The 72089-nt window shown below is 31.4% G+C and overlaps 1 protein-coding gene, 1 long non-coding RNA gene and 1 pseudogene across 2 annotated transcripts; all 3 read right to left on the bottom strand.

Moving 5' to 3' along the window:
• Positions 1-16607: 16607 nt before the first annotated feature.
• LOC107423480 (protein ZINC INDUCED FACILITATOR-LIKE 1) lies at positions 16608-22116 on the bottom strand. The gene is made up of 10 exons (XM_060815562.1): positions 21900-22116; positions 21763-21825; positions 21610-21659; positions 21386-21461; positions 20639-20854; positions 20459-20546; positions 19075-19915; positions 18593-18636; positions 17444-17599; positions 16608-17353 (listed from the first exon to the last, which is right to left on the bottom strand). The coding sequence occupies exons 1-7, from the start codon at positions 21912-21914 to the stop codon at positions 19752-19754; spliced, it is 672 nt and encodes a 223-aa protein (XP_060671545.1). The 5' UTR covers positions 21915-22116; the 3' UTR covers positions 16608-17353; positions 17444-17599; positions 18593-18636; positions 19075-19751.
• A 1188-nt stretch (positions 22117-23304) lies between these two features.
• LOC112488837 (uncharacterized) lies at positions 23305-24704 on the bottom strand. The gene is made up of 3 exons (XR_007242202.2): positions 24573-24704; positions 23728-23788; positions 23305-23634 (listed from the first exon to the last, which is right to left on the bottom strand). It is a non-coding gene; the product is annotated as an uncharacterized LOC112488837 (long non-coding RNA).
• A 14751-nt stretch (positions 24705-39455) lies between these two features.
• Positions 39456-46208, bottom strand: LOC107423482 (alpha-L-arabinofuranosidase 1-like; annotated as a pseudogene).
• Positions 46209-72089: the final 25881 nt, after the last annotated feature.

Here is a 72089-nt window from a genome sequence, read left to right as displayed (position 1 = left end):
GAATTAGCTTGCTCCAAGAGTATAAATCCATCAATATCTCCGTTCTCCCAAAGTTGGAAATTTATCCATTATCTTTTGCTTCTTCTTTTTTTCCTTGGATTATCATAAAGCATTTAAGTCAAAATCCTTTTCCACCGTAAACTAATTTTCTTCCTTCAAAATCTGGGTCAAAGCAAGTTAAAACCTAGGTCTTCAAAAGTTGAAGCAAATCAGCAGCTGTCTTTGAATTTCTTCATTGGATTTCTCCTTGAATTTCTCTTCAAATTTCTCATTGTTTTTTTTTAATTTTTTTTTGTGGCTGGTACTGGTGACTAATCTGCTGGATGTTTGTTGACAATGTTGTTGCCGTTCTGCAGGTTGGTGTTGTTTTTTTTTTTTTTCTTTTTTTGCCTTTATACATCTTTCTGTTATTCACTTTGTATCTGTTCTTCACTTTTTTCTCTCTATATCACTCTATCTTTCTTTCATATTTATTTTCTTAGGGTTTGTTCCTTAATTTTACCTATTTTTATTTATTTTTATTTCATAAAGAGTGATTTGATTTGGTTTTGTCTGAGACATCTAGTGGTTGTTTGGATGTTAGATACTAGAAGCAGGAAAATTTACAAACCAAAGCTCACCCAAAACGGACACCAAATAGGTAATAATTATAAAGATTGATAAAGATGCAATTCATTCCTTAGTATATTAGTCATGATGTCTTCATAGAATAATTTAAAATATTCTTCAACTTTAGAGATTTATGGAAGTCTGCAAGTTCCCATCTACAACGCTGAGCTCCTATAACACACACAGGCTTCCTGGTAAAGATAAATCAAATTTTTGTTAGAAGGAAAAACAAAATTAAAACAAGAAAGGGGGGAAAATCATCTTAAGAGAAATCCAGAATACAATAGTTAGACACTTCAGTACTAGCCAACCACTAGTTTTGTGCTAGCAAAAAACTTCAAAGAAAAATTATATAACACAAATGTTGCAAGAATATATGCTATTAAAAAGAGCCACAAGAGTAAACACCTATATACTAATCTTCAAAATGCATTGAATCTCAAAGACAGAGAATAGAATGAAAAGTTACTTGATGGTGAATCAATGTTGACCACAAGTAAGGGCTTTGGGAGAGGTGCAAACTCATCATGCCACACACTAGCTGCACCACAAAGTGCAGCAAAGTCAACTTGATGCAGAAAACCTAATATGAGGACCTTAATTTACAAGTTGTTAGAACGGTCTACAGTCTTCAAGAACAGATAGTAGAATAATGAGTCTAGGTTAAAGTTTGAAGACACATTTCAAAATTCTTGACTTGTGTATATAGGAAGCACAAAAAAGAAGGATCCTTTTCTCCCATCACTTTCAGTGCACTAGTATAGCTCTATTTAATAGTGAACATATGTTTCATACGTGAAAATTATTATTTAAAAAAAAAAAAAAAAGGCACCCATTATATCAGCATGTATCTAAGAAAAAGAAAATCTTTGCCAAGAAATATTCAAAAGATCAAAACAATGCTCATAATAACTTTTAGATTAATTCTGTAGTAGAAAAATACTTGAAATGGTAATAGCCTACATTAATAATAAGAATTATCAAATAGTTTTTTTTTCGATCTATAAAAAAGAAACATGTACAGATATGTTAACAAAGCATAGACAACATTAACATAAATTATGAAAACTTACCATAAAAGGACTAACATGTAATGGTTTTGCCACTAAATCTTTGTGGGGATTAAAAACAGATTACACTCGTTCCACCCATAAGTTTTAGGTAATTTAGTAAGCAAAAGACACCTCATTGCCAAAGATATATGAAATTTCAAATGTCTGCAACAAAAACTGACGCCCCACATTAAAGTAAAACGAAAGATGATGTACTTAATTAGAAGGCATTTGAGACAGGTAGAAAAGTTTGGCAACTCATGTTTTCACCCTACTTTCTCTTTCTAATCATGAGGCCTCCAGTAAACTATTCCAAACTAAGAGAAATCTAAATAGTTGCAGTCTTAAAGTTGTGGGCATTTTTTAATTTTCAGTTTTTTTCCATTTACAAATTCTGTAGTCTTGAGTTAGTGAAGCAAACGGTGTTTACAATAAAGCTATAAAGACTGTAGACCATCCTAACAACTTTAACACGAAACAGAAGATATTGATAGTTGTTATGGTGTCTTTATCGATAGCTAATATTAAATTTAATAGAATACTTGTTACTACTCAACTTGACTTGTCATAAATAAAAATTCTTAATATTTCTCTTTCTGATCATCCGAACTTTGTACATTTGTGTCATTGTAGCACTTAGAATTCCATATTTTGAACAATGCGTGCAACAAATGCTTAACTCTTTGTTAGTTGGCACCCTTCATCATGGCTTAGCAAGCTAGCATACTTTAAAATAAATACCAAGTCCTTCTGATTTTTCTCCTTCCTTTGACCATAGACTTTCTGTATACAGTGCTTTATTAAAGATCATCAAATACCTCCTTCATGAACTGACACAAAAAAGGAGATGTTCGAGGACTAAAGGATCATGTTTGCTTTCTTTCTTAGAGAAGTCTCTAGCTTCTATCAAGCATAAAAATGCTACCATACTGAACTTGTATTGAAAATTTTGTTATTTGTATGATTATTAAAAAATTAGAAGGAAAAAAAAATATAGATAATAACACATAACAAAATAAAATATTTCTTTGTAATACGAAAAGAACAATTAAAAATAATTATATCAATGTGAAAAAGTACACCTCCATTACTGGTGTTGCCAAGCAAAGATGCTTGGTAACAACAACTGTGTTAGTATGAAAAACACATAGAAATATTTCAGTTTCTATTTTTCACTTGAGGTATTTGATTTTCTGTTGAGATTATAAATATCTAAAAAATAATACGTAAAACTTTATCCAATTTGAGGTTAGTAAGCAGAACATTTATAAACTGCTAGCCTTATTCCACCTTCGGTTTTATAATACCATGGACCCAATTAATAGACTATTTCTTGTATCTTAATAACCAAATAAATGGACATTGTTAATTAATAAGCTAGTTTGGGGATACTATGATCCATTGCTAATTAAGTCTCTTGATAAATATATTAGCTTGCTCCATGAGTATAAATCCATCAATATCTATGTTCTCCCAGAGTAAGAAATTTGATTTATTCATTATCTTTTGCTTTTTCTTTTTTTCCCCTGATTATCATAAAATATTTAGGCCAAAAACTTTGATTTAATGAGCTAGTTTTGGGATCCTACGATCGCTTGCTAATTAAGGCTCTTTCTCAATGAATTAGCTTGCTCAAAAAGCATAAATCCATCAATATATTCGTTCTCCCAAAGTAAGAAATATGATTTATCCATTATTTTTCACTTCTTTTTTTTTCCCTGGACTATCATAAAACATTTAAGTCAAAAACATAGATTTAATGAGCTAGTTTGGGGATCCTACGATCCATTTCTAATTAAGGCTCGTGCTCAATGAATCAGCTTGCTCCAAGATCATAAATCCATCAATATCTCCGTTCTCCCAAAGTAAGAAATCCGATTTATCCATTATCTTTTGTTTTGTTTTTTCCTTGGATCATCATAAAATATTTAAGTCAAAAACTTTAATTTAATGAGCTAGTTTGAGGATCCAACAATCCATTGCTAATTACGACTCTTGCTAAATGAATTAGTTTGCTCCAAGAGCATAAATCCATCGATAAATCCGTTCTCCCAGAGTAAGAAATACGATTTATTCATTATCTTTTGTTCCTTTTTTTTTCCCCCTAGATTATCATAAAACATTTAAGTCAAAAACTTTGATTAATGAGCTAGTTTGGGATCCTACAATTGCTTGCTAATTAAGGCTTTTGCTCAATGAATTAGCTTGCTCCAAAGCATAAATCCATCAATATATCCGTTCTCCAAAAGTAAGAAATCTGATTTATGCCTTATCTTTTGCTTTCTTTTTTTTTTTTTTTTTTTTTTTACCTAGATTATCATAAAACATTTAAGTCAAAAATTTTAGTTTAATGAGTTAGTTTGGGGATCTTACAATCCATTACTAATTAAAGCTCTTGCTTAATATATTAGCTTGCTTTAAGAGCATAAATCTACCAATATCTCCGTTCTCCCAAAGTAAGATATATGATTTATCCTTTATTTTTTGTTTTGTTTTTTCCTTCGATCATCATAAAACATTTAAGTCAAAAACTTTGATTTAATGAGCTAGTTTGGGGATCCTACAATCCATTACTAATTAAGGCTCTTGCTTAATGAATTAGCTTGCTCCAAGAGCATAAATCCATTGATATATCTGCTCTCCCAAAGTAAGAAATCTGATTTATCCATTATCTTTTGCTCTTTTTTTTTTTCCTTTGTTTATCATAAAATATTTAAGTGAAAAACTTTGATTTAATGAGCTAGTTTGGAGATCCTACGATCCATTGCTAATTAAGGCTCTTGCTAAATGAATTAGCTTGCTCCAAGAGCATAAATCCATCAATATCTCCATTCTTCCAAAATAAAAAAATCTGATCTATCCATTATCTTTTGTTTTTTCTTTTTTTCCCCATGGATTGTCATAAAACATTTAAGTCAAAAACTTTGATTAATGAGCTAGTTTGGGGATCCTTCGATCGCTTACTAATTAAGGCTCTTACTCTATGAATTAGCTTGCTCCAAGAGCATAAATCCATCAATATCTCTGTTCTCCCAAAGTAAGAAATCTAATTTTTCCATTCTCTTTTGCTTTTTTTTTCCATGGATTATCATAAAACATTTAAGTCAAAAACTTTGATTTAATCAGCTAGTTTGGAGATCTTAAGATCCATTGCTAATTAAGGCTCTTGCTCACTGAATTAGTTTACTCCAACAGTATAAATCCATGAATATGTCCGTTCTCCCAAAATTAGGAATCTGATTTATCCATTTTTTTTTCTTCTTTTAAAGTCCTTTTCCACCGCAAACCCATTTTCTTCTTTCAAAATTTGGGATGAAGCAAGTCAAAACCTGAGTCTTCATAGGTTGAAGCAAATAGGCAATTTTTCTTTGAATTTCTCCTTAATCTTCTTTTTGAATTTCTAGTTATTTTTTGTTTTTTTTTTTTCGTAGGTGCTAGTTGCCAATCTTTTTTACGTTTGTCACCATTCTAAAGACTGTAGACCATTCTAACAATTTTAACAAGAAATAGAAGATATTGATATCTATTGTGGTGTCTTTACAGATAGCAAATATTAAATTTAATGGAATACTAGTTACTACTCTACTTGACTTGTCATAAATCAAAATTTTTAATATTTCTCTTTATACATCATACGAACTTTGTACATTTGTGTCATTGTAGCACTTAGAATTCCATATTTTGAACAAAGCGGGCAACAAATGCTTTCCTTTCTATTAGTTGGCACCCTTCATCATGGCTTAGCAAGTTAGTATACTTTAAAATAAATTCCAACTCCTTCCGATTTTTCTCCTTCCTTTGACCATAGACTTTCTGTGTACAATGCTTTATTAAGGATCGTCCAGTACCTCCTTCTTGAACTGACACAAAAAAGGAGATCTTCGGGGACTAAAGGATCATGTTCACTTGTGATGTGAACCCGCCCGAGTTTACACCACCGACAACTCGCTGGGGTACTGATCCAATACGGATGAAGACTGGACCGATCACTACGGCTCAAGCTAAAAGGTTTAAGGACAACCTTGCTGCCTTTATTCAGAAAGTAATTCATTCTCAAAAGGGCTTATCCATACCTGAAGATAAAAGACCTATTTTAAGTATTCAAGTGGTGGAGGCTGATACATCGGACACCCATACATCGGATATTTTATATCGGACACCCATGTCTCGGACATCTGATCTCGGACTTCGGATATCGGAGCCTTACCTCGGACATCTGATCTCGGATGACTCTTGCCTCGGACATCTGATCTTGGACTTCGGACATCGGATGTAACTTAGCTCAGCCAGACACAACTTAGCTCGGACAGACATCTGTTAGCTCGGCCAGAAACAACTTAGTTCGGATAGGCCATAAGTTAGCTCGGACATCAGGCAGACATAAGTTAGCTCGGTTGAAGACATAATTCAGCCTAGATGTCAAAGTCAACTCGTTACCTAATTTGCGATTGACTTTAATTCTTTTTGGGTTTTTATTTATTTATTTTCTGAACAAATAACTTTAGGAAGGTTTTTATTTTATTATAAATTAATTAATTCCTAATTTAATATAAAGGAATTAATTAATCAAACTTAGATTAGGAAAGGAAGTATAGTTGCGGCCAACTAGGTTTCTTTATGTGTGTGGCCGGTTTTTCCTAGGGTTTTTAGGGTTTATTTTGTTTCTTTCAAAGCTTATTTAAAGGCTTATTTTTCAATAAGAATACAACCTTGATTTGATTAAGAAAATACTTGTAAGATTAATTATCTCTTTGTTCTTTGAGAACACCTAAAACACCATTAGAGAATTGGTTGTTTTAGCTTGACTTATCAATAGGTTTTCCATCCCCTATTGTGGCGTCTACATTATACCAAGGTTTCTAACCACAGATTGGTTAGGGGTTGAGGTCAATTCCATTAGAACTTGAACTTAATTAAGATCCGGGCTAATATAATACGGGTTTAGGAGCAGGTCGTCCTAGGTTCGTATCAACTTGCTTCTTAGAGAATTCTCCGGCTTCTATCAAACATGAAAATGCTACCTTACTGAACTTGTATTGAAAATTTTGTTATTTGTATGATTATTAAAAAATTAAAGGGTAAAAAAACATAGATAATAACACATCATAAAATAAAATCTTTCTCTACAAAACAAAAAGTACAATTAAAAATAATTACATAAATATACAAAAATATGCCTCCATTGGTGGTGTTGCCAAGCAAAGATGCCTGGTAACAACAACTGTGTTAGTGTGCAAAACACATTGAAATATTTCAGTTTCTATTTTTCTCTTGAGGTGTTTGATTTTCTATTGAGATTATCAATATCTAGAAAATAATATGTAAAACGTTATCTGATTGTAGGTTAGTAAGCGGTATATTTATAAACTGCTAACCTTATTCCACCTTAGGTTTTATAATATCTTGGACCCAGTTAATAGACTATTTCTTATATCTTAATAACCAATTAAATGGACATTGTCATTTAATAAGCTATTTTGGGGATCCTATGATGCATTGCTAATTAAGGCTCTTGTTCAATGAATTAGCTTGCTGCAAGAGTATAAATCCATCAATATCTCCATTATCCCAAAGTAAGAAATCTTATTTATCCACTATCTTTTGTTTTTTTTTTTTTCCTTGAATTATCATAAGATATTTAAGTATCAAACTTTGATTTCATGAGTAGGTTTGGGGATCTTGCTATCCATTGCTAATTAAGGTTCTTGCTCAATGAATTAGCTTGCTCCAAATGCATAAATCCATTAATATCTCCCTTCTTCGAAAGTTAAGAATCTGATTTATCCATTTTTTTTTCCTTCTATCAAAATCCTTTTCCACCGCAAACCTATTTTCTTCTATCATAACTTGGGTCGAAGCAAGTCAAAACTTGGGCCTTCAAAGGTTGAAACAAATCAGTAGCTGTCTTTGAGTTTCTTCTTTGAATTTCTCCTTGAATTTCTCTTTGAATTTCTAATTGTTTTTTTTTTTTTTGGGAAGTGCTGGTCACCAATTTGCTAGACGTTTCTTACCATTGTTGTTGCCTTTCTGCTGCTTGGTGTTATTCTGTTTTTTGTCATTCTTTTTTTTTTTTTTTTTTTGCCTTTATAAATCTTTCTATTATTCTCTCTCTGTATGTCTTTCTCTTGTTTCCTTCTCTTTTTTCTCTCTAGATCACTCTATCTTTCTTTCATATTTGTTTTCTTAGGGTTTGTTCCTTAATTTTTTTTTACCTATTTTTAATTTTTTTTATTTTATAAAGAGTTATTTGGTTCAGTTTTCCCTGAGACATCTAATGGTTGTTTGGATGTTAGATATTAGAAGAAAGAAAATTTACAAACCAAAAACTCATCTTAAACGGACACCAAACACGTAATAAATATAAAGATTGATGAAGATGAAGTTCATTTATTAGTATATTAGTCATGATGAAGAAACTCATACTGAAGTAAACTAGTTATCTTGTAATAAGATAGAGAAATGGAAGTATTTTCATAGAATAATTTAAAATGTAAGTATCTTAATAACCAATTAAATGGACCTTGTCATTTAATGAGCTAATTTTGGAATCCTTGATTCATTGCTAATTAAGGCTCTTGCTCAATAAATTGGCTTGCTCCAAAATCATAAATCCATCAATATCTCCGTTCGTCCAAAGTAAGAAATCTAATTTATCCATTATCTTTTGTTGTTTCTTTTTTTTTCCCCTCGATTATCATAAAGTATTTAAGTCAAAAACTTTGATTAATGAGTTAGTTTGGGGATCCTACGATCACTTGCTAATTAAGGCTCTGGCTCAATGAACTAGCTTGCTCCAAGAACATAAATCCATCAATATATTCGTTCTTCCAAAGTAAGAAATTTGATTTATCCATTATCTTTTGCTTTTTTTTTTTTTTTAACCTTGGATTATCCTAAAATATTTCAGTCAAGAACTTAGATTTAATGATTTAGTTTGGGGATCCTAAGATCCATTACTAATTAAGGCTCATGCTCAATGAATTAGCTTGCTCTAAGAGCATAAATCCATCAATAGTTTATTTATGTTCTTCCGAAGTAAGAAATCTGATTTATACATTATCTTTTGTTTTTTTCTTCTTTGGTTTATCATAAGACATTTAAGTCAAAAACTTTAATTTAATGAACTGGTTTAAGGATGCTACGATCCATTGCTAATTAAGGTTATTACTCAATGAATTAGCTTCCTCCAAGAGCATAAATCCATCAATATCTTCGTTCGTCCAAAGTAAGAAATATTATTTATCCATTATCTTTTGTTTTGTTTTTTTCCTTGGATCATCATAAAACATTTAAGTCAAAAACTTTGATTTAATGAGCTGGTTTAGGGATCCTTTGATCTATTGCTAATTAAGGCTCTTACTCAATAAATTAGCTTGCTCTAAGAACATAAATCCATCAATAGTTTATTTATGTTCTTCCAAAGTAAAAAATCTTATTTATCCATTATCTTTTGTTTTTTTTTTTTGTTGGTTTATCATAAGACATTTAAGTCAAAAACTTTGATTTAATGAACTGGTTTAGGGATGCTACGATCCATTGCTAATTAAGGCTCTTGTTCAATGAATTAGCTTGCTCCAAGAACATAAATCCATCAATATCTCCATCCTCCCAAAGTAAGAAATCAAAGTTGTCCATTCGCTTTTGCTTTTTTTTTTCCATGGATTGTCATAAGACATTTAAGCTAAAAACTTTGATTTAATGAGCTAGTTTGAGGATCCTACGATCCATTGCTAATGAAGGCTCTTGCTCAATGAATTAGCTTGCTCCACGAGCATAAATCCATCAATTTCTTCATTCTCCCAAAGTAAGAAATGATGTGATTCCGCTCGAGGCCGCTCAACCGATAACCCGCTGGGGTGCTGACTCGACATGGATGAAGACTAGGCCAATCACAAGAGCTCAAATTAAGAGATTTAAGGACAACCTGGGAGTATTTATACAGGGGGTAATCAATCTCAACAGATCTTGTCCATACTTGAAGATACAAAGCCTATTCCAAGCATCCAAGTGGTGGAAGCCGATACGGACCCGGGTGACGGTTTTTGTACATTTTTGGAGTCCGGGAAGCATGAAATGGTTCCAATGCTTTATGGGTTCAATACATATGCCTAAGAGGTCATGGAATCAAGTTAAAGCAGCCTCAAATGCAATAAAAAAGAGCTTGTACGGACAGCATCAACAATTTGGCCAAATTTGCTGTATTGCTTGCTGGCTTTACTGTATTTTACTATATAAGCCTTTACTTATTTTTCCAAGCATGGGCAACGTGTGGGACTTCATATTCAGCTTATTTGGCATCCTAAAAATAATCTAGAAGCTGATATGAAGCTCAAAGAGGTCAAAGATTGATCAAAGTCAACTTGATAAAAAAGGCTAGCATTTTTAGTTTCCTAATTTGTTTTTACTTTTTGTTTTAGGAAACTACCATTACTTTTTGGCTTTTATTTATTTATTTTCTGGAAAAATAACATTAGGAAGGTTTTTATTTTATTCTTTCCATTGTAAATTAATTAATTTCTAATTTAATATAAAGGAATTAATTAATCAAACTTAGATTAGGAAAAGAAATATAGTTTCAGCCAACTAGGTTTCTTTATGTGTGGTGGCTGGTTTTTCTTTATTTTTAGGGTTTTATTTCGTGGCTTTGTAGCCTATTTAAAGGCTTATTTTTCAATAAGAATACAACTTTGATTTGATTAAGAAAATACTTGTGAGATTAATTATCTCTTTGTTCTTTGAGAACACCTAAAACACCATTAGAGAATTGGTTGTTTTAGCTTGACTTATCAATAGGTTTTCCATCCCCTATTGTGGTGTCTTCATTATACCAAGGTTTCTAACCACAGGTTGGTTAGGGGTTGAGGTCCATTCCATTAGAACTTGAACTTAATTAAAGATCCGGGCTAATATAATACGGGTTTAGGAGCAGGTCGTCCTAGGTTCGTATCAAGAAATCAGAGTTATCCATTCGCTTTTGCTTTTTTTTTTTCTATGGATTATCAAAAAACATTTAACTTTGAAGTAATGAGCTAGTTTGGGGATCTTATGATCCATTGCTAATTAAGGCTCTTACTTAGTGAATTAGCTTGCTCCAAGAGCATAAATCCATAAATCCATCAACATCTCTGTTCTCCCAAAGTTAGGAATATGATTTATCCATTTTCTTTTTTCTTCTGTCAAAATCCTTTTCCACCGCAAACCCATTTTCTTCTTTCAAAATCTAGGTCGAAGCAAGTCAAAACCTAGTTCTTCAAAGGTTGAAGCAAATCAACAATTGTCTTTGAATTTCTTCTTTGAATTTCTCCTTGAATTTCTCTTTGAATTTCTCATTGTTTTTTGTTTTCTTTTTTTTTTTTTTCTACAAGTGTTGGTCGCCGATCTGCTAGACATTGGTTTCCATTATTGTTGTTGTTCTGTTGGTTTGTGTTGTTCTATTTTTTCGCCTTTCTTTTTTTTTTTTTTTTTTTGCCCTTATACATCCTTTTATTATTCTCTCTCTGTCTATCTTTCTCTTGTGTCCTTCTCTTTTTTCTATCCATATCACTCTATCTTTCTTTTATATCAGTTTTCTTAGGGTTTGTTCCGTAATTTTAACTATTTTTATTTATTTTTATTTTATAAAGAGTGATTTGATTTGGTTTTCCCTAAGACATCTAATGGTTGTTTGGATTAAATATTAGAAGTAGGAAAACTTACAAACTAAAAACTCATGCAAAAGAGACACCAAATAGGTAATAAATATAAAGATTGATAAAGATGAAGCTCATGTATTAGTATATTAGTCATAACAAAGAAACTCATGCTGAAGTAAACTAGTTATCTTGTAATAACACAGAGAAATGGAAATATATCATAGAATAATTTTAAATATTATTATCTTAATAACCAATTAAATGGACATTGTCATTTAATGAGCTAGTTTTGTGACCCTACGATCTATTGCTAATTAAGGTTCTTGTTCAATGAATTAGCTTGCTCCAAGAGCATAAATCCACTCATATATCCGTTCTCCCAAAGTAAGAAATCTGATTTATCCATTATCTTTTGCTTTTTTTTTTTTTTTACCTTGGATTATCATAAAATATTTAAGTCAAAAACTTTAATTTAACGAGCTAGTTTGGGGATCTTATGATCCATTACTAATTAAAGCTCTTGCTCAATGAATTAGCTTGCTTAAAAAATATAAATCCATCAATTGTTTATTTATGTTCTTCCAAAGTAAGAAATCTGATTTATCTATTATCTTTTGTTTTTTTTTTCCTTGGTTTATCATATGACATTTAAGTCAAAAATGTTGATTTAATGAGTTGGTTTAGAGATCCTATGATTCATTGCTAATTAAGGCTCTTGCTCAATGAATTTGCTTGCTCCAAGAGCATATATCCATCAATATCTCCATTTTCCTAAAGTAAGAAGTCTGATTTGTCCATTCTCTTTTGCTTTTTTTTTTTTTCCATGGATTATCATAAAACATTTAAGTCAAAAATTTTGATTTAATGATCTAGTTTGGGGATCCTACAATCCATTGCTAATTAAGGCTCTTGCTTAATGATTAGCTTGCTCTAAAAGTATAAATCCATCAATATCTCCATTCTCCGAAAGTTAGGAATCTGATTTATCCATTTTTTTTTTCTTCTATCAAAATCCTTTTCCATTGCAAACCCATTTTCTTCTTTCAAAATCTGGGTCGAACCAAAGTCAAAACCTAGGTCTTTAAAGGTTGAAGCAATTCTGCAGTTGTCTTTGAATTTCATTTTTGAATTTCTCCTTGAATTTCTCTTTGAATTTCTCAAAATTTTTTTTTTTTTGCAAGTGCTGGTTTCCGATCTACTGGATGTTTGTTGCCATTATTGTTGCCGTTTTGTGGTTTCATGTTGTTCTATTTTTTAGTCTTTTTTTTTTTTTTTTTTGCCTTTACACATCTCTCTATTATTCTCTCTCTTTCTGTCTTTCTCTTGTGTGCTTCTCTTTTTTTCTATCTATACCACTCTATCTTTCTTTCATATCTATTTTACCTTATTTTTAGGGATATTGGCAGCTAAACACCCTGAACTTTATCGGGGTTGACACAGTACATCCTAAATTTTTTTTCTGATATTGTGCACTCTAAACTTCCTTTTCGCTTGCACCATTGGTACTTCTGTTGAAAATGCTTAACGGAATGATCATGTGCTGTGCACATACTAATTAAGCTAGGATAGATCAAGTAAGTTCGCATATTCTTTTTCTTGTTCTTCTTCTCCTTCATCTTTTTCTTTTTCTTCTTTCTTGCAAAACTTATTCCCCATTGCACACAAACTCCAAATTCAAACTCTAGATCTCTTTTTCTTCTTTTACACTTACACAAACACAAACAAAAAAAGAGAAAAATGCCACTTTCCCAGTATTTTTTTCACCTTCTCTTTCCTTTCCTTAATGCTACCAAAATGTCCGTATCAAGTCAATTTTTGTTTTTTTTCTTTTTTTTTCTTTATAATTTATATTTTTTGATTATTAAAAGAATTTTGTTCTTTTATTTTTTGGTTGTATTCTATGCCTCCCCAAGTGGGAAACTCCTATGTGTACGAGAAACTATAGAGAGAGAGAGAGAGAGAGAGAGAGAGAGAGAGAGAGAGAGATAGCATCGAGGTTTACTTTGAAAGTGGAAATCCCTATGTGATTGAGTGTTTTCATGGGCAGAAAGCAAAATAATAAAGGATAAAAAATATGATTAATTGCAGTGATGAACAAAAAGATCAATTTTATGATACCCGTGAGGACCTCTCTTCTATATCATATTGCGGTTTAGATTTGGTGGTGCTTGTGAAGAAGAAGAAGAAGAAAAAGAGAATGTGAAATTACCTTATCTACCCTCGTCTGACCATTTCGTTAAGCATTTTTAACAAAAGGACCAATGGTGTATCAGAAAAAGAAGTTTGGGGTGCATAATGTCAGGAAAAAAAAATTATGGTGTACTATGTCAACCCCAATAAAGTTCAGAATGCTTAGTTGTCAATATCCTTTATTTTTATTTATTTTTATGTTATAAAGAGTGATTTAATTTGGTTTTCTCTGAGACATCTAGTGGTCGTTTGGATGTTAGAGATTAAAAGTAGGAAAATTTACAAACCAAAAACTCATCCAAAAGGGACACCAAATAGGAAATAACTATAAAGATTGATAAAGATGAAGTTCATTTATTAGTATATTAGTCATAATGAAGAAACTCATACTGAAGTAAACTAGTAATCTTATAATAAGATAGAGAAATAGAAATGTCTTCATAGAATAATTTAAAATATTATTATCTTGATAACCAATTAAAAGGGCATTGTCATTTAATGAGCTAGTTTTGGGATACTATGATCTATTGCTAATTAAAGCTCTTACTCAATGAATTAGCTTGCTCCAAAAGCATAAATCCATCAATATCTTCGTTCGTAAGAAATCTGATTTATCCATTATCTTTTGTTTTTTTTTTTTTTAACCCCTTGATTATCATAAAACATTTAAGTCAAAAAGTTTGATTAATAAGCTAGTTTGGGGATCCTACGATCGCTTGCTAATTAAGGCTCTTACTCAATGAATTCCCTTGCTCCAAAAGCATAAATTCATCGATATATCCGTTCTCCCAAAGTAAGAAATCTAATTTATCCATTATCTTTTGCTTTTTTATTTTATTTTAGCTTGGATTATCATAAAACATTTAAGTAAAAAATTTTGATTTAATGAGCTAGTTTGGGGTTAAGGCTCTTGCTCAATAAATTAGTTTGCTCCAAGACTATAAATCCATCAATATCTCCGTTCTCCCAAAGTAAGAAATCTAATTTATCCCTTATCTTTTGCTCTTTATTTTTTTTCCCCCTGGATTATCATAAAACATTTAAGTCAAAAAGTTTGATTAATGAGCTAGTTTGGGGATCCTATGATCGCTTGCTAATTAAGGCTCTTGCTCACTGAATTACCTTGCTCCAGGAGCATAAATCCATCAATATATTCGTTCTCCCAAAGTAAGAAATCTGATTTATCCATTATCTTTTGCTTTTTTATTTTATTTTACCTTGGATTATCATAAAACATTTAGGTAAAACATTTTGATTTAATGAGCTAGTTTGGGGTTAAGGCTCTTGCTTAATGAATTAGTTTGCTCCAAGACTATAAATCCATCAATATTTCCATTCTCCTAAAGTAATAAATCTAATTTATCCCTTATCTTTTGCTTCTTCTTCTTTTTTTTTTTTGGATTATCATAAATTATTTAAGACAAAAACTTTTATTAATGAGCTAGTTTGAGGATCCTACGATCGCTTGCTAATTACGACTCTTATTCAATGAATTAACTTGCTCCAAGAGCGTAAATCCATCAATATATCCGTTCTCCCAAAGTAAGAAATCTAATTTATCCATTATCTTTTGCTTTTTTTTTTTTACCTTGGATTATCAAAAAATATTTAGGTCAAAAACTTTGATTTAATAAACTAGTTTGGAGATCCTATGATCCATTGCTAATTAAGGCTCTTGCTCAATGAATTAGTTTGCTCTAGGAGTATAAATCCATCAATAGTTATTTATGTTCTTCCAAAGTAAAAAATCTGATTTATCCATTATCTTTTTTCTTTTTCTTTTTTCTCTTAGATTATCATAAAACATTAAAGTCAAAAACTTTTATTTATGTTCCTCAATTGTTGGTTTAATTTAGGTCAAATATTGACCTTATGTAGTTTTAACTTCCCCCGCTCTTTGATATCTCTTGTGATTCACTTTTTTAATAGTTTTGAGACCTACAATGTATTTAATATAACATAATAGCATAAGGACCATTGTATAATTTTGTAGTTGTGAATTATTTAAATTTGCTAAAAATTAAACTCAAAGATAGCTTAAAAATTTAATTGCATTTGAAAAATGAAGTTTAGGATGAAAGTGTCAAAATATATACATATAGGGCAATTCGAGGGTACGGACCGTCCGCATGTGAACCGCATCCAAAATCGACGCTTTTTGGATAAAAGCGTCACCTTTGCTATGTATGTGCAAAGCAAAATCGACGTTTTTGTTCAAAAAATATCGGCTTTAAGTGCAGTCCGCATGCAGAGATCCGCACCGTAGGACGACTCTATATATATATATATATTTAAACACCAAAATACAACTGTAAGCATAATTTGGAATCTTATTTCTTTAACAAGAACTTGTACTTGTACACGCTTTGTCATTAACCACATTCTACACACTCATAGCGAAACAATCTTATTTTTGTTTTATACTCCAATATAATTTATTTATTTTAGTCTAAAAGGAAAATTGAGAAGAAGATGAATTCAGTATACGTTCGAAACCTGAAATACAATCTTTCAATCAAGATTTCATCCGCTGGATTCGTTATAAGCATCATATTTTTGTATACCTAAACCCAAAAATAAAATAAAATAAAATAAAATAAAAAAATTCAGATTTAATTCACCAAATTCATAATAAATATCCTGTTTTTACCAATAGCTCCTTCGAATTAATATGGCACCCTTTACAAATTGCTAGTACCAAAGTTTGGTTGATTTTTCGGTTTTAATTCCTCCATGATAATTTCCTCCATGATAATATATATATATATATATATATAAAGTAATTGTCTCATTCAGACATTTTGAAAAAAATTTTGCTCGCGATAGTACATATCCCTAAAGGATACACATATCAATATAGATATATATATATATATATATATAAATTATTCTTTTAAAGACACGACAACCCGAAAAAATAATATTTGACCAAGATTTTTGCCCACGAGATAAATCATATATATATATATATATATAGACAAACACACACACACACACACACACACATCTATGTGCAGGATTTTGACATAATAGAACTTGGGAATATAGTTTCCTTATAATATATCGATATAACACGTAACAAGTCTCACTCTAGCAATTGATTGGTTTCTCTTAAAGTTCGGTTGAATTTTAATTTTATTTTTTTTTATTTTTTTTTAAGGTCCCAGTCGACATAAACAAATTCGCTGAATAAGATACCTATACCGCATAAAATTACACACCATTTAGAAATGGAACTCATGAATTGCTACCATAATTTATAAAATGCACGAACAATATTTTTATAAAAAAAAAAATTTCATGGACCCCAGAGATTTGATAAAACTTCACTTACCCCCCAAGGTTTTCAAATTCATCACCCACCCCCAATTTATTGGTTGGCTTTAGAAGCTGGAGCTGAAGCAACCACTCTGCATGCTGTATGAAAGAGTCAATCGAGTATACACGTCGGCTGGTGGAGGTTCTGGCCTTGGTCTCTGTGAAAGGTCCCACTGCTTATATAGGGCTTTATAAACTCAACAAACTTTGACAATTTTGATATTTATATTTATATTATTAATTATGAACACAAAATGAAGCATCATATATAAAATATTCAGTAAAAAATGCAAAGCAATTTAAAAAATGAATGCAACCAAAAAGTACAATTTTTTTTATGTCAAATATATATAAATTTAACAAATTGATCCTCTACCGTCAAATTAAACGGAGGGAGTTAACAGTTTAGGTGATAGATGATGAATTTGAAAACTTTAAGGGGATGGATAATATTTTGTCAAATTTGAGGACCTATGAAATTTTTCCCTTTGTATAAATAAATCCAACAAAATGTCAATTTTTACAACGCCTTCAGAGCATAAATCCCAACACCTGCAATAAAGTGCACCAAATCAGTAGAAGCTTATCATGTAGGACCTGACCCAAATCAGCATCTCTAAGCTTAGTGCAAAAAATCCTTACATTTGTTGTATGTGTTCAAAAGTAAAAGAGAATCTCTGAAGCTTCTACAACTGAGCTACTGAACGTTGTCATCAGGTAGAGCTAGAAAAGGTTTGAAGGTCATCAGTAGTCCAAGAGCCTCAATAACATTGAGGATGAAGAAAACCATATGATCACCTACAATCCAACCAACAAAATATGCTCATTCAAGATTCTGATTTTAGTAAGACTGTCTTCTTCTTTTTATTTATTTATTTATTTATTTTTATGAAAAGAGTAACACTGTCTAATTTACAAGGGACTAAGTACGAGGGTATCAATGTAAATGTACATACCAAGTAAATCATATAAGATGAGATGAAACATTACTTGATCTAAGTTGGTAACATCTAACACAACTTCACAAGCTTTTTGGTGTTTCTTGGGACTTGTTAGTAATTTATACCTTCTAAATAACTGGAAGATTATCAAATACTAGACAATTTCTCTAAGAAAGAGAACAATCATTTTCCTTTGTTTCCCCGAGAAAGGTAAACCACTTCTTTGTCCAAATTAGAGTATGCATTATTAGGGCATTTATCCAAAATTAGTAGCTAAACTCTTAAAAATGGTCCCATCTTTCCAAACAAAGCTGAAGCTGGGTTCTCTTTTCAGAAACAGACACATTCGTTTGTGTTGGTTTCTACTTGTTCTGCTTTGCTTTCACTTGAATTTCTATGGGTTTTTTTAACAGTCTTTGCCACAACCACAACCACGGCCTGCCAGTAAGAGTTCTTCTAGAATAAGTAACTATTTGGATTTAATATTTTGATTTGCGCCTGTTTGTTATCAAAGATTAGCCTTCTAATTATCATGTAGCGTTATTTTTATTATTATTATTATCTTTTTAGTGTTAACTTTTTAAAAAAGCTGTTTTTGGAAACAGAAACAACAGTTTTGAGTTACTTGGCCAAACAAGGACTAATGTTTTATTTGTTTGGAATTGTGGTAAGTTTGTTTGGTACAGGAAAGAAAATGCTGCTTGAAGGGTGTTTCTTTTGTCTGGTTTAGTTCATATTATAGATTATTTAAATTGAGTACTAGCATACTATCATCACAAAATTATAAAATGCTAATATGATAAACATGTTAACAGGTTCATATGTGGAGAATGGCATTTCAGTTGAGTACCAAGAAGAAAAGATTCATTTTGACGCTTTTGTGCCCAAGAAAATCTGCAAATACCAAAATGATAAACAAATCTTAGCTTTAAGAATATCATCAAACTAGAGTTATAAAGGATACTGCATGATTGAGAATCTGAGATACAAATGAATGCGCTCTAGTTGCTGTTTGGCGCACTCGTTGCTGTTTGGTTTAAAGTTAGGAAAGAAGACAAGAGAGAAGAACAAGAAACTGTAGAACGAGTATAGGTTGAGTTATGTTTCTCTCCTACACAAACAATGCAATCGTATAATTGAATTTTCGATAATTCTATTGAAGTGGGAATGGATTACTTGCAAGACACGACAACGGGATTTATCAATCTACAACCAAACTTTAGATGCGGCAACAACAGCAACAGTAGCTAAAACAATGGTTCACTAAATAGCTTACGAGTCAAAAGAAAAAGGGGAAAAAAAAAAAAAAAATTCATTCAAGTAATGACGTACGTAAACTGAACCTCCAGCAGCTGGACCAACTGCTTTGAATAAAGACATGGAAGTCATCGATATGCCATTTGCAGCTCCTCTTTTCTCTTGGGTCTTCAATTGATTTTAGACGAGCATTTGAAGACAGTTACTAACTTCAAAATGTTATAAAGAACAGAAAAATCTGATTATGCAGCAAAGGTTACAGAAAAATTACCACAGCCCTGTTTTCTAGGAAAATCAACCCTGTAGTGATAGTTGCCTGTTAATGTAGAATCAATTAAATATAAGTTTATTAGAGTACAAAATGCATTTGTGGCTCACCTCATACAAGCTTGATACTTAAGGAATACATCGATACATGCATCTAAAGTATGTGTGCTGATGCACTTAATAGTGGAAGCATGCGTTAATTTATTTGATCTGATTCCTTGACAATCTGTTTAAACTGTAACAGAGCTAAAAGTCTACGATAACCATTCCCATTACAGATGAAGAAAGAAGAACTTCACAGTTTGGGCATGCACTTACAGAGAGCAAGTTCTTCAGGAGAGATGCACAGTTAATCAATAGTGCGAGGGTGAGGCCAGATAGCATAGCTATGAAAGGGTAACTTGACAGCAATGGGATGGTCAAGACCTTTGCATGAAACCAAGTAATCATCAATTTAAATGCAAAAGCATATAACAATATACAATTTACCAACAAAAAATATATATATATGCATATATAACAATATGCAACGAAAAATGTGTCAGATGGAGGAATCCACAATCGGCTCCAATTCGAGATACAATTACTGGTCCAAAAGTCCTCTCCACCATGGGATATAAAAGTAGCTGAAAGACGAGCAGACCAAATCCTCGTAATTTATGAAAAAAATATACAAAGTAAGAAAGGTAACTTGAGTAATATTATCATAATTATGCTTAAAAACTTATGTTTTAATAGGGTAATTTTGATAACTAACCAGAAGACAACAAAAAAGGTGTTTACCTGACAAACCCAAATGCATAGCAAAAAATAGGAAAAGAACAAAACGAAAAGGACTCGCATGATGGATCTATTAGGAATGGCAATCAGGTCGGGTTTGCCGCCAGCCAACCAGATAACAAACCACCCCTATGATATCCGAAGTTTTATTGTTAACAAGGTTTTGCCCGAACCAAACCATTGGGTTCTTCGGCCCGACCCGACCCAATAGATTTTGTTGAGAAAAATTAAAAATTTATTACATTTTGCCCAAAAACCCGAACCTGACCCAGCCCAACCCCGAAATAGATACAAAATCATAAACCCAACCCAACCCGAAAACCTGTTTATAGTTTCCCATACCCACCCCAATCGGTTTGGGTCTTCCAAAAACCCGACCCTAACCCGATTGCCATTCACTATAACAATTTACCTGAAATTGCAAGAACTTCACCAACCTCTGCACCTGAGTAGCTCAATCCTCCATGCCTCCTAGGACTAATAGCCCATAATGAAAAAATCTGAAAAGCATGAGGTTCAGAAGAAGGCAAAAACAAAGAAGCATATAACATATTAAAACTTATGGAAGTTAAAATAAAGAAAATTGTATTACCTCAGTATAGGCCATGTCATGAAGGTGGAGAACACAATATGTAATAATAGATGACATTAAGGGCCAATTTTTAAGAAGCCTTTGTTGGGAATCTCGACTTTTTTCCTCATATGTTTGCAAACTTCCTCTCATATCAACTGCATAAGTGCTGGCCACCGGTGCATTACATGAATCCTCACTCTCTTCATCACTTCTAGTATGAAAGTGAAGTGTTTCCTGAAACCATCTCAAAGCCATGAGCCTCCAAGTTTTATGATTGGAAGCTTTAATATTACAACATGAAGGTGTCAGGATAGCATATAAAATCCTTAATCCAACAATGGGGCAACATATGTAGGGCTATCAAAGAAAGGCAAGAAAAGGGTGAGAATGAAGATGATAAAAAGCAGGACAACGCTTGTTTATATTAGTTAATTAAGAAAACAACTACATTGTTTTGTCACACTCTTTTCGCTGTTATAGTGCTTTTTAGGATTTTATACAAAATAGACAATTGATTGAAGGTTTGAATGGTCTTTATTGTGTTGGAAGTCACCTTCTGAACTGTTCCAGTTTTCATGTTGCTCTGTCCTCTCAAGTTTTGCACTCCCAGTAATATTGTCATATTATGTTATCTAATTGGTGTTTTTCAGACAACCAAGTAATGTTGTAATTTGGAATGCATATCATACAACTTAGGGTAACATAATCAAATAATATATGCAGACAAAATTATTAAAGGAATTAAAAGTTGATAAAATAATATACCGGGACCCAAAAGCAAACAGCAGTTGCAGCCAATGCCAAGATTGATACCAAAAGACAAGGTAACAAGTAAGGAAACCTGCCATTTCACTTGATCATAAGAATTAAGCATAAATGGGATGAAAAATGCTTAAAGAAGCCAAAAAACAATAATTATGGATTTAAAATTAAAAATAAAAAAAAAAAAAACCAAAAAACAACAACAACAACAACAACAACATGGTTACCTCCCGAAAAGAGATTCTTTTGAAAATGAGGTTGGAAACTTCTCTGCAGGCTATGATATCAGCTTATCCATAAAGCAACAGTCATGTGTTACTTCTGTACTAGCTATTAAAAAAAATAATAATAATAAGTACAAAAATAAAAGAGAAAAGTACCTGTGCAAGAAAACCTCCAAGAGATGGACCAATGACTAATCCAATTCCCCATGAAGTGTTAACCTACAACAATTACATCTCATTAAATATCATCCTGCTGGAAGAATTTATAAAGCACAATGAAAAGAGTTTCTTACCATTGACATTCCCATATATTGATATTCTTTACGACAAACTTCTGAAGCATACACCTGAAAAAGTACAACTGATCAATCTATTTACTTGCAAGCCGCATTTCATTGACAAAACTTGCATCGAAACAAAAACATTGCCAAAAAAAAAAAAAAAAAATCAAAATTGATGATTGTTCACACATTTGAAATTTGAAAAGTCACATAGAAAAAAAAAAAAAAAAAAAAAAAAAAAAAAAAAGAAAAAAGAAAAAGAGGCAATAGGTCATAGGAGGCTCATTCATGGAATTATTTACTGTATAGAATCGAGCAAAGGTGAGGCAACACCTCATAAGAGACTCAACACACACACACACACACACACACACACATATATATATATATATATATATACATATATATGACTCTAGGATTAAAACATAAAATTACATTAATGCACTTAAACATATACACTTAATTTGAATAAACACTTAACAATGTGGAATGAAAGAAAGATATCCCACAAACACACAAACATATACATAATAACTTTGGGTTTAATATAAAAAACTACACTGATACCTTCAAGCTTATATCCTAAATGATTATATAAATATAAACTTAACAATATAGAAGGAAATTTTATCAACACCAGTCCCATCAAGATGCAAATTGTTTTAAAAGCTGTTATAGTTTGAATGAGAAAAAGAGCTTTCATTAACGAAATATTCGGATTCCAAAAAATAAATATCAGCTTCAACTACAGCAAGAATCTGATTTAAGCAACATTGATCTAGTGGTCTACTATAACATAATAAGGGCAATAATATAAATATGATTTTCAACTGATTCATAAAGCAATAACAACCATGACCACAATATTTTTGCAGTATATGGATATGCACAAATTAATAAAGATCATCAAAACTAGAAGTAATTCCATTACATGCAAATCTGGCCATAATATGCTTCAACTTTAGAAAAGTCCAGCTAGGCCTAAACTCAAAGATCTATTCAGGCTAAATTCATGTCGTGTTATCTCTCCTTCTCAAGCTATTCTTTCCCAACTCTTTACTAGGTAAAATAGGGAAGTATGTAATAAAGTAATTACATATATTTTATTACATCTCATCTTGTCGGCTTCTGAAAATGACACAATTTCTAGGGTAAAACCCAGAAGGAAATGCGCGTTAATTCAGTGTTTTAACACTTTCAAGATTGCAGATAAATCCCATGCTATGGAGACCCATAACAATACCTATTTAACTTGTTTTACTAGCTAAGGATGTCATGGAAACTTGTGGTGTTAATGTATCATGGAATTGAGTTATTCATACCTTGCAATTTTAAAACAAAAACCAAAGCATAATCACAAACACAAACTTTAAATTTTAACTTTGCATCAGATATATAATATAAGGTGTACCCGAATTGGTCAAAGTATGCCACACAAACTTCCACGGAGAAACTTCGTAGAGACTGCCATCCAAAAGCTTCTACTGAATCCAAAAAGTGTGTTGAAAATAGCCCTGAAACTTATAGTCATTATCGTCAAAAAAAAGGAGATGGATATTTGGATGCACATGATCAATGAGCAACTTGTCCTTTAACTAGTGAAAACTTGATCAATGGGTGACATTGAAACATGGGAAAATCAGCTTTACTAACACTGCCAAATATCATGACAGGTCTTCGACCATATCGATCAGCTATTATCCCCCAGATTACAGAAGTTAAAGCTCGCCCAACATACATGCAGAGCCTTCAAGAAAGATATTGCAAGGAGTAAAACCATTAATGGAACTTTAAATTAAAAAGTCAAACATCATAGGTTATGTTTGAACCACAATCTCACCCACAAAACCAGCATAGAAACCAATATCCTCCTCCCTTTTTGCTATTTGGAAATCCTCTATCTGCAGAAATTTATAATGCACCAACTCCACATCAATAACATCCATAAAGATTTTAATAACAAATGAAATTGATCAAAGCCATCTACTATAGCATTTAAACTATAATCAATTGGAATTCAAAAGGACCCACTTAAATTTAGCACTTGGTTGAGAAATTATAAACACTAACGTTGGATTTTCTAAATGTATTTAGAAAAGAAAATTGGAAATAAACGCTATTCTTTGGTCAATATCATGGGTGATGTAGCACAGTAACACTACTTGCAAGTTTCCAAGTTAATTTTATCAGATTTTATTTTTTAGTGCATGTAAGAAAAGTGAAGGCAACACAACTTTTATCGGTCAGATCCTAAGCTAGGACACCTTTAGCTGCTTATTCAACTACCACAAGCCTTTAAACAAGTTTCTACATCCCAAAATACTCTCCACATAAATACACATTAAAGTCTGTTAAATTATAGGAGTTGGACATACACAAGTTAAACCATTAACGTGATTCCTAGTAATCCTAATACAATGCCCACTTCATAGTCAATTTGTGTGAATGCGCTATGATTGTTAACCTTCTTCTTGAACCTTCAATATTCAACTAAGATCGTCAGCATTTTTTTTATTATTATTATTTTTTTTTTTTTGTGGTTAAATTGAAAATTATACTATTCTGAAACTTCATGTTATTCAGAATAGTAATTAAATAATAAACGAACAGAAACTATTTTTGCGATTGGCTTTGGATAATATCAGCCATAGAATATATAGAAGTTTAACCAAGTAGTATACTTACCATGAAATATAGGAAAGGAAAAAGCACTGAAATTGGCAAAGCTGCATACATATGAACCACAAAGGAGGCACACCAAGTCTGAAATTTTTGAAGTTAAAATAAATGACAGATATCAGGGAAAACCATAAAAGAATTTTAAAATGAAAAGGGCCATATAAAAATTAATGATTTCTTTTGAAAAGCTCAGAAACACATAACCATGAAGCTCAACATACTTTGAATTGCATTACCTTGCATTTTTGAAGTTTTTAAAAAACCATAACAGACTATGACAGTAACAGAAGATTTTTACTTCGTAAGCTGAATCCATCAGTTAAACTGAGAGCATGTCCAACTTTTATTACTGTTGAGATAGTGTCTACTATTTAGCATTTTCCATTGAAAAAATGTCTATTCATAAACACTATTGGAAATAATTTCATTGATTTTTTTAACAATTTTATTTTGTTTGTTTGTCGGGGTGTAAGAATATAAGCTTTATAGCTATTTGACAATTTGGAATTTTCCATGATAAACCCCTTTTTCCAGTTTTCTGACGAATATGATACATCAATATCAATACCCACAAAGCACAACTTATGGATGTGCCAATAAAAAAATAAAATAAAATAAAAAAGACAAAGGAAGAGAGATAAGAACAAATTGGTGTGGATGGAGCACAATAACAAAAACATAGAACAAGTGCTTCAAAGGTAGACCAGGATTAGATTCCTTGAGCTTATCAGTGTTACAACCTGGGCAACTTTCATCATGGTAAAACCTCTCCTCCTGCTTCAGGAGAGCTTCTCTGTTCTCAGACATCCTCTTCCTATTCCCGTAATTTCCACCACCCATTAAATAAAATGATCACCGACACGAAAAAAAGAAAACGAATGAAGTGACATAATCAAGGTAGCCTTAGAAGGTGTTACACCTTGTGATCCCGGTTGCACAGACGAGGCATTAATTGTTTTCTACTGTTGAAAATACACAGTGGGTTAAGTTTGGTTGGTCCAAAAAAAAAAAAGAAAAAAATCGCAAAAATAAATAAATTACCACATAAGCCGGTACGAATTCCAAGTTTTTGATATGATTGATTTAGGAAACTTAATTTTTATTTTTTTTATATAATGAAATTATTTATCATCAATCGTACATATATTATACATGAACTTTCTTAACCCCGATATTTTGTCCAAGTGAAAAAGGATATGATCTTAAAAGGTTAAGTTCAAGTGCCGTAGCCGTCTTGCTCGCACAGGCAAATTTAGGCAAATTTAAATGGGTTCAAATCATGAAATTTGCCTTTAGAAACCATGAAAAAGAGTTGGGACTATTATTTATCCAAAAATAAATAAATAAATAAAAGAGACTGGGAGCTGTAACAAAAATAAGACCAAAAACAGTCTTTTTTTTTTTTTTTTTTTTTTTTGGTTCCCCTTTTTTGGTGAATTACCCATAACAGGGTTTGACCACTCTGACTCAGTGGACCCGTCTCACTGAAACAGATAATGTCACTTTACATATTAGATTCAAATATTGAGAATAAAAACTAAATATATAAATTAATTTTTACCTATTAATAGCATATGGAAAAATAATTATGAATAAATATAGATTGATTAAATATTTTTTTATCAAAATTTTAATATTTATTATTTGATAATTTTTAAATATTTTATTTATATATATATAAAACAATATCAATTTAATATTATTAAAAAATTACTATATAATTAATTATCAAAATTTAATATTTGTAGTATTGCTCAATAATTATTAATAATTATAATAAATAATAAAATTTTAAATAATAGGAAAATATACACATAAAAGTAGCAAAAAACTCCATGGCAAAGTTAGTTGATTGGTTTGCATCAAATCAGGTTAGATCAATTATCAAGCATTCATGTCTAGAGTTTAGAAGTAATAAATTTGAAATAATAGAAAAAAATTATTATATATGATAAAAAAATATATCGCTATTTTTTTTTAAATAAAAAATAAAAAAATTCTACAATTGAGATATGCAGATAGCCTTTCAAAAAACAAAATTAAATAAATAAGATAAAATAAAATAAAATTATGGAGATAGATTTTTAATGAAATTAATTTTGTGGGTCACCGTCGTCATCGTCGTTGTTGTCGTTGTTGTTGTTGTTGTTGTTGATACTGCTGCTACTGCTGCAATAAGGTCACCATTATTTGAATTTGCTATCATGGTCTAAAAGATTTGAAATTTTTTTCGAAATTTTTTTTTTTAAAATATCAAAATAAAAATTAGATTCTAAATAGAAATGGATAAACTTTTTATAATATTCATTAAAATTTCTAAAATATGACCAAAATATTCATATATATTTTAGTAAAAAAATTCACATCAAATCCTTAACAATTTGGTTAAAAAAATGTATAATTTTCATGGAAATTTCCATTAAAATTTCAAAAATATCCGTAAATTTTTTTCAAAAAAATTCATAAATATTATTGATATTTAATAAAAAAATTTAACTTCATTGATAATTTTTTACCCTTTAATTATTTTTTAAATATTTAGTGATATAAGCAACGTAGAATAAATTGAATTGAATAATATTAACAAGTTTTACTTATTGAATATCGATAAAATAAAAATACCAAGATTGTGGATTATATTTTTGAATCTTGAAAATCTTATTGTCGGGAATATCTATTTTACAAATGTGGATAAATAGATGATGAAGCATATACATGGAGATATCACAATAATAAGAGGATTCGATTTCTATGAATTTTGGATCAATATTAGTTGGAAATCATTTTCATAACCCTTGTTTAATGGATATTTATAAAATATCATCAAATAGTAACTCATGGATACCATTTCAAACTCAACCATCAGAAAGTGATAATTACTCATATAGTCAACTAATAATGCAGGATCCATATGGTTAGCATATTAATAATTATATAAAAAAATTATCAAGGAAATACATTTTCATAGCTACTTCTCACATTCTACATTTTAAAATCAAAATGAGAAAAAAAACTGATGATTTTCAACCACCCAGAAGTTCTATGTGGTATTAAGATGATATTTATGAATTATAATGTAATTGTAATAATCGTTTTGTATATTTTAGTTAATAAATAATTTTATCATATATGTATTTTTGATAATATTTTTATTAATAATAATTTATTTATGGTCATTAATACTTATTATAAATAAATTCACCAAAAAGAATATAATACTCATTCAATATTTTAGCAAGTTTTATAATCAATTTAATAATTGATGGATTAAATAAATTAATTCTAAAGTTCTAATAAAAATTTTTAATTTTTTAAAATAAATTTCTATCATATTTTATAATTTTTTATCGATATTCGATATTTTTTTGATATTTTTATATTTTAAACTGTTGATATTTCTATCGATATCGATATTTTGAACCTTGTTTACTATCACATCCCAACAAACTCAAATTATATTAAAAACCAAAAGAAAAATAAATAAATAATCTTAAAAAATTGCTGTTTGCATTCTACAGAATACTTTATAAGCTTCATTTTAATTTTAATTATTTTAATAATATATATTACATTTATATATATATATATATATTTTTGGCAGTGGTTCAGATAAAATAGTAGAATGAGTTATTAGTTTTCTCAGTTAGTTTTTTTTTTTTTTTTTTATGTATAGTTGTCACTGAATTATTATTTAATTAAATTCAAACCCGAATTAAAATCGGTGGAAATCATTGACATCATACATTTTTCTTCAAAATTTATCAAGTCATATGCGATAAAATTCTGTTAAAAAAAAGACCCCTTTCCTCTTCTTCTTATTTATTTTTTTTTTTTAATTTTGATGCAGACATTTTATTTCAAAAATAATGTTCTCTATTTTTCTTTTATTTTAAGTTCTTCACTCTTCCCACAAAAAATAAATAAAATCAAGGCCTCCATAAGCAGTTTGATACATTTGTTATATTTAACAAATCTAAAGAATTCGATTCGCATCAAAAGGCTTATACAGTGTCCTCTAAAATTATGCCAACGGCTCATTGATTTTTTTGGAGTATATATTTTTAAAGTATTTAATGATAATCACTTAAATCATATATACATATATGTCTATCAAATGATGCCAATATCATCATGCCTGCCTAATAAATTTGCCATACTATTCCTATCATAAAAGTCAACCCTTTCTTATTTAAAACTATCTATCATTGTCATAATTTTTTTTCTGCCTTTTTTTTTAAAAAATAAATTTTGGATACTAAAAAAGATTTTTTCGAAAAATAGCCATCCCATAAATAGTTTTTTGAAGAATAGCAATTTTTTTTTTAAAAAAAAAAAAATAGCCACCTTTTAGAACATCTGGACTAAAATATCCTTTATTACTATTTTTTTTTTAATCTTTTCTCCCTGCCAAAACACTTATTTTCTCTACTTTCTCTTTCTCTTTTTTTTTTTGAAACACAGCAAGGCCTTCGAACATACTAGGGCTTTACCTTTCCCGTTCGAAACACATCATTCAAACACAGCTAGGGCTTTCCTTTCCCTTTTGAAATAGACCATTTGACCCTACTCACAATTCCTTTCCTCCTATCCATTATTGAGGTTGAAGAAGCAACCTCTACTTTCACAAATCCAAACTATGAAGCTGAGGACCCAAAAATCTGCCTCCTTTTCCATTGTTGATGCTGCACAGTCCAACTTCTTCAAAAGTTAGTTTCGCTCCCTTTTTCTTTTAGCCTTTCCCTTTCGAAACACACCATTTGACTCTACTCACAGTTCTTTTCTTCCTATTTGTTATTAAGGTTGAAGAAGCAACCTCTGCTTTCACAAGTCCAAACTAGGAAGCTCAAGACCCAAAAATCTTCCTCCTTTCCCGTTGTTTATGCTGTACAGTCCAACTTCTTCAAAGGTTAGTTTCGCTCTCTTATTATTATTTTTTTTTTTTACCTTCACTTTAACATCTCCACCTATTCCCTGTAAAAACTTTCAATTTGATTCCGCTTCTCAGCTGGGTTTTTGTTTTCCTTATTATTCCCTCTTCATTTTTATACATTATGTACCAAAAAAGTGGTTTTTTTTTTTTGTTGATTTTTTTTTTTTTTGGGTTTTACAAGTTTGATAAGGAAAAAAGTTTTCTACATATAATAGATAAATAGACGTTGATGTCTATGTCTGATAAGGAGATCTCCAACATCGGCATTAGTGGTGGTGGTGGTGAAGGTGGTGGTGAAGGTGGTGGTGGGTGTGGAGGTGATGAAGACGACGATGAGAGTGGTTGTGTTTGTGTTTGATATGGTTCTGAGGGCATTTTGTTTTGGATGACATGCCTAAATATTTGATGTTGACTATTTCATTTTATTATGTAAGTTGGTGCCAATTACTCTCTCTAGTCTAGCCCACATGGTGATCATTTGAGAAAGGGAATTCATCAGTGCTACACATATATATCTAGGAAGTAGTGTGAAATTGAAATGGTTAGGCTGTTCTATAGGCATTTGACATGTTCTTCTCCAAATACCTGAATAAGTTTTTAGATGTGCAACTCATCATTTATAGTTGAAGCATATAGGTGAAAACATCATTCTTTTACTCTCTACAAGCCCTTAGCAGATACCATAACTTGATTTTAAAAGCTTGATATGCATAATATTATTCTTGGTCCATGGATTTCTTTATTTCTAGTTCCAAGAAACCTTTTCTTGATTTTTGTGGGAGACAAAGCAAACATCTGTAGCTATTAATGAGATATTTTCTTGAGAATGAGAAGATAAATCACCATAAGAGTATCTTATAGAAAATTATTTCTGCTTGCTTAAGCATGTAAACTTTCGGGTTTAACAATGCAAGGAAGATCTAGTTGTTTACTAATTTTTTGAATAGCCTCTTGCTGTGTACCTGCAATTATAATATGCATGTCTTTTATAAACTTAAGAGGCTGTGCAAACAGGATGTCGTTTAGAAATTAACCTCTTTATGTTTCTGTGGCTTAGATTCAGATGTAGTTTAAAAATATATGTATAGAAAAAAGAGGTTACATAAGTTGCAAATATGGTTTTTGCTCTTAGAAAACTGTTTGCATATGGGATTGTTGATCCTGTAATTCTAATTGGTTTTTCTGAATTAGTAACCTGTTCTAATTCAATTCGTGAATTGTAGGTGTATTATATCATTGAAATTACTTCTCATTGTTGTGGTTAATACCTCTGGGGTCTAGCCTACACATTTCCTTCTCTACTTTTCTGGGATTGCTTGTCATTGAGCATACGTTGAAAAACATATAACTTGTTGGATTTCATTTTCACATATGCATTTTTTCAACTGGAAATATGTATGAATTGTGTATTACATTTATTTTTCTACCCCTGTTGATCTTATATAGAGGTTGTTGTAATTTGTCTTCAGGTGCTAGAATTTCCCTTTCATCTTTAGTAGTTGTCGAAGGAAAGATTTGTTGGGATCCTTACTAATATTGATTTTCTACATTTTTCAGCATTGAAGGAGCAAATGATGGAATGAGTAGAAAATTGAAGCATAAAAGTTGCTATCGTTAAAGTTACAAGTGTTTGCTGAGAAAATTACACACACACTTACAGAGATAGAGAAAGAGAGAGAGAGAGAGAGAGAGAGAGAGATATATATAAATAGATAGAGAAGCATTGGTGGAAGTTTGCCTCCCATTAATGTAAGTTGCTTCTCTGAACAAAACAGAAAAATGTTGTAAACTAATTTTGCTTTAATGTAACAAACTAATCTGAGAACTTTATTTGTGCTGTATTGAATGGTTTTTCAGAATTGTTAATAATTTCCATGATGTCATTTTAGAGATGATAAGTCATCTCTTTATAAATTGCTCAATTTTGAACCTTTGTCATTATGAGCTATGCTTATAATATTATGTTATCTGGTGTGACGGAAATGTTTGTGCTGCATGGTTAGAATGTGAAATGTGAAATTAAAACTATTATGAAGTTGTGTTTTTGTTTGAATTTAATGGGAGGTTTGAATGTGAAACCATAATATATGTGTTAGAACTATTGGTTATCCTTAGGAAGCAATGTCACATGCCCATGGTTGGTTTGTTTCCTAATGTATAATGTACACTAATATATAGAAGATATTGTAGCTTTTAAATCCACATATGCGCTGGTTCGAAAAGATTCTTTAGCCATTTTCATTATATTTTTGCACAAATCCCATTAGGTGAATGTCTTTTAGGTTCTAGAAAATTTTCTGCTTGGCGAAAAAAATTTCCTCCAAGCAGAAAAAAATTTTCCTCCAGGTGGAAAAATTTTCCTCCAAGCTTTCCTCGTGTCAGAAAAAACGTTTCCTTCATATGTTAAGCTTTGTTTTATAATCTTTGAGATAAATGGATTCAGATTACCAACGAAGGTTTTGAGACTCGGAGACATTGAGGGCAAAGGTTAATTGTAGATCGAACTTCTGGAAAGCCGTGTTGGATATTAAGTTCAAGCTTACTCCAGCCCAAATAAAAAAGTTCGAGGATAGCTGTTTTGGCCACTTTTTGAAGGCCAACGAGATACAATTTAGTGGCCACATCGTCAACAGCATGTTATATAGGCAATGTGTTTGCGACGACAAGGATCCTATGGTATTCAATTTTGGAGGGCGTGATGCTATATTTACGCAGAGAAACTTCACCATAATTACAGGTCTACGATTTGGTTACGAACCCAATAGGCGAGTTAACATCTCTACTTGTATTAGTGATACGTATTTTGGCGGAAAACGAAAGGTCATTAACTCGGAGATAACCGAAGCTTTCATGACTGCACAGTGTCAAGACGATGATGAAGCCGATGATGATAGATTGAAGTTGGCTTTATTATATTTCCTAGAGACGGTTCTTCTAGGAAAAGAAAGCATAGCCACCGCACCCCATAATCACTTGGAGATGATAGACGATTTAGAGTACTTCAATAACTATCCATGGGATACTTTATCATATACCACCACCATTAGATCGTTGAAGAGTGCTTTTGAGCATAGATAGTCCATGGCTTTGAACAAGTCAAAGAGTTATAGTCTTTGTGGGTTTTCCTTTGGCTTTCATGGTAAGTTTATTATACTATTATTTAAAGTTTGTTACACTTGTATTTATGGTGTGTATTTCTTTACTTCTTCATTACTAATTAATTGTTTGGCAAATTTGGGGTTTTGAGACAATTCCTTTGTTAGGTCAAGCATTTGGAAAGAAGTTGTCAGACATGGCATTCCCTCGAATTCTTAATTGGCATATTTCATAAGTGCCAAGATTTGAGAAGGCCACTGAACTCTTCGATCATCGTGATGTAAGTATATGAGTTCTTCCACTTATATGTACAAATAGATATACAAATATACATTCCAACATAGTAATATTATTTATAGACTTTTGCAGCATTTGTAGTAATATTAGTATTACTTAATAATCACTTGATGATAATACCTTTTATCTTTTGCAGTATCCCATTCATGGCTTAATGAATGCAACTGAATTTGAGCGTGCATATATTTACAAAATTGCATGGGATGTACATCATGACACTACTCCATACAGTGTTGCACCTGCTATCCGAGACAAGCCATCACAGGGAAGTCATGGTGAAAAAGATGAAGGTGTTCCACTTACAAGTAGTGGAAGAAGTAAGAAATGAAAACAGGCGTCTATGGAAAGTAAGGGTAAAGGAGGGAGGCGGCGAATGGGAGATAAGCCGACGGACCAGCCTTCATCATCGACTGCAGGAGTTGCTGCTTATGTTCGTGTTAAACCATCGACTCCATCCCAACCTCCAATGACTCCATCCCATGATGATACTTGAATAAATTGTATGAATGTTTATCTTTTTTATTATTACAAGTACTAATCATTATTGTTTCTTTTAGGTACCTTTGAGAGAGAGAGATTAACTATCCTTGAAAGTGAAGTGGCTAATGTACGGCAAAACGTTAAGGATTTAAGAATCACCATGCTTTGAGAGTTTGCAAGTTTGGAGACCAAGCTTGATAAGTAAATGAAGCACCAAGGAGTGGGAGTTGGTGCTGACGGATTGGGAGATGGGATGGAAGCGGACATGGAAGAGGATGAAAATAAAGAAGACTTTGGTCCCGATGCAACCCCCATTGATAGACAGTCACGTCCATCCGTTGTAAATGATGCAGGACCAAGTGTTACGATTATTGAGAAAGTGTCTTCATCAAAGTTTCCAGCCGGGAGACGTGCAAGAAAAGTAGCAGCTGCTAAGCAAAGTATAAATATTGGGAGGCGGGATAGAAAGGCAGCAGCAGCTATTACAACTTCTTATAGTGTTGAAGGCTTGCGGAAAAAAAACTACAATGCACTTTACCCGGTGCGTCTTCTACTTTGAAGTTCAACCCATACAAACTAGTACACACGCGACTTGTAAAAATTTTTGACCAATTTATAAAGTCCAGTTGGGCAGCAAAGGTTGATGTGGACATTTTGTCTGCGGGTAAAGACTTTTTCCAATTGCTTATAACCAGTGAGAAGTGGCTGAATCACAATGTAAGTATTTTTCGATCAAGATTTTTGTTTTATAATTTGATAAATTCCATAGATAGTTGTTCAACTGCATGGATGTAATTTAAAATTAACTCGTCTTTCAATGCAGCATATGGAAGTTCTGCCTTACTTATTTCGTGTACGTGCCAATCGATTCCCTGATATTTTTTATCATAGTTTTGAGGTGATAGATGGAGGATTTTGGGTAAGTAAAGACGTATTAGAGGCCAGGTGTCCTATATGTGGCTATTGTGATTTTGGGTAACTAATAATTTATTTTATTGTAGGTATACATTGAACAGTGTTATGGAAAGTTCCTCGCCAATCCATCTAAATTCCAATTCTCATATGCAATGCAAGAATATGTATTAGGGATTCGAATGAAGGAGTCGAAGCCATGGAAATGCGTAAATCATGTACAACATACATGTCCAAATTGTATAATGTTAACTATTCATTTATTCATGTGCCTTCCTTTATTTGTTGTGCTAACTGAAATCCTGTAATGTATTAACAGTTGTTGAATCCACTAAACAAGTGCAACATAAATTGGCTGGTAGGGCACGTGGACTTGAAAGAGCATCGTATAACTGTATATGACTCAGATAAGGCTGGCAACCAAAACAGGGGAGAAATTTATTTCCAGAAATTATGCATTATGTTACCTTATTTACTGCGGTCTGCATCCTTTTATGAGTAGCGGACGGATCTTGTAGACTCCATTGATGAGTTTACATGTGAATTGGCACAAAATTCCCCTCAGCAAAGTAACGGGTAAAGCCCCGTAATACGTACATGTTTGTTGAATAAATATTAACTATTGAATATGATTCTAATAATACTAATATATGTTATAATAATTGTTTTCTTGTAGTGGTGACTGTGGCATATTTACACTCAAGACCATTAAGTTTTTACATCCTAGATTACCAATGATATTCAGACAAGATGACATGGAGTTCTTTAGGAGGAAGTATACATATGAGGCTTACAACAAAGAACCAAGCATATGAGTTGGGTGGTGATGCATTTTTCTGTCCTTTTGTCATGTTTATAGATGCATATTCTTTATTATATTAGACTTTTAATTGTAAAGATAATGGTGGCTTATAATGTTCATTTAACAAAGATAACGATATGTTATTGATGTAAGGATAACTAATTGACCTTATAGAAAATGTGCCATGTTTATTTATTAGAATTCCATTATGCACAAACGTCTTACGAGCTCAATTGCAAATTCTAAAAAATTTTCCGCTTGTTGGAAAATATTTTCTCTAGGCGGAAAACTTTTCCTCCTGGAGGAAAATTTTTCCTCCAGTCAAAAATCCCATATGGAGATCAATTAAAGACTCTGGATAATTTTCCCCCAGGCGGAAAATTTTTCCTCCAAGCGAAAATCGTTTTCCTCTTGTTGGAAAAAATTTCCTCCAAGCGGAAATCGTTGAATAATTTTTACTCCTATCAGAAACTAATTTCCTCCACTTCAAAAATCAATTTCTAATAGGTTATTTAAGTTAATAGCGGGGTAAAAAAATTGATAATGCAGACAAATATTATATAAGATGAAGATGGATTTAACAAAAAATGTATTGACATTTAAAATTAATAACCATTTTAAAGAAAAAAATGATATATATTTGTTTTTTTTTTTCAAAATCATTTGGACATTTCATAAAATGAGATGTAAACTAAAGATTTAGAATCAAACTCCAGAAAGCCTCTTTTCATTTGAGATGAAATTCAAAAAAAAAAAAAGATTGCTAATAAATCTTCCACCATGGAGTAGAAAATATAATATCCAAGATATGAAATAATTATCAAAACATATTAAACCATAACACTTAATTAAAACTTTCTAATTCGAAGCATAAGACAATGGATTCGTACATCTCTGCCTATAATGTCCAACACCACCGCATCGGCTACATCTACATTCAATGACATCTTCACCTTCAGATGGTATGCGTTGCATCCTCGGCTTTTTGGCTTGCCTACATGTCCATCTTGGTGGAAGAACAATACGACTTACCACGTCATCCGGAGCATGCCACTATTTTTTATCTAACACAGGGTAAATGGACTCAGCATAAGCTACATGATATGTATCCGCGGTGTAGTAATGAGAACACATGCCATAAGGAGCAATTTTGCAGTCTCTGCAAGCGGCAATACAATGATCACAAGGATATTGATCAAGATCGAAGACTTTGCATGAGCATGTTTTTTATTGGAGATTAACTATACCCTTCAAACTCCCACCTTCCACAAGAAATTCATGCATACTGATGGCTTTCACACGTAGTCCGATGGACTCCAAATTTCGTAGTTTTAGTTGCTCTTCCATATGGTCAGTCACAGGCTTCGTCAATTTTGCATCTGCAATACGTCGCTCATAAAACCACCTTTGCAGTAAATCCTGTATGTGCTCAATTAATGCTACTATTGGCATATCTTTAGCATTTAGCAAAATACCATTCAAGCTTTCTGTAATATTTGTGGTCATGATAGTGTACCTTCTACATGGAGAAAGAGAACGTGCCCACCTTGTAGGGTCACATGGTCGAACGTACTGGGCAGCCCTACTATTTTTTGCCTCAATTTGCCCCATATAAAACTCAAAATCTTCAACCAAATATGCACTAGCTGTGAGCATGAAATATTGTATTATTGTTTCATCTTTCGCATGTCCATTTGCTTTAATATTCTGCTTATATGGTACGTGCACAACGAATGGTATGCATTGGGAAAAACTTTACGTAATGTCCTTTCAATAGCGGGGTGTCTATCACTCACAAACACCAAATTCGGAAAATCTCCGATAGCATCCTTGAGGTTTTGGAAATATCATGTATATGTTTGCTTGTTCTCTCCATCTTCAATGCCGAAAGCCAAAGGATATATTTGCTTATTGCCATCCATGCCTGATGCAATATACATGTACCCTTTGTATTTTTCTTTCAATGTAGTTGCATCAACAGCCAACACAAGTCTTATGTGGGATTTAAATCCCCTAATGCTTGCTCTAATCACCATAAAGAAACATATAAAATTGTTATTATCATCTGTTTTGATATGTGTAAAAGTCCCATGGTTCTTCGACACTAACTCATAACAGTAGGCAGGCAACTTAGCAAAATTCTCCTATGGAGATCCCCTAACACTGTTAAGTGCATAGTCTTTACATCTCCATCCTTTGTTATAACTTATATTCACCCCATATTTCTGCAAAAAATCATGTTGAATTTATTTGGGTTTGTAAACACGTGCAATACCTTCATATTTAGATTTGAGACATTGCCCGATAACCCAGCTACTAGCCTGCTTATGTTCTCGATGCACGATATCTAACGAGCAACTATGTACATTATCAAAAATTCTCACAACAAATATTTCTCCATTTTTAAATGTGGTTGTACGTAGTCGCCATTTACAAGTATTTTCCAAGCATACAACCTCATACTGTTGTGTAGTTGACCGTGTCACCTTGAACTCCTTATTTTCTCTCATGCAATAGATAATCAGTTTATTCTGTAAGTCACGTTTGTTGCCAAATAATTGTCCAACTACTATGCTCTCACAGCCAGTGAACTTTGACGAAAATATTGCCATAGAACCACTTCTGTTGCTCGATGATATGTGGTCACTTGTAGCATGATGAACCCTAACATCATCAACTCCATTGTTCATTTCAAGATGCATATCATTATCACTGTCCGGCAACTCATGATTAAAATCTACATCATTATGATCAACATCATCCCCTGCTGCATTGTAATTCTCATTATGATCAACATCATCCCCTGCTGCATTGTAATTCTCATCATGATCAATATTATGCAACTACTCATACTTCTCATTGTTAGGAAATCGTTCAGTATAGTCACCTCCAACATCAACTCCTTCGTGGATGTTAAATGATGTCCAGATCCCACGAACATCAACGTGATCTCTAAATTGAGTTTTTTGAACCATAATTTCCTGTGATGTAGCCTGAATAGGTTCAGTATCGGAAACTTGTGGTAGACAAACACCAATTGAAGGACAAGAAAAAGAATGAAGATTACTCCCACTATCCGAAGTAAAGGCTGTTTGATGAACATTTCTAGATACATGTTTAACTTTCGAAATCACCTCAACATACATTGGAGGCCGCATCATTGTCATGCCTCCATTCCTCACTTTTGAAGAAAGCATTTCACATCCCTATCCCAGCGTATTTCTGTAGGATCCAACTTTTCTACACATCATCCATAGATCCATTTTAGCTTTAGCAAATACTCATTTCAATCTATCTCAATAGAATTGAAAATCTCATCTTCTAACTCTGATTTGGTGCATCTCTTGCCGATGGAAACCATTATATTTTTACCATTTTGATATTCCCAATTACCACTATCATTTTGTACCAATGTTCCCTTGTATAAAACTGCAATTACAATATCATCATCTTCCATTTTACTACAAAATTAAATGAATAATGTTAAACTAAATCAATAAATATATAAAAATTTGAATAATACTAAACAAACATATTAACTGTATTAAAAAAGTTGATTCTGTTTTTTTTTCTGCCAAATATAGCTTTTTCCTACTGGTGGAAAACTAGCGGAAAACTGGCGGAAAATTGACCAAAAATTAGCGGAAAACTTACGAAAACTGACAAACTGGAGGAAAATAGCAGAAGTTCATCTTTTCGCCAAATTTTCTCCATTTTTACTGTTTTTTGCAATTTTTCAGTTTTACACAAATTTTTTCCCATTTTCAAATCATATGCCACCTAAATATCTTTAAACTCACATATAACAGCTCATAAATTAATTTCTTGCATACCCATATTAAATAAAAAGCTTAAAAATTCCAAAACTAACAAAAAATACAAGAAAAAAGAGAAAAAAGAGAAAAAAACACATATTTCCTTAGTTTCATCTAATAAGAAAAAGATAAAATTTTTACCTAAGTTTAGTTTCAGATATGAGAAAATACAAGAAAATGAGAGTGAGAGGAGATGAGATGCAAAGAGTGTTTGTGGCCTGTTAGAAAAATCCTTACACAAAACATAAACGGCTATGTAGAGGAAGAAGGAAAGGGTAAAAAAAACCTATTGCGTAATTTTCAATTTTATCAAAGGTATTTTGTCCCAATATGGTTAGTTTTTTGAAAAAAAATATATATATATGCTATTCTTCAAAAATCCATTTACGGATGGCTACTTTTCGAAAAAAACCCTACTAAAAACTTCAACATTATGTGGGCTAACCAATTATCAAGTTCATTATGTGGGCCAACCAGGGCTCTGCTGAACATGCTTTGCAATGGTAAAAACACCAGTATCTTTTTTTATTTTTTCGTTAAAGGCAAAAACACCAGTATCATGAACTACAATTTTATTCTTTCTGATAAAGGCCAAATTAGCAATTTACATACAGCTTTACAAAGCAGCAAAGTGGAAAACCCAGTAATGATTCCCCTTAAGAAATGTTACATTAGCAAGCTATAACAGTTTTGCCAAGCAAGACAAAAGTTATTCCATGTGTATTTATATATTTATATATGTTATTCCATTTCATATTTGATCAGTAGTTTGTTTAAATAGATGATCTGGAGAAAGAGTAAGCTCCAGTAATCCTGATGTAACTTGGTCCTTTTAACAAATCAAATGAAGTTAAAGAATGTGGAGGCAGCACAACATCCATTTCCGCGGCAGCATTTTCAAGCGGACTTTGCTGCGGCACCACCTGCAATATTCGACGAACAACACAAATCATTCATGGTTGTGTTTCAGTTAAAAAAACAATTGTTATTCTTTTGTAAAATATGTAATATATTATGCAAATCCATATTGAAATTAACAAAACCATATTGTAGACCATGTTCGATAAAGTTAAAAGTACGGAGAAACTTGAATAAGATTGAAAATATATACAATTAAGGAGAAAAAAAAGGGTGCATGAGATATGAAAAGATGTACCAAAATTTGAGGAAATATACAAACATGAAGGGATAATGACTGCTAAATTACCTTGTCTGATTTACTGAAAGAGTTCTCTTCCAACAGATTGGTAGAAATGAGTACGGTCTTGTTTGAGCCAGAGGCTTGTATGGAGTTCTCCAATCCATCCACAGAAATCTTGAGATTCAGGGTGTTGTTTCCATAGTTCACAACCTGCCAACTCACAAAATTAGAAAATGAAGAATAAAAGAAAAGCTCAAAAGTCTAATGTAATTTTTATTATTTACTATTATTATTTTTTAAAATGATACCTTTATTCTAATGTAATCTTTGTCATTTTCTGAATTCTTCCAAGAAATTGCAGATGCAACAAGCGAAGAAGAGAAATTTGTTTGAAGTACTGATTTAAGAAGTGTTGCTCCGCTTGATTCCGTGAAGAAACGTAGCACCCAGTAGCTAGGAGTTCCATATAGGCTGGATGAGTTAAAGACGATTGCATCCAGATTTCTATCTTTCTTACTAATGAAACAAAAACAGTTTTTTCTTTTTTTCTTTTTTTTTTTAAATGAGGTTATAGCTAAAAATTAAAAATTCACGATCCTAAAACCCTATTATCAAAGGAACAAATATGGAGGTTGGTAATGCAACTAAGGTCAATTCTCAAAAACCTAAGGTACACCTGTTCCTTTCAAGGCCGATAAGAAATCCAGCTTCAGCCAGTGCTGCCAGAAAACTTCCTCGGCCAGCATCTCTTTTGTCATTGACAGCATATTCACTTACAAAAGCCTGGAGTGTGCTCAAAGCTGAGACGATTAGTCAAATCAGTTTGAATGGAAAGTACTAAAAATGTATAAACAGGCACATGGAAATCACCTTAGGACCCTTGCGTGGTACATTATCAAACCTATGATTTTTAGAGAAAATGTCGTTTGCAGTTGTATAAATCTGACCATGAAGTAAGACAACCATCATTCGATGTTGAAAAAGCAGACATTCATACATGGTACTAAAAAAAACTATCAATAGAAATGTAGTACAAGTACAGATGCTACGAGATTTACATGAAAATCATACAAATCTGCAGGGTGATCCAATGGTTTATTAGAACCATCACAGTTTGATATTATTTTGATATCTGGATAGTCATGTTTTATAGCAGCATAGAACTTGAGGTAGTTTCCTGGTTAAACAAGACAGTTCAGAAAATATTATCTCATGTCAATGGAATTATAAGAATATGTATTGCAATATTGTAATTAGAAATTAAGCAATTATCTAGTTTCTTTCTAAGCCGAGATTGAAATGAAATCCTCTGGACAGCTGAAAGATGAGAGAAACTGAATTTGTACTATAAATCAACACCTTTTTCATCGAAAGAAAATGAATCAAACAAAAAAGAACAGAGTTGTGCGAACCTCGGTAGTTCTTTGTACTGCAGTCCTCATTCCCAATAGCAACATATCTCAAGTCAAAAGGTTCTGGGTGTCCCATAGAAGCACGGAGAGAACCCCACTTCAAATCCGGAGGACCTCTAGCAAATTCAATACCATCAAGGGCTTCCTGCAATCATCAGTACAAAATTAGCTAGCAAACTGAATGAATAATTATAGTACTGGGAAAAAAAATTTAAGATTTATAAACAAAACATGCAGTTCTACAAAGTATGGTCAACATCAGCTCTCATTTTCACATTACAAAAGCTCAATGCACAATTTTTGTCACGAGCTGACAAAGCCCATTAACACTGAGGTTCTATATAGCTCTCTTATCAAGGTTTCAAGATTTTCTCTTATTACTACAAGAATTTGTCCTGGCTCTAGCTGTATGTCTACTTTATGCCCAACCAATCCCCACATAGCAGCTGAAGAGACTAAAAATTCCATTGGTGCATATTCTCAGCTGATTTGTATCTAAGTTTAGCTAAATAGCACCTAAAATAAAACTTGATGTTCGATGGAACAAACAGATTCCCTTGCAACAAATTCATATTCAATCCATTAAACTAGTATTTGAAATACAATCATTTCCACATTTAACTAAGCATGTAAGGTTATACAGGATCAGAGTTCTATCGACAATATCAATTATTAGATAATCATTAAAAAAATTCTACTGCTTCACGAGTAGAACTGATAGCTTATGAGAAGTGGTTTGATGAGGAGAAAGCAGAATGCTAGCAACTATACCTGGACAAAGGGCTTAACAACAGAACTATCAACTTCATCATGGTGACTGACACCTGAGAAATTAAGGAAATAAAAGAGAATAAGGGAAAAAAAAAAAAGAAGGATTGAAAATAGATGTAATTTAAGTATGAATTGAATGTGAAATACCGTTATTGAAAACCCATACTGGCAAAGCACCAAGGTCTTCCGACAGCTGTAGAAAATAGAAAGGAAGTGCTTTAAAAAATCTTCACCTTCTTATGTTCTTGTAGTGTAAATCTTAACAAGTTATGAAAAATTTATTATTCCTACACTTGCAGTTTAAGAGATACCCACCTGGAGAAACTCATATAACCAAGTGCATCATCAGTCCAGTACAACCAAACATCACCGAAATGACCAGGTCTCTCTTCCCATGGTCCAACCATATCTTTCCAACGAAATGCATCTCTTAGCCAGTCACCTTCAACAAAATAGCCACCTAATGCAACATGAAGTCTGTGTTAGCCACGTCACAATTTTTGAGAATTCAACAAAACTACACCGAAGATAAGGCTAACTGATAGAGATCATAAGTAGTAGCATATCAGGTTTCATTGCCAACATGGGTTTTTCTAATTACCTAGTGCTTGACTTAACTGTATTGGGCATTTATGCTATTGCTAAGGTTTGTAGTCTCATTCACTAGACTTGAATCCTGGCTACTACAGATAACTGAAATCCTAGCTGCCTTTCTGTAGAAAACAATATATTTCAGAAAGATGATATAGCCACAGTTCAATTTAAAAGGACAATGAAACCATCAATTTGATGCAAAGATATCAAGCCTGGAAACATCCTTATGTATATTGCAAATATTCCACAAGAAAGCTACATGTTTAAAAAAAATCCCAACCTGAGTTCAGGATTATCAAGTATCAAAACAAATAAATTCATGTTTTCCTGGAAATCTGAGAAATCTAGGTTTTAAATCTGCCAGCATTTGGAAGATATGTTTTTGGAAACCATGTCCCTATGACAAAACAGCAGATTCAAAAATATTAATATTACACTTGATTATTCCTGTAATAGTAACAATTTTACAAAAGTAAAGGTTCAACGCTGGAAATCAATGCTTCAAGTTATCTTTTCTAAATATTGGTGACACAATCTCCTAGGACACATGAATGAAACAGGAGGAAGTAAAGTACCTTATATGTGTCCAAGGGCCTGAGCGAGACTTGATCAAACCATATCACCCCTTTTCTGGTTGTTGTCAATTGAAATCTCGTGTTATGACTAGTCCCTAAGGCTACCAAGGGAATCTCCACTTTTTTCCAGTCTGATAATTCAGAAGCAGAGGCTCTACAGATGCAAAAGAAGGTACTCTCAAACTATTCAAGGATTTAAAGATAATTCTAACAAAGACCTGTAAATTTCAAAAATTATCTTTTAAATGGAGATTATGCAAAATGGTGCCTCACATAATATCGGCAGCTGCCAGTTTCTGCCCACTTGAGTCTGTCAACAACACAGCAACGTCGATTGATCCTAATGACCGAACATACAGAACAAGTTTTAGGTCTTTCCTTGTTCAATATTCTGGAGAAAAAGAAAGAAAGAAACACAAAGAATAGACAGCAACCAGTTGTAGTGAGTTACAACAAAAAACCGTTGCTAAATAAATACAATGGAAATGAATTTAATTTATGGTTTTCCTAGCTCGAAAAACACATAATAAAAGAAAGGAGAACAGTACATATAGCGAAAATATGTATTCATTTTAGTATAGGTGTTAGTCGGTTCTCACCATTCCCCAGTATCCAGGGTTATAAACACCAACACCTCCAGCTGGGCAGGCATTGGGACCCTTGCTGTCACAGAGCACATCCAGACGGAGTGCTATCTTATTACGTTCAAATAACATCCCCAATAATAGCCCAAGGATCAATGTTTGAAGGAGCATTAGGGCCTCCAGCTTCAAAACCTGGGAAAAGAAGTTGTTAAGGAACTCAATTTCAATATATCAAGATGAATATAAATAACTTGGATGCCTAAAAATAATTTTATATATACCTAGAAAATATATTGACCCCCTTACCAAGCCCATAAAACATTCATTCAATTCTTATAAGCTAATTCTGCATTATGTACTACAACCTGTTCAAACTTGGATCCTCATTTGACTTGAAAATCAGACTCATTTCTAAACCCTTCATAATCTTTTACTGCTAAAGCCAAGGCCATTATAACCAACTTATAATTGACAAAAGCAGGATAAAATAAACACATTGAGGTTTAAAACTTGTATTTTCTTGGGAGTGAATTTGGAGCTAACCTCTGTTACTTACAAGCTCAGCCCACAACCCACCAGCACCTGCATGGTTAATCTCCTGCATTGAAAGGATTTGAAAGAATGAGCATCTTCCCTAATCAAAAACAAGTAAAACAGTAAATAACAATTACAATAGCAAAGAACAAATACTACAACAATAATCATCTACGAGCATCTTAAACAAATTTGAAATGGTTGAGTCTTAAGAGACAATCCATTTTATATTGAAGTCAAACAGCACTTATAAGTTCCAAATAAATCAAGAAACATTCCACACACTTCCATACGTAAATATAAATGAAAAAGCAGGAATATAATAGATGAATAAATGTGAAAATAGAATAAATGGATAAATATGTAACAAACAATAAGCAATAACAGAAAACGATCCCTTGCCTCTATTGATATGGGTGAAATTGAACTCTGCTTTTGCCTATATGTACAAATGAATGTATAAATACAAGCCTAAATTGATATGCAGCATTTAATGTGAACTTGATACAGATAAATCAGAAAGCACATGGATCACAATCAAGAAGGTTAGAGAAACTGCACGTTATTTCTAACACATTACATATTCCAGAAGAAACAGAAACCCGCTCCAACAGAAGAAAGCACCATATAGAAAATGAATGTACTTATACCTCAAAGAATATCCCAAACAGTGTATCGGGTATTGGTCGTCCTGATGCTTCAGAAGCTTCCACAAGCAGATCTGAGTTGTCTGCATCAACTCCAATAGCAAAGCATTGACAAGCAAAGGAAAGAAAGAGATAGACCAGGCGAACACAGTGAGGGGCTTTGCAAGAAGCCATTGCTCACTCAACACATCCAATGTTACCACAGCCTGTAAAATATATAAAGGACCCAGAAGGGGGTAAATTCAGTTACATTCTCATCTTATTAAACAGAAAAAAAGGAGATGAAAACAATATCATTATGGTCTGTCAGGCAAATAAGTTATGCCTAAATATAGAAACCCATAGTAACCTTTTTGGTCATGACCTTTTAGTGACTATAACATTCCCTGTTAAAGCCATCAACAGAAAGGTCCAAATTGCATGTGGATGAGGCAAACAAAGTATAACTGATCAAAAGGTTAATTGCTGAGTTTGAAACAGATTTTTTTTTTTTTTCTTAATGCTTATTACTGCATATGAATGCAAGAGAAAGAGCGAGTAATTTGTGGACCATGCCCAGATAAAATAAGAACCAAGAACCAAGCAGAAACAAAGATTTGTAATATGTGATAATTATCATTGAAAAAACTGCAATCTGGAACTAACCCGTTGAAAGAGAGCAACAATTGAAGTGAAACAGATATCGATTACAACATTTACTGATAATAAATAAAAGTAACACCTTTGGAAAACAAACATACTAATAAAAAACAATACCCAGAAAGATTACAGTATTAGCAAAGGAAACCAGAGAGAGAGAGTGAAAAAAGGTAGATATTAAAAGCACAAAAATGTTGGAACAAAAGGGATATGATGAGAGATTGATAAAAGGCAAGGGGGTGTTATGGGCGTTTTGACTCGGTTTGTTTTCTTCTCCTAATTATCTGAATGATCAGGGCCCGATTTTGATGACTTTGTGCAACTGACACTCACTCTCTCTCTATACATATAGAGAGAGAGACAAAGCGAAGACCCAGAAATCCATTTCTTCATAATTTCTTTTTGGCTGATTAATCAAATTTATAGAACTACAAATTTTCCTATTCCCAATTTTTAGTTTAATATTATCTTTTTCATTTTGTGGACCCCATCTTGGACCCCAACTTTCACTGCCCTGTTTTCTGATATCCTGATGTTTTGGTTTGTACTTGTTTCCCCGCGACGGCTCAGAGTTGAGTAAATGGGGTATATCAGTAATTTTAGTTTTTTCTTGAGAGTTGAGTAAATGGGGTATATCAATAATTTTTTTTTTTTTTTTTTTTCCTTGGTAGTTTTTCTTGTATAATTTCTTACTCAACAAGACAATAAAATTGAAAATTTTATTGTATAAAATTTCTTAGAAGGAACAGGTCCTCAATAAATTACAGAAACCTATAGCTTGTAATTTTGATTCGATCATATCCCCTTCACTTAAAAGGGAAAAAAATAATAATAAAGTTATCTATCTATCTATAGGAAATATTTCTGGTACTCTCAGAGCATGCGTTCCCCTCTTTTTTGTTTTTTTTTTTTTTTTGGTGAAAGCATACTAATTGACATTGAGACAAACATAATCAATAAAAGCAGTTTTCATTTCTCAAAAATATAGTTTCTATCTTTGGTTATTGATCTGGCAAGTACTAAAAGCTGTTAATTGTCCAATTTAAATTAGTAATTAACATAACACTTTCAATATTTAACAAATAAGCATATTCCTATCTTATGTAGAAAAATATGTTCCTAACACCAAAATATCATTACTCTCGATGAAAAAAATGTTAGTTGACACAAAACAAATAAAAAAAGGTCAATAAAATATAAATTAAATTTGATTAAAAGTTTTACCACCTTTATTTTTCTTCTCAATAACAAAGTTGTACTACCGTTAAATTATATAAATTAAAGTTTGCAGTTAATTTTTTTCAAAAATTTGCAATTAACTCTAAAAGAAATATGATGCTTTTACAACACACAATATAAGAATTCTCCTATTTAAAAAGTTATAGTATATATCACGAAGGGATGGCAGTAAGCCTCATGTTGCATGTAAATTCGAAAATACATTTTACATGCATGAATCTTATAACTATCACAAAAATTCGAATTTGACCATCAATTAATGGAGTGAAAGAATTAAATTTAAGACGATTTTAAACTAGATATGATAATTATAAAAATTAGTAAGTTCATCAGAACTTATGGAGCACGAAAAAAAAAAAAAAAAAAACAACAACTTGTCCACTCGATTGGACTATTGTAACATAAAATAATAAAAAATTAATGGAGTATATATATTTATGTACTTTAGGAGACAAAATAAATTAGAGAATAAATTACACTGTCTTTTTGAAAAAAAAAATACTCATTGTCTTGCTAAATATGTAACGAATTAAAGTGTTTTATTTTTTTATTTTGTATTTTTTTAAGGTTAATATATGTACTCCAAATGTATCCAACTTAAAAAAAAAATATATATATATATATATATATCTCATCATAAATTTTATACATAAATACATAAACAATTAAATTATGATAGAGGAGGAGCTATATATATAAATGTATATATATATATACATACTTATATGTCACAATATATATATATATATACATACTTATATGTCACAAATTAATAAACATAGTTGTGTCAAGTAGGAAAAGTACATTGTATGGTTTGTACCCGAACTAACTGCCATGTCAAAAAATATTGTTAACTCATGAAGCTTTTCACTTTTTTTTTTTTTTTTTTTTTTTTTGGGTAATTCGTCCCTTCGGCCATTATTGAACCTGGACAGGGAGGCGTGGATGAAGCTTTTCACTAGTAATAATGGTATAGGTAATAAAATTTTTAACGATGTTGATATATTTATATAGTTTAATAAAAAAAATAAATATTTTGATACATAAAATATTATTATCAGTATACTGTAATATTAAAATTATCAAAATATTTACTATTAATATAAGGGATGGTATAATTATATTTAATTGATTTATTTTTTTAATTTATTTATTTATTTAAAAATTTATTTTTTTAATTTAAATTATATAAATATATTCACCAATAATATTAAAAAATATTTTTAACTCATCAAATTTTTTAGCTAACAGTTATTATAAATATCAAATTATTTATTAAATTTATTTACAAAATAATATATCATGCCCATATATTGTTTAGTAAATGAATTTGTTAAATATTTTAATAATTCTAACAGTATTGTTTTACTATATTTTTTTTTATTGTTAATTAAAATTAAATAATCCTTCTATATTTCGAAAGCAATGCCACCAATTTAATTTGTAAACATTTAATGTATTTCTTGATTCGCTTTGTTGTCATCAAGGACGAAAATGTCGAAGAAATCACCGCCGACAATATCGGGTATCATCGACCATCGACACCAATAGAGGGGGGAAGAAATTTCCATTAGTGGTGTCGTGGAAACGTCGACGGTGTCGTGTAATGCCACCGTTATCAGAAGAAGTCTGTTGAAATTTCGGAAAATTAGTGGAAATCCAGTGAAATCTGATCTGCGAGTGAAATCGACGAGTACAGTGATGGGAGGTTAAAGGGAAAAAGGAAACTGAGATATGGTGAAAAGGAAGGGTGTGAGAGGTTGAGAGAGAAAGGAAGAAGAAGAGGGGAAAAACACACAAAAAAAAAAAAAAATCTGGGAAGAAAAGAAAGAACGAAGAAGGAGACGAAGGAGAGGGGGGGTGGGGTGGGAAGGGTTGCGGCCTGCAACAACTTTTCTTTGATAAAACAAAATAATTATTAATAATATATTTAATTTAATTTATATTTTTATAATATATTATTTTACTGATATAATATATTTTAAAACTGTTCAACACAGATGAATAGTTTTGTTAAATTTTTTAGTCGTACTCAATTACTTTTTTATTATATTTCAGTTAAATTTAATGAAAATTAATAAAAAATAACGGATATTTTTAATTGTTTCACATTAAATGATATTTTTTAAAATATAGATAAAATATAAGAATCTATATAATATTATTTTTTTAATATACTAATATATTTTATTTAAAATTTTAAACAAAATTAATTAAAAAAAAATTTAAATAAATATTATTCATTAATAAATATTATATTATTCAAACATCAACAGTTTCTATATCCTTTTTCCCTTAAACTTCAATATGCGAAAACTTTAAATATGCTTTGACTGATGATAAAAAAAATATTTGAATATGGATATAAGAAATTAAAAGGTTTTTGAAAAAGTAAATATCTATGTAATTTTTTTCCCTTTATTTTTTCACCCATTTTTTAATCTAGTTTTTGTTGTAAAAAAAGCAGAGAATATTTTCTAATATAATTGAAAAATGTATATTTTTTATTTTAATTAAAAAAGATACATTTGTTGTTGGATAATCCAATTAGCACAATTAAGATAAAGTGTTTGTATAGTTGGTATTTATTGTCTATGTTTGAATTTATCAAAGAATTTTTCTATATGTTGGTATTAACATATTTTCTTTATTTATAATAATTTTTAATATCTATGGATTATTTTATTATCATTGTATTCTAATTATTACATTTTCATATTATTTGCTATATTAATTATTTCATATATAAAAATCTGTATTCTAAATAAAATATTTATAATTTCTATAATTTTATCGATATTTCTATCGATATTTCTATAAAAGTATATTATCGACATTTCCATCGATATTAAGTAAACAACCAGTCATGTGCTCTCTGAAAAAACAATAATAATAATAATAATAATATTATTATTATTATTATTATTATTATGGTATTTGGCTCACTTTTGGACAAATCTTTACTCCCATCAAAAATTATAAACTTAACCTTATTAATGTCGTCTAGCTAAGATATATATATATATATATACAGCTGTACTATATGTATATTTGGTATGTGACATAAAAGAATTTTATATAGTATATATATAATTTTGTTAGGGAGATGATATATCCTTTTGTTATTATGCATATCTCATACTGGATAACATAGGTTTTCCGCAACATGTTTGATTTGAGTTCGCACATTATAAAAATGACCAGATCATCTCTATAGGAGAATTATACATACACAGATGTGCATACACACACATATATATATATATATATATATATCAAGAATACCACTGTTTATTTTGTAATTGATGATATAATTATGTGTGAACATGTAAACTACAATGATCATTACCACTAATAATAGCAAATAACATTATTTTTATATCAAGATGTTAAAAATTAAAAGTAGGAGAGCTATAAATGTGATTTTTTTTTCTTCCTATTTTGGTTAGTAAAAACATATAAGTATAGGACCGTTTAATAAGTCTTTAAAGCTATGGGGAAAAAAAAAAAAAAAAAAAAAAACGCCACTAAATTTATCTTATTAATCATCATATATGATATGCCTTCCTACCATCAGCATATAAATTTTCTAAAAATCATTCATGATGTTTGTTCATAATTAATCACATAATATTTTTCTCTGGAGAGACGTTCACATGATTAACATTACTAATTTAGGATATCAACAATTTAATGCCTACTTCTATGGTTTGGCATGACATATTCTCCAATTATTCTCACCCACTTTTCTCCATTGGTCTCTATTTTTCTGGAAGCTTTGTTGAATATGGCCAAAAAAAACACAATTAATGCATGTTCTTGTTGAAACTATGTACCACGCAACCTCAAAGACTACATTAAAATAGCAGCGAAAGCCATTTTCCATGATTAATTATCGTAGTTTGTGCCTGTTTAAAGAACAAGTGTCCAAACTTTGCTAAAAGATTATAAGACATGCACATAGAAGGCATCAGATAGCGTGTAATGGTATTTGATGATGCATTGCGTCCACTCCAAGTAAACAAAACTAAAATGAATCTAAATAAAATTTGGTAAAATTTTTGTGACATGTTGTGCAACTTGATATGTCGTGCTTGTAATTGTGCCTTCAAAGTTTCAACCAAACCAAGTTGACATCAACAAATAGGGCTTCTCAATTTGAGCTGTACACTTCTAAAATTAGTGCTAGTAAGACTAAGCGTGCCTCTCAATTCAGTCAAAAAGAAAAAGTAGTGCCTTCCATGATTTGATTTTTATGATATGTTAATTTGGACAAGGAAGATTTTTATAGATTACATGTTTCTTTCTCGTAGCTCAATACTATATGAATAAATATCATATATTGCCATTGTTATTTAAACTGTTGATGGGAGATCATAAGAATTTATTTGTGTATAATCGCCAAAATTGATCAATTTGATCCTTAACTCATGCATGATCAATCATCTATAGTCATCGTTCAAATTACTATTTTGCTATTTTTGTTAGTTTCTTTTGCCCAAAAAAATAAATAAAATTGTGTTCTAGTATTTTGATTTAAGAAAACTGAAAAATAATTGATTATTTTATTGTTATTTTTTCTTGGTAATTTTTATTATTAGGCCAAACCTAAATAAAAGAATGTGAAGTGTTCTAAAAGGCATCAAAAGGTGCCACCTACGTGTAATACGTTTTAGATGAAGTCTCTATGGTGCCAAAGCCTATAAGAAATAGCTGTGTTAACCGTTTAATGTATGCTTAGGTGCCAAAAGATGTGAGCATTATATTTCAATTTTTATTTTTTTTATTTCTTTATTTTTTTAAGATTATTTTGTTCAAAATAAAAAATAAAAAACAGTGTTAAAAGTGGGGTAAAAAAAAAACTTATTTTAAGATTATGATTTTTTTTAAAAAAAAAATAGTAAAAATGTAATATATGAAGAAGAGGATCTTGGACTTAGAAAATAGTTAGCTAAATTATGACGATATTTAAAATATATATTAATTTAGAAATTATTAAGTAATTGAAGACCTATAATATATGATTGAAAGTAATTTTTTGTTGAAGATTAAAAAAGCATGAATTTCTATAATTTTATCATGATTAAGTACTTACTAACTATTTTTCTGAAAAAAAAAATACTTAATAACTAATTTATGTTTATTGCTTATATAATGGTAATATAAATTTATATAAATTTTGATATTAAACATATGAATTATTTTGTTTATTTAATAATCTTATAATAACTAAAATAATAATATAATAGGAAAATATATTTTTACATCTAGATTCATAAAAGCATGCTTAGCCTCGTCGTAACGCTTGCGGTTTCTAACTCGCCGGCTAGCGAGGCCTATGCCTTTTGAAACCCTGGTTAAAAGTTGGGACATAAACGGTGTAGACCTGGTCAATGGGTTGTAGAATTGGATCAGACTGGAGACATGTTTGGTCTTGTGACCCACAAAACTTCGGCCGAGCATAAAAGAATCCAAATCCAATTTATTAACCAGGGCCCAGTAAAAAGATCCAATATAATTATAGAACATTATTTACCATCGGCCTTCAACTTTGCTTTCCCTTTTCTTTTTTTTCTTTTTTTTGTGAATAATTTGTTTCATTACTAAAGTACTGAGTAATAGAATATTTCTAATGGAATGTCCAAAAGGGTTGTATATCTAAAAAAAATTTTGTCATATCAGATAAATAGATAATTTTTTAAAAAAATATTTTTTAATTTTTGCTTTGCAAGATGTTTATTAATATGACATAACAACAAAAAAACAAAAATATAAAAGCTGTCTAATAAATTTTTTACGTGTATTCTCTTTCCTCTCTCTTTATTAATTCACAACTTTTTCTCTCTACTCTCTCTTCTCATCTTCTATTTCAATATGCCAACTTATTCTATTTTAATTTTAAATAGGATTTATTGAAGAAGAAATTTGAATAAATATTATTTATTAATAGATACAATACCATTTAAGCTTCAACACCTTTCAAATTTTTTGGTACATAAACTCCAATGGAAAGCCATTAAAAATATTCTTAGTGTCATTTGTATAAATTACATATGAATTTCGTAGTCTTAACACAATGCATTGGCATATATTATGCTTTTAGACAAGATGTTGGATCCATCATTAATATAAATTATATTAAATATTCTATTACCAACTAATTCTAGCAAAATTTTTTTCTCTTTATTTTTTAATTAAAAAAAAGGAAGCTTTATTTATAGCTCTAACAGCCTAAAAATGAAGAGTTGCATGTCAAAGAAAGATATGGTTTTATCAACCATTAGTTGATGAACAATGCATCAAACAATACATCAGGGGTGCTAAATTTAATTAAGATAATTGCATAACACAGAAAAAAAAAGAAAAAAATTGCAAGAGAAATAACAGAGGAAGATATGAGAATCACTTAATTAAACTAGCCAATTTTCTTTTCACTCTTGCTACACACATGCATATTTAAAAGTGGAAAAAATTTCTAATACTTCCATTGCACTGAGCAGCAAATACTCCTTCACATGATTTCATTACACGTAGACATTTTCATGACCAAACAACTATGAAACGGCAAAAACATTTAGAACCACTCTTGGCATATTTAAATTCCTATTCTACATATAATCTAGAACAATCATCCAAAATATTCTACATGCATGGCTAATAAAGCATGAAATATTACATTTTCTCATCCAAGTAAATTACATTTCAAAAAGAAATCCTCATAATCACAAATTGATTTTGGAAAGTTAACCAAAAAGAAAAAAAAAAAAATCTTCCTGATTACAAGTCCAATTAAATGATTTCAAATGTTCAAAATAAGAGACTAAAGATTAAAATAATAATAATAATAATTATAATAAAAAGAAATGAAAAGTGAAAGTTCTTACTCGGTCAATTCTTAACCACTTTGACACCATAATATCACGGAACCCCAACCCAAGTATCATGAACGCAGAGTGCTGATTGTTACAACCGTGATGTTGTCTTGTAACATAAAAACAGAAATCTGTGAAGCGACGTAAATATCTTGTTATCAAGGATGAAGTTTGGAACCTAGTCACTTTACACCTAGTGGGAAGAAAAATTGCCTTCTAGCCCCTCTTTGCCATAACAGGAACAACAACAGAGAAGGGGGAACTCTTTCTAAAATGTGCTATTTGTGCATTACATACTAAAATATCACACTATAAAACTTACTAGGTATACTACTTTTTAATGATTTTTTTATTTAAAAATAAAAGGTCAAAAATATTAAACAGTTAAACAAATATTGTCTAAGTTATATATAACGAAAATTAATATTATTTAAGCTATGTATACTGAGCTTTTAACAACAAATGAAAATAAGACTGGTTATATAAAATGGAAGCATGTATGCACTCTAATATATATATATATATATATCGAACAGATTAATATTATCCAAGTTACATACACTGCATTCTTTTATAAAAATAAATGAAAATATAAGCTATCAAGCAGAAAAATATATGCATTTCAATATATATATATATATATATGCAACATACATATACTGCTCTTTTAAAGGTAAAATTAATGTATTTTATTAGTAAAACTAAAATTTAATATGAGTATGTATAAAATATAGTGTATTTAATAGTTTTGCAGTGTGAATAAAATTTTGCCTATAAAATGAAAGGATATTGATCTTCTATCCCCAAAATTCTGTCTCCAATCATGTTTCATCAATAAAAAAATACACTTTTCATTTAAAATGCCAACTAATATATTATCACACACTCTCTCTTTCACTCTTCCACATCCCTAACTTTCACTTTTTGTTAACTATACTATCGGGGCCAAGCTTTCCATATGAATGCAAAACACCAACTGGTCCTCACTTTATTACAATCTTACAAGAAACCCTATACCATTCTTTTTCTTTATTTATTTATTTATTGTGCAATTCCCTTGCCGTCCTTCTTTCCTACAACCACAACTTTAATTTTTTTTAATTATTATTATTTTTTTTTACTATGTGGCACTGCAGTAACCATTAAAGCTTCTTTCTCTATTTTTCTTTCAACTGTATGGCACTGTAGCAACTTCTTTCTTTGTTTTTCTTTCTACTATGTGATACTGTAGCAACCATCTAAGCATCTTTGTAATCATGTGTTTAGTCAAGTCTCTAAAATCCTGCCTATTATCCAAAAAACAAGAAAAATGGTGCCTTCTCTGTTTATTATAACTTGGATACTTCGTCAGTAGTTTTTGATTTCAAATGATTGTTACTCTCTTCATCATTCTTGACCACTTGTGGTGACTATATTTATGTAATTATTATATTAATATTGATTTCAATTTTATTTATATAATATTCACAGTAGAAGTATACCTTTTCATTTATATGCTTTATTTCTATTAATAGAGGGTTTAGAATATGATATTGCATTCTTGCTATATTCTAATAGTTTATAATAAGTTAAAATATTCAAGAGTTCAAACTATTATTCTTTTTTTATTTTGCTTTGGTATTATATTTTCTTTTAATATGATTAAGCTTGTCATATAAAAAAAAAAAAAAATATATATATATATATATGCACTTATCTTTAATTTTTATGATTTTCATTTTCTCTTTATAATATTTAATTATAGTACTGAAGGTCATGGGATCATGGATAATGGTAGTTGTGTGGTTAAAGATATTAATATGTCATTGGAAGATGAAGATAAAAAAAATAAAAAAAATAAAGGAAACATAACTGGTAAATAAAAAATAAAAACGGCTCATCCTAAAATTTTGGATGAAATGATACCAAAAGTTGAAATGGAATTTGAAAGTGAAGATGAAGCTTATAACTTTTATAATGCTTATGCTTACAAGGTTGGTTTTGGCATTCAAAGGAGTAAGAGACAAAAAGATCAAAGTGGAAAGATGAAAAATAGAACTTTGTGTTGTTGTTGTGAAGGCTTTCAAGGAAAGGATAGACAAAATATTAATATTAAGTCTCATCATGGTGAAACAAAATTTGGTTGTTTAGCTGGAATGAAAATAAATTTGGATCAGACTGGTAAGTACCGTATTACTGATTTCATTGCCCAACATACACAAGTGACACAACTCCTTGTAAAAATCATTTGCATAGGTCTAAGAGGAAGTTAACTTTTTTCCAAGTAGCTTAAAGAGATATAGCTGATAGTTCAAGAATTGCTCCTAAAGCAAGTTTAGAGTTAATGGCTAAGCGAGTAGGTGGATATGAAAATCTTGGATTTATTCATGATGATTAGAAGAATTACTTGAAAACTGAAAGAACAATTCAAATTAAGGTAGTAGAGACATGTGGTGTTTTGGAATATTTACAATCTATGCAATTGAAAGATCTTAATTTAATTTTTTTTTTTATGCAATATAAGTGGATCAAGATGATTTGGTAAGAAATATTTTCTGGGCAGATGCAAAAATGATGATTGCATACTCTCCTTTTAGTGATGTAGTTAGCTTTAATATAACTTATAGAAAAAATCAAAGTAGTTGACCTTTTGCTATGTTTCTAAGGGTGAACCACCATAAGCAAACTACTATATTTGGAGCTGCGTTATTATATGATGAAAGTGCTGAGACATTTATCTGGTTGTTTGACACTTTTGTAAAAGCAATGTCAAGTAAAAAACCAAAAACTATTCTTACTGACTAAGATCTAGCAATGGCAAAAGTATTAACTTCTCAATGGCCGGAAACATGTCACCGGTTGTGTATATGACACTTGTATCAAAATGCACCAAAACATCTTAGTGGAGTTTTTGTGAAATTTTGAGAGTTTGCCAAAGATTCTAGTAGCTGCATATATGATTATGAAGAAGAACAAGAATTTTTTCTAGGTTGGAATGCAATGCTTGAGAAATATGATCTTAAATATAATGATTGGCTTATACGAATGTTTGATTTGAGAAAGAAATGGGCATTGGTTTATGGCAGAGAGACTTTTTGTGCAGATATGACTACTACTCAATGGACTGGCAATATGAATAATGTGATTAAATAATTTGATTAAAAACTATGTCAGCTATCAAGATAATTTGTTAAGGTTCTTTGAGCATTTTCAGAGGTTAATTGAAGATCGACGTTATGAACAATTAAAGACTGATTTCAAAGCTACTCAAAGTACTCCATCATTATCATTTCTAGTTGAAATTCTAAAAGATGTAGCAAGTATTTACACTCTAACAGTATTCAAGGTGTTCTAAGATGAGTTATGTAAGGCTTATGATTGTGCTATGCAAATTTTTGGTGAGATTGGGATAGCGACGGATTACAAACTTACCAATCATAAAAAATAATTTCAACATAGTGTTAAATATAATTTTTCTAAAGTTCATGAATTTGTAATCTACAAAGTTCATGTACAATATATATTGAATAATGGACAAAATCTGCAAAGTTAGGAAATTCTAAATTTGTATATAAGAATACCATATATGAAGACCCTAATGTAAGTTTGCAAGACGTTATAAGCATCTATGTAGATTGCAAACTCAAGTGACAAAGAAGGTAGCAGAAACAAAAGAAACATATAAAATTGCAAGGACTGCTCTTGCTAAGATTTTAGAAGATGTGGATGCATATTTAAAAGACAATTATATTGGAAAATCTATTTCTAATATCATAGAGGTTACAACCGTACCAAGTACTAGTGAGAAAATGAAATATTTGTCTGCATTAATTATATTAATATTTAATATATTCGCATATATTTTCTCTTGCATATTTCATCCAATTTTAAGAGATAAGATCTATTAAACTTGCCATTCAATATTGCATTTGGATATCATGGTGCTAATGTAATACTATATTTTTTTATTTATATTTCATCTTTGTGATTCATACTTTATTTTTCTTTAATAGTAAAAATAATTAATAATATTTTATTTTCTTGCCATATGTTTTTATTTTTATATATATATTAAAAATTATATATATTAGGTTCATGGTCATGATGCTTCAGCAAATTTGATTCAGAATACAAGTACGTTGAATTTATTAGAACAGTTATTGTAAAATATTATTAAATGTATATTTTTTTACTTTTTACTTTAAAGTTTGCATTACTTTTTTTATAGAAAATGACATGTATTTGTGTGTCTTTTATAGATGTATGCAATCCCCCAAGAATATCAAGGATTTGGATTCAATGCCAATTATATCATTAATAATAACAAGAATATATAGAAGTTTGACAGAGGAGAAAAATACTCAGGCAGGGGTCAAAGCAAACATCAAGTCTTTTCCAAATGAAAGAACTCCCAAAAGAGACCAAGTATCTTAGCAATTCTCTTTTTATTGATCGAAACCGATCCAAGGCCTATGAGGAGTTGAAAAGGAAGATAGAACTCAAATTGCAAGGGTGGAAAGGTAGATTACTGTCCCAGGCAGGAAGATGCACCCTTATTCGATCGATTATAAGTGCAGTTCCACTTTACTCTATGTCTGCGGTAAAATTCCATACTAATTGGTGTTGGGAGCTTGATAGCATTACTAGGAAGTTCTTATGGGGAAATAGTCAGAGCGGCAGGAATTTCACCCCCATTCCGTGGTTTAGAATCTGCAAGGATAAGAAAGAAGGGGGTCAAGGCATCAGGAGATTCTAAGACATGAATTTAGCCTTCCTCAGCAAATTAGGTTGGCTTATGGCCACGGATTCAGAGAAGTTTTGGGTGAAGGCTCTGAAATCAAAATATCTTTTAGGAAGAACTTCTTGAAATGTGGAAGAAGGAAAAACAGCTCATGGACTTGGAATAGCATCCTATCTTCAAGAAATCTGATTCTAAAAGCTCTTTTTCTATGGAAAGGGGATCAAATTAACATTTGGGAAGACCCTTGGATCCCCAACAACCCCAATTTCAAGCCGATACCGAAAACGTGAGAAGCTGCTTTGATCTTTGGCATGGTATATTCACTTAGGAACGGGAATGGATCCTAGAATTGGGAGAAGAAATACAATTTGTTTGATCCAGGCACTGTACACAACATTTCAAAAATACTGGTCATTAACAGCAACCTTGAGGACAAGATAATTTAGAAAAGGAATAGTAATGGCGCCTTTTCGGTTAAATTAGCATATAATCTGGGGTTTAGGGACACCGCAGCTGATGAACAATGGTGGAAAAGCCTGTGGAAGGTTAAATTCACGAGAGATTAGAATTTTTCATGTGGAAACTGGCTAACCGAGGGCTTCCAACAACAGCAAACCTACTGGCAAGGAATATCAACGTGGAAGAGAAGGATTGTGTGCATGGATGCCAAACAGAGGAAACTGACAGCCACTTATTCTTCCATTGCCATGTTGCTAAAGCCATATGGTTTGCAACACCCTGGAGTATAAGATGGGATAGCTTTGAAGACCTAGTGGTGGAAGCGAAGTTGAAAATCTTAATTAATCTAATAGGGGTGTTGCCAGTCCTTTTGGCCGACAAGGAGAATTTTTTTATGCTTGCCATAATTATAATGGACCATCTATGGAGGGCCCGACATCAGAAGAGATTTGAGGGTAGGACTCTGCCATTGGAGGAAATAATTAATTGGATTTAGTCAAGGTTTAAAGAGACCAAAATGGCCACTCGGGAGAACCATGCTGGAGATACAAACCTTCAGAACAGATGCAGTACTATTGACTCTTGGTGCAAACCCCCATTACAGGTTGTGAAGATTAACTCAGATGCTGCAGTCAAGGAGGAAGTGAGTGCAATGGGAATAGTTGCAAAAGATCATCGAGGGGAAGTCCTTCAAATAAAGGCTTCCTTTCTACGAGTGAACTTGCCTGAACTAGCAAAAGCGTATGGAATTCTACAAGGTCTCATAACGGCAAAGAAAGAAGGTTGGCAAAGAGTGTGTTGTGAGTCTGATGCAAAAAACGTAGTAATGGTTCTACACCATTCAAGTACAATTGGACATCATTGGGCAGCAAAGGGGGTGATAAAGGACAAAGAGGAGATAACTCCAAAGCTTTCAAGAAGTCTGCTTCTGTTGGACACCCAAAAAAAAACAACTTTGTTGCTCACTTTATCAGTAACCGGTGCTTGTATAACAATTGTTATGGCCTTTTATCTTTAAATTCTTTGCCATTCTTTCTGAATTCTATTGTAATCAAGGAGAAAGGCTGAGAGCCTCTCCCCCTTTCTATTTGTAGGCTTTTGCATGTGGCTTTCTTTTGGTTTATATAACATTAACTTTCAGCAAAAAACACAAATGAAAGGGGTCATAGGTCTCTGAGCCTGTATTATAGGTCCGTGACTTTGACATTTGCCTCTTCGCTTGGTCCACTGTTTCTAAATGATTGGCTTGAGATCTTTTGACTTTGGCTGTGTTAGTGTTAGTGTTGGTCATATTTTCGATTTTTGCAGATGAATGCTTGTGGGATGTTTGTCATTGGGTCTTATTAGCTTATGAGCTTGCCCTTGATTTGTCTTTATCTTATTGGTCTAGACCTTGCAGGAGTGAGAGCATTTAGTTTGTTATTGGGCCTAATCAGTGTAGTCTTTCCATTAGTTTTTGGAGTTTAAGCTTTCATGGGTTTCTAGATCTTCGGGCTCATTGTGAACTGTGGACACAACAGTTTTCATAATACAGAGCTCATGACTGAATTTATTTTTATGGTTGAATTATATATATATATATATATATATTTTAACTTCTATTTATAGACAATAGGGCTCTTTGATCAATTAGTAGATGATAAATCATGCAGAATGTCACTTGGTTTAATTTTGTAACAAATTCTCAACTCGTAGGCATGGAATATAAGAATTTTGTTTAAGCAACTATTTGTCCATGATTACTTCAAATATATATCATATTATGTCATAATATCATGAATGCTGCTTCATAGTCACTTGTTTTTGTTTCTTAGTTTTTTTGTATCTGTTTGTATCCTAATGGTCATTGCATATTTACTTTTTTTTTTCTTTTTTTTTCTTTTTTTTTTTTACTTTTTTTAATTTTTTGCTGTGATATACTTTGGTTCTTATTACTTTATAAATAATGCTTATTTATATGTTTCAATTAGCTACTAAATTTAAAGCTGCTTGCTTTCAACAATGGCCTCAAATAGGTCCCAAGCTTGAAATGGACCTCAAAACATTTCTTCCTATGCCCATAATTTAGAAAGCTTAATTTCCACACTTTACCTTTCCAAACTAATAGCTTTAGAAGGTTGCCACAAGTCCAATTCCAATAGCTTATTTTGTAGAACTCAATTTTGCTTTAAAGGATTCTATCTCAACTTTTTATTCGAGGATATAAGCTCATCACGACATGTTTCATTTTTCATTTAGGATTTTTTTAAGCAAAAGGGATATTGATACATATCATTCCTAAATTATGCTTCAATTTCCATGAATTTTATTTTATTATTTTGCCCTAAATTTTATTTTAAATTCTGTTATTATGAGAAACCGAAGTGTAAGTTTAGTTTAGGGATTACACATGCAATAAACATTAAAATAGAATAAAAGCCCTTTTTAAATGAGAAAATATTTTATATATTTTTAAAAAATTAATTTCAGATAAAATATATAAGAGTAATATATTAAATCTTGGCAACTAATGAAAATATAAAAATTGTACTTTTCATACAGAACCATATTATAAATTGAATTGAGTATTAAAGTTTAAAAAATATATAAAAATCAATATAAAGTTTTAATTTTTATAAAAGGTATTTTTTTTATAATAAATAAATGAAGAAAATAAAAATAAAATTTAGTGAAGAATTTTTTTAAAAAGTGATGTATATATCTTTTTTAACAATAATGTTTTAATATTTTTGGGAAAATTCATTAACGTTTAAAAAAAAATAGATTTATTTCTTTAATTTTTATTAAATTTTAATATCCAATTTAATTTTTAAAAATACGGTTATTGTAAAAAGTGTATATTTTTAGACCTTTTTTTTTTTTTAAGCTGTAAAGATTGTATATATTACTTTTATATATTTTTGCATGAAAAATTACTTTTAAAAAATATAAAAATTTTATATGCACATAAAATTAAAAAAATATATTTTTTAAAGTTTTTTTTTTTTAAGTGTTCATTGCATGTATTGTCTCTAAAACTATATCAAAGTTACATTTTGATATCTCAATCTAACAAAGTTTTGGGAAAAAAATTGGCTAAGGACTACAAATTCTATATATAAATATATACAGGTGCCAAATTGCCCAAAAAATGAAAATAAAAAATAAAAATTTAGCACCAAAACGCAAAATGCAAAAGATGGTATAATGTAGAACCATACATATCAATATCCCTAAACAAAACCAAAAGAAAAATGTAAAACAATATGCATAATAAAATTGCTAAATTTCATTTTGTTATTAGCCAGTTTGTTTGAAAATGATTTTAGTTAATCAATCAGTATTTATAACTGATACGAACCTATAGTGACTTGCCTCTAAACCCATAACAAAGATTGATTTAGACCGTCTAATTACAAGTTATCATTGGAAAACCTTGAACCTTTACCTATATTTGAGGTAAGAACCTTTGTACGGTGAAGATGCCACATTAGGGTGCGAAATAACCTATTGATAAATCAAATTTGAACTTCATAAACAAAGCTTGAAAAGTTCAATCTAGTTCTTAAAGAACTAAAAGAATCACTCTCACTTTAAATCAAAATTTTAATCTCCCTTTACTTATAACTTATGTGCCTTTAAATAGGCAAAAATAAATTACAAATCTTTCCTAAATTTTCTAAAAACCATTATGGCCGAAATTTAGGTTTAGGAAACCTAGTTTGGTTAGGTTTAGGAAACCTGATTTGTTTAGGTTTAGGAAACCTAATTTAAATGGCCTTTAATTATTTGACCAGTCAACTTTAACTAAAATAGGAAAGCAATTTAAAAGCCTAATAAAACTAAATTACAAAAATAAAATAGGCAACATGCCAAAATCCAATCAAGACATAAATAAAAAATTTAATATTTTCCTAATTATAAGATTCGGCCAAACTTAGTTGAATGCTATGTAGGTGCATATCACCTTCCACGCAGCAAAAGTGCCATGTCACCATATGATGCCACATCACCATCCATGTCATCAAAACTTGTCACATCACCATGTTGTAGGATTCCATGCGTTAAGCTCTTTTTCGTGTGGGCATCCTCCGTCCCAATCATATGGACCAATTTTGGTTCATCTTCAATAATGAACTTGGTTCCTTGAGATGTGAACACCTGCTAGATTAAACAATTTAGTGCTTCTTTAAACCTTTTTGCTCTAGACCTGGTTATTGGTCCTGTAGCGATTTGAAGTGGCTTTGGACTCCATCTTGAGGTGCTCCTAGTCATGTTCTCATCATTCCCCTCTTCTTGAAAAGGATTTTTCCTCAAATCATCACCTGCATAAAAAGGAGATAAATCAGCAACATTAAAGGTAGCACTTACATTATACTTACCTGGAAGATCTAATTTGTAAGCGTTGTCATTAAGTCTCTCCAATACTTGGAATGGACCATCCTCATTGGCATGAGTTTAGACTTTCTTTGTGCTGGAAATCTTTCCTTTCTCAAATACAACCAAACCCAATCTCCAGGCTCAAAAACAACTTGTTGGCGCCCTTTATTTGTTTACTTCATGTATTGTTCGATTCTCTGCTCAATGTTAGCTCTAGCATTCTCATGTAGTTGCCTAACAAAATCAACTTTCTTTTTCCCATCTAAGTTAGTATGCTTATTCAAAGGTAAATGTGTTAAATCCAATAGATTTAAAGAATTAAAATCATATACAATCTCAAAAGGTGAAAATTTAGTGGCTAAGTGTACAGAGCTATTGTAAGCAAATTCAATATGAGGTAACTATTCTTCCCAAGTTTTGATATTCTTACTTATCAAAGCACGCAATAAAGCAAACAAAGTTCTATTTATTACCTCCGTTTGTCCATTATTTGTGGATTACAAGTAGTAGAAAACAACAATTTAGTTCCCAACTTAGCCTACAAAGTTTTCCATAAGTAACTCAAGAATTTTGAATCTCTATCAGATACAATTGTTCTAGGCATTCCATGCAACTTAACAATTTCTTTAAAGAACAAATCAGTAATATGAAATGCATCATCGGTTTTATGACATGCAATAAAATGTGCCATTTTAGAGAATCTATCCACAACCACAAAAATTGAATCTCTATCATTCCTTGCTCTAGCCATTTTAGAGAATCTATCCACAATCACAAAAATTGAATCTCTATCATTCCTTGCTCTAGGAAACCCTAAAACAAAGTCCATAGAAATATCTATCCAAGGGTGGTTAGGTATAGGAAGTGGTATGTACAACCCATGTAGTTGCAGCCGTGATTTAGATTGCTTACATTTAATGCATCTATCACAAATTCTTTCTACATCTCTTTTCATATGTGGCTAAGAGAAGTGTTATTGTAGAACAGCTGAGGTTTTAGCTATTACAAAGTGTCCCATTAATCCCCAACCATGAGATTCTCTAACAAGTAAATCACGCAAAAAATAACTCGGCATGCAAAGTTTATTTTTCCTAAACAAGAATCCCTCAAATCTATAAAACTTTTTCCTCAGCATGCTTTTCTTAAAGTTTGTAAATTTCACTAAAGTCATGATCTAAAGCATATAATTCTTTAATTTGATCAAAACCAAGTAATTTAGCATCCAAAGTAGAAGCACATACTTGCGGGATAATGTATCAGCTACAATATTTTCCTTATCTTGCTTGTAGCAAATAACATAGGAAAACATCTCAAGGAATTCCATCCACTTGCCATGGTGCCGATTGAGCTTTTCTTATCCCTTTATGTGCTTTAAGGGCTCATGAACTGTGTGAATCATAAACTCTTTAAGCCATAAGTAGTGCTGCCATGTCTCCAATGCTCTAACCAATGCATATAGCTCTTTGTCATAAGTTGGATAGTTAAGGCTTCCCCACTTAGCTTTTCACTGTAATATGCAATTGGTTTTCCTTGCTGATCAAAACAGCACATATACCTATTTCTGAAGCATCATATTTAATCTCAAAAGTTTTAGAAAAGTTAGGCAACACCAATAAAGGAGCATTTGTTAGTTTTTCTTTCAATAAATTAAAAGACCTTTCTTGAGCTTCTCCCCATTGCAAACCTATACTTTTCTTAATAACCTCTGTCAAAGATGTAGCAATAGTGCTAAAATCTTTAACAAACCTTCGATAGAAATTAGCCAAACCATGGAAGCTTCTAACTTGAGTGATGCTAATAGGTGTGGAGCACTCTTGAATGGCTTTCACCTTCTCATGATCAACTTTGATACCTACAGCACTAATCACAAACCCTAGAAAAACAAGCTCAGATTGACAAAAGTCACACTTTTTAAGATTGGCATAAAGTTTTTCTTTCCTAAGAACATTTAATACTATCCTAAGGTGCCATACATGCTCCTTTAAACTCATACTTTACATAATGATATCATCAAAGTACACAACCACAAACTTTCCAATGTAAACACGCAAAACATGATTCATAAAACTTATAAAAGTACTAGGGGCATTAGTTAACCCAAATGGCATAACCAACCACTCATACAAACCATGTTTTGTTTTAAATGCTGTTTTCCATTCATCACCTTACTTCATTCGTATTTGATGATAATCACTCTTAAGATCAATTTTTGAAAACATGCTTGCACCATACAATTCATCAAGCATGTCATCTAACCTAGGAATAGGATGACAATATTTGACAATTATATTGTTAATAGCCCTACAATCTACACACATTCTCCATGTTCCATCTTTCTCAGGGACTAATAACACCGGTATAGCATATGGACTCATGCTTTCTCTAACATATCCCCTTTCAAGCAATTCACTTACCTACTTTTGAAGTTCCTTTGTCTCTTCTAGATTACTCCTATAAGCCAACCAGTTTGGAATCGTTGATCCTGGAACAAAATTAATTTGATGTTCAATCCCTCTAATTAGTGGTAACCCACTTGAAATCTTATCGGGAAAGACATCATTGAACTCCAGCAAAAGAGAAACAATAGAACTAGGCAAAACAGATTCATCAGGTTTAGTTAAATGGTTCATACATACTTATTTGTACATCATTACAATCATAAACTTTTTACAATAAAAACCCTCCTTTATCTCACTCTGTTGCATAAAAACTCTCTTTTTTCTTTCCATTATTTTTCTTTTCTTTTTCTCTCACACTATCAGCCTTATCGCTTTTTTTCTTCTCTTGGTTGTTGGACATAGCTTGATTTTGTTATTGTTCAACTTCTCTCTTCCTTTGTAAAGCCAATTGATCATCAAAAACTTGTTTAGGAGTCATTGGCATAAGCACCACCCGTTTACTTTTGAAATTGAAGACAATCTTGTTAGTATGACCATGATGGTTAGTATATCTATCAAATTGTCATGGTTGTCTCAAAAGCAAATGATCAGCTTGCATTGACACCACATCATAAATAACCTCATCTTCATAATCACTAATAGAGAATGCAACCTTCACCTACTTGTTCACCTTCAACTCTCCACAATCGTTAAGCCATTGTATCTTATATGGTTCTGGATGCTTCATAGTGGGTAAACATAGTTTTTCAACCATAGTAACACTAGCAACATTAGTACAACTTCCAGTATCATTAATTATACTGCATACATTATCCTTAACTTTGCACCTAGTATGAAAGATGTTCTCCCGTTGCACTTCCTTCTCATCTTTGTACACAATTAGAGCTCTTCTAGCAACCACTGATAAGTCCCCATGAACTGGATACTTGTAATCATTTTAATCTTCATCACCAACATCCTCCAATGGTTGCACAGATTCATTATCTGACTTTTCTTCTTCAGATTCAATGTCTCCACTAAACTGAATCATCATGACCCTATTGTTTGAACATTGATTTGCAATATGACCCCTGTCTTGGCATTTAAAGCACATGATATCTCGATTTCTAGTTGAAAATGAATTTGATTTACTTACTTGCTTGGAAGAGGATGGTTCAGCCTTAGCTTCGAATTTAGGCCGTGTGGTGGTTTTATCTTCAGACTTGGGCTGATTGGATTTCCATGTGGATGGGCTTGCTTTCCAAGTGTTTTGAGCAATACTAGGTCTTATGGTACCCCTCCTCTTGAGTTGTTACTATACTTTGATGGCCATGTGCAACATGTCCTTAATTTCCACATAATGATGCAAATCCACTTGATTTGCTATTTTCCTATTTGAAACAACCAAGAAATGTGCTATAGTAGCCTCCCTATCCTCCTTAACATTAGCCCTCATCATAAGGATTTCCATCTCCTTATAATAATCCTCCACCCTCTTACTTCCTTGAGCCAAGTTTTATAGCTTCTGAAAAATGCTCCTATAGTAATGACTAGTTACGAAATGCTTCCTTATCAAAGCCTTCATCTCCTCCCATGTATCTATAGGTCTTTGTCCGGCTCACCTCCTATAAAGTGTCTCTTTGTCCCACCATCCAATGGCATAGTCCGTGAATTCAATAGCAGCAAATTTAACCTTTTTAGCCTTTGAATAGTTCTGACAATCAAATACCATCTCAATCCTCTTCTCCTACTCAAGATAAGCTTCTGAATCACTTTTACCTTGGAATGATAGTATTTTCATCTTAATTCCTCCATAATTGTTGCCTCGGTCTAATCTCTTTCTTCCATGGAATTGGTTGGTACCCAAACCAATGTCTTCTGCTTTTTCCTCATAGTCATCTCCAATTCATTCCAAGTCTTCCCCTCTTGGAGAATTTCTTCCTCTACCACGACCATGAGTGAACCTTTGTGGTGGTCGTTTATGTGGCATTTGGATTTATGATTCCATCTTATCCAACCTATCATGGATCTGCCCTATCTCCAACCATAGTGCTATCTGGAGTTCTCCCACCAAGGTTTGAATGTATAAATTCGAATTAGTCGCACCTGGAGTTTCTTCCATAATTTCTTTGCTTTTGTCTTGTGACATGATTTTTCTACAAAACTTGTTAGTAAAAAGGACCTCACAACACTCACTCACATGTTTCGTCAAATTCAAGTTCTCAATTCACTCGTATTTGTACTCTAGTTATATTTTGGTTTTTACCCTTTATAATTCTCACATCTCTTATCTTTTACCACTCTAGTAATTCTATTTGGTTCTTTGCAAACTAAATTCAAACTAATCAAACTAGCAAGTAACAATCCAAATAGTCCTACCAAACAGTTATGAAAAAAAGGCTAAGAAGACAATTAGAATGGAAAGTAACAAAAACGCAACGATGATAGATTTGATTATCAACAAGAAATTTGGCAAAAACAAAATAAACTAGAATGTTAAGAACAAATTGGAATCAGATTTGCAAAGTGAAATTAATAAATAATCAACAAACCTTATTTTTGGAATTGGATTCTGTTTGTTTTGTGCTCAAAAATTTTCATTACTTGTTTTCTCTTGAAATCTCAAAAATTCAAAGCCATAAGAACAATTTTTTTTTTTTAATTTCTGCGTTCAAACAACAAGAACAAACTTATCAAACAAGCAGCAATACCTATCACACCAATCTTCAACGAAAACAACACCAAGCCGTCGACCATGAGTGTTAGAAAAAATTGGCTAACAAATAGATTTTGAATTATGTTCGATCGATTTGAACAACAAAGAATTTTTTTTTTTAATATAAGATCTGATCGGATGATTGAAGAAGAATAAAAAGGATGCAAAGAAATAAAAAAACAAAATGCAACAATCAAACGAATAAGAATAACCAAAAAAAAAAAAAATCAAAAATGCAATTTTCTAACCTAATGCTAAAAACCGCAGAAAAATAAGAAAAACAATGGAAACAAAAAACAAAATTAGATAAATCAAACCTGTAATTAGAAATTGTACACTGATATCAAATTGATACGAACCTAGAGTGACTTGTCTCTAAACTTGTAACAAAGATTGATTTGAACAGTCTAATTACAATTTATCAATGGAAGATCTCGACCCTTTACCTATATTTAAGGTAAGAATCTTGGTATGGTGAAGACGCCACAATAGGGTGCGAAATAAACTATTGATAAGTCAAATTTAAACTCCATAAAGCTTGAAAAGTTCAATCAAGTTTTTAGAGAACTAAGAGAATCACTCTCACTTTAAATTAAAATTGTAATCTCCCTTTATTCAGGACTTGCCTTTAAATAGACAAAAATAAATTACAAAGCTTTCCTAAATTTTCTAAAAACCATTATGGCCGAATTTAAATGGCCTTTAATTATTTGACCAGTCAACTCTAACTAAAATAGGAAAGTAATTTAACAGTCTAATAAAACTAAATTAGAAAACTAAAGCAGGCAACATGCTAAAATCCAATCAAGACATAAATAAAAAATTTAATGTTTTCCTCATTATAAAATTTAGCCAAGCTTAGTTGAATGTCATGTAGGCGCATATCACCCTCCACGTAGCAAAAGTGTCATGTCACCATATGATGCCACATCACCATCTATGTTATCAAAACTTGCCACATCACCATGTTGTAGGATTTCATGCGTTAAGCTCTCTTTCATGTAGGCATCCTCTGTCCCAATCATATGGACCAATTTTGATTCATTTTCAGTAATGAACTTGCTTTCTTGAAATGTGAACACCTGCTAGACTAAGTCATTTAGTGTTTCTTTAAACCTCTTTTCTCTAGTCCTGGTTATTGACCCTGTAGAGATTTGAAGTGGTTTTGGATTCCATCTTGAGGTGCTTCTAATCATGTCTTCGTCAGTAACTTGACAATGATAAACTAATTTACCATTATGTCCTATATTTTGGGTGGAATTGCTTTTAGGGGGGAAAAAAAAAGGAAAATAAAATTTAAGGACTAAATTTTGGCATACCAAAATATGTATGTAATTAATTTAATTGTTGAAAAAAAAATGGAAATTGGAAAATTCAGGGCCTTTTTATAATTGAATACCAAATTGAGTGTATGGAGCACTCGGAGAAATCGATAAAGAACTATGACGGCTTGTTGTCTGGGCCAGAATGTGCTGCTGTCTACAAAACCCAAATTGCTTGCTATACATACTTTTTAATGTAAATTTACACAAAAAAAAATAAGGAAAAAAAAAAAAAAAACTTACTTACTTTTTTACTTTTTATTTTTTCTTTTGACACAACTGATCTTTCTCCATTCGAAGAGGAACACGATTCCAGCAATAGGGAAGGAACACAACCACCCTCACGCCATGATGTCGGCAATCGCCCCCCCGCTAGTCCTGCTTTGAACGATCAAGCACTAATAAAATCCTGTTAGAGAGAGCATAAAGAGATAAAAAAAAAGCAGAGGTATTCTTTTTCAAATTCTCTGTATTTTTGGCTGCTTTCTTCCCTCTAGTCTCAGTTTCGATCTAACGCTAGAATATCCAATTCCATTTGTTGGGTTGCTTTTTTTTTTTTTTTTTCCCCTATATATTATTTTTTTAATCATGCGTTAAAATACCCAATTCTTTTTTTTTTCTTTTTTTTTTGTCTATTTTTGTTTCTACGTTTGTTTGTTTTGATTTGGTAATTGTTTTTTAAAGAGAATAAATTTGAGACGAATTTGGAGAATTGATGTGGAGTTTGTGTTTTGGTATTGATTCTTGAGCATTTTGATGTCATATTTTGGAAATTGGGATTGATTCATTTCTGGGTTGTCGATTTTCTTCTGTGCTTGATTGTTTTTGAGTGATTTTGCTAGTGGTTGTCTCATTCACTGCATTTGTTGATCTGACACTTCAGATAGGTGCACAAGCACCTATACTGAACAATTATCCAACTCCATCTTTCACTTATCTATGATACTTTGTTTCATCTTTTGGGACTTCCAGCAGTATTATATTGGAATTTCAAAGTCTTTCAGTGAACTCAGTTTTATAGACGTTAATAATTTTAGAACTGCATAAACCAGCACAAGGATGGCTTGAGGACCTCTCGCCGGCACTCTTCCTATCTGTAATGGCTGCTGAGTTTCTGAGAAGATAAAAGGCCACAAAAGAAGAAGAAGATCGGTCGTGTAAAAAATACTAATAATAATAATAATAATAATAATAATAATAATGTTCAAAAATATATATATAATAATAATTACCGAACATGTATGTGCAGCTAGCAATTTCAGTGTGTAAATAGCAGCACTCCTAGAGCAACTCAAGAAGCCCAAATGTTAACATTGAAGATTCGACCCGGCCCAAATCCAAGAAAAAATAATTAAAAAAAAAAAAAAAAAAAAAAAAAGAGTTTTAAAGCAGAGAAGAGGGGTTAGTTTCCCAGTCACACCTAGGGTACAAGTAATTACGCCGAGCTGCTGACGCGGCGTGATCGTAATTGGTCACTACACGCTGTATCCTCAATGCCCTGTATTCATTTCCAAGATAAATCAGTCTATACACATTTTCAATTTGTCCATTCAAAAGTCAGTTACACATCTTCAATATTTCACATTCATGTATCCTCAAATGCCCTGTATCCATTACCATTACATATATATATATATATATATATATATAGATATATACAGTCCATTTATGGTATGGACGATCAGACCACAATATTGATGATGATTTTTCATAATATTGGTGATAATTTTCTAAAAAATCATCGTTAATACTATGAAAAATCATCACTAATACTGCGATTCTCAGCGAACCGTATTTATCATAAAATTTCCATGGATATATCTATATATATATATATATAGATATAGATATATGGATAGTGAATACTAGCTGGTCCAGTAGCATGAGCTAGTCTTTTCCTCTCAACTTCAAAGAAAATAGGAATGACTAGAGGAGGAGCCAATTTTCAATGTTCCATGAATTGGCACTTCCAACATACATTTCCTTTTGGCCAATTTTTTTTTTTTTTTTTTTTTTTGTTCCTGAAATTTGAAATTTTTTTGAGAATGTTAACTTTTTCTTTTGATAATTTAAAAAAAAATAAAAAATATGGACCATTAAAAATTTAATTTTCAAAGTTTGAAAAAATAGAGTGCAAAGAATTTTTTTTTTAAAATGATACGATGTTCCAAGAAAAGTAGTATTGCATCATTTTTAAAAGAAGTAATTTTATCCTTAATTATAAGATAC

This window comes from Ziziphus jujuba, chromosome 3 (genome assembly GCF_031755915.1).
Source record: "Ziziphus jujuba cultivar Dongzao chromosome 3, ASM3175591v1".
NCBI classification, from domain to species: Eukaryota; Viridiplantae; Streptophyta; class Magnoliopsida; order Rosales; family Rhamnaceae; genus Ziziphus; species Ziziphus jujuba.
The sequence above is the reverse complement of the archived record's forward strand: the minus strand, read 5'-3'. Positions and strand labels throughout refer to the sequence as shown.

Bases quoted from the DNA above. Each gene is read 5' to 3' on its own strand.
- LOC107423480 (XM_060815562.1), bottom strand. The intron at 20,855-21,385 runs GTATATTATTTT...AGATGGTTTCAG, and splicing joins CTGTTTGCTTTTGGGTCCCG to GAAACACTTCACTTTCATAC. The intron at 19,916-20,458 runs GTAAATTGTTAT...ATAAATTACGAG, and splicing joins TGAAGTTCTTGCAATTTCAG to GATTTGGTCTGCTCGTCTTT.